Raw genomic sequence first — 72,089 nt, forward strand, 5'->3', positions numbered from 1 at the left:
TCACAAAAACACAATATTTTGGCAATGGTTGAGATGTGTCTCTGTTTCTAAAAGACAGGATCGCATTGAAAACAGTCCTTGCTTTTAGCCCTGAGAAGAGCTGGGTCTTTTCTGGCCGCACCCATCTTAAATTCTAGACCTCCTGGGCCATGCTCCACAAGCAACACATCGTCTTTTTATATTCATTTCCATACAAATGAATGAAGGAAATGGAAAACGTTTAACTGTGCACATATGCATCCGCTTCCATCTCCTCAAACTAAGGGCATATGGAGCAGTTCTAGCCTATATCGCCACTGTTCCTGTCATTCTTTTTCCTTTTCTTCTACCCTTTGTCGCCCAAGTACTTTTTATCTTCTCCATTTCTTTCCCCCAATACATATTTTGTGAGTCGATTTGCAGTTTTAAACGTTGGAATCGCCTTATTCAGGTGATGTTTGCAAGGGTAGTCTTCTAATCCTTCCACTCGGCGCAGCAGGTGTTCCACTGTTTTTTCTTGAAGAAAAAAAACCCCACATGGCTTCACTTAATATTCGTATTCTTAATGGCTCACTAATTTTTCATCATAGTGGACGGGTCGAAAATAAATGACAAGAATGTTACTTATCTTGAATTATATTCGTGTTCGATCAAGTTGCCACGTGTAGCTGGTTAGTGTACGCTCCGTGGCAAGACTGACAATCAATCAATGAAATAATTGTAGTCGAATATGGCCATTCGTCCTTTTGCGATTGGTTAATGTCAGCACCGTTGGCTTCTTAATTTATCGTCGGGAGGGATAAAGAGTCACGCTCCTATCCACTTTAATTCATGTCATCTCGTGTGAGGAATTATTAACCACTTGACGAAACCCAGTCCAGCGTGCAAGCATGGGTCTTGGGCTTTTTGTTTGTGTGCGTCTGTCACTACAGGCTAGCATGCCTGGGCGATTCAAAGAAAAGAAAAAGCCGGGCTAGTACGGAACTTTTTCTGAAACGCCATAAACGTACTATAAAGAAAATTTATAACCTAATTCTGTGTAATCCACACTTCTAATTAGAGCCAAATTTTTCCAATTTTAAAATTTTCATAATTGACACAAATTTTGAATAAATTATTTTTGTGTACGTGGCGTACTTTAAGATCCACAAAAAGATCAGTTTAAACTCAAACTGTTTTCGCGGCGGCATACTATATTTCCCATTGCTGATGACGTTTTCAAAGGCATTCCGCTTCACATTGTGACTCCTAGATCTTCAGCTCTGCCACCTGTCCTTAGCCTCAGTCTGGCGAATAAAGCTCTAAAGGAGTCGCGGTACTAATTCAACTCCCATAGTAAACATATGGAAACACCATCATATTCAAAATTCAATAACTTAACATTTCTAGGTGCTGATGATCAGACTTATATTTCTCCATGCATAAATATCTTTGGTGCAAGCTTCTGTGTGCAGAACACCATATGACCCGCGGCATTTGTTCAATCTACATGTGCATGAAACACATGTTTTTGATTCTGCACCAAATGAATCAGGTGCTACTTTCATTATTGAGTACTCCTAAGTCAAGCCTGTAAAAATACTAAAATAGCATCAATAGAATTTTGTCTATATTTTTTAAAATAAAAATTACAGATAAGATACTTAAGCTCTCAAAAGATATTTTTACTAAAATTTTAATTTCATTATTAACCAATTATGGACCACCAAACCCGTATATACTCTATTATTTGTTCACCCTTGTTCTAGACTGGTTCACAGTTCTTCCGTATAATTAGTACTGTGTGTCCTAAATAGGGTCTTGAGGGCCTGTTGTGTAGGTGCCGGTATTACAGCGGTAGCTTGTAACCTAAATGGTACCGCACCTCCTATTGATGCTTCTCTCTCCATTTCTAGCTTGCTCTGTTCGCTCGATTCACTATGGCAAGACTGTCAGTCAGTCAGTCACTCACTCATGGATTTTAGTCGTGTATAACCAGTTTGTCATGTGCGACGCTTCAATGCCTGCACGGCAGGCTTTTCAGTTTCTCGTCGAGTAGTAAGCAAGTGCTGCCTCTGAACACTTTAATGTACTCAAAGCCTGCTACTTAACTGATCGTCAGGCGGGAATGGAGCCACATACCTGACGACACCCCGGTTACGTGCAAGCACGTACCTCAGGGATTAGACTTTTACGTCAAGTGAGAAGAAAGTCACGCACTCGACACTGTCTGTGTTGCATGCGGCTCGATATGCATGCCTGGACGCGAAAAAGGACGAAGAGGGTGGCTGGAGTCCCCTAGTGCCAAAGGAACTTCTGAAACGTCAAAGATTACCGATAGTCAGATTCTGCACCGTTATCTCAAGTGGGCTGTTCCCTACTACCAATCGTGTGTAAAACACATATTGTAATTAATATCGAACTATTCAGTTAAATATTCCAACACTGCTATTTTAGAATTGAGTACAGAGAGTACATACATTTTCCGAAAATACGATGACAAATATCACGTGGTCCCACGAGGTTCCTGAGAAATTAAACGGCAATGGTTTCCTGGTCGATGACTCGTCTGTATTGGTCATCTAAGCTTGAATATCTTTTGTTTTTCGATGTAGAAGTTTATCTTAGCAGACAGCACTGGATTCCAAGAACTCATGTAGTAGCTATGGGACAGAAGTAGTAAATTTTTTATTTATTCATCTTGTTTTTGACAGGGGATGACCTTTAATAATTTTTTACACTTTAATTTCTCCTTAAAACGATTGTCGAGTATTTTGGATGAATGGAAAGTCTAGGTATTCTGTTACAAACGAGTTTCAAGTCTCTAAGACATTTAGTGGAAGCATGGGATGGTCACTCCGATCTTAATACCACTCTTTTAATATCTTCTTTTCTGAGATGAGTGCCGAAGCTTTTATCAGATAATCTTCAAACTTTTATTTTGATTAATCATCAGATATTGACAGTGTTGAACTTAACTAGGATGACAGAATTTACGACCATAAAACAAGAGACCATAAATCTTGGTCCTGTTCTGTCCATCGCGATATCTTGTATGTGTTTTTGTATTCTTCTTCTGCACTTGGTATCTGACTGCCTTAATTTCTGTTATGGACGGTAAACGTCACCCTCTTCGACTATGTCCATTTCTTCGTGTTCCATGTTTTGTTTTAATAGTCTATGATTACTTCTCTTAAACTATTGAATTCTAGAGTATTGTCAAAGTCAGCATACAAGATCATGTTCACAATTTTTTCCAGAGCAAGTTCAAACTGAGTTAATCATGGAGTTGGTCTGATTTTATAGGGTGGAAATGTTTCTCGTCGCTGCCATGGTCTGGAGAGAAATCAAATCCCCCAAAGCATTGTCATGCATTATCTTCTTACTAAATTCAGTAGTTACCATTGCTTCCTAAATGTCCCATGGCTTCAGATATAGTCAAGTAAGATTTCAAGTAATTTTATGGGAAATTCAGTGAATTATGAAACTGTGAATATTAACAACATTGAAAGAACCGACCAATTGAATTTTTAAAATGGTATGAAGAGCAACAAGAAAATAAGGACGTAAACCAGAATCTTGAAATAAATTTCATTTTTTTTTTAAACTGAAGAGACAAATACCCGATTCCAGCAATAGAAGATGTTTTGACCTGAACATAGAAAGAATAGTTACTATAATTGATGCACAAAAAGAAAAGTAAATAAAGAAAAAATGGGTTTGGGCATGTTATAATCAGATGAGGAATCTTGCAAACTCACCACATGGAATGCCATGGGGACGGTGAGGACAGACAAAATTTCCATTTAGTATATCACCAGTGCTGGTAGAATCCCAGAGTACGCATGCATTTTTGGAAGGGTTCCAAGGCGGAAAGTATTCATGATGGTGTTCTATTTTGGGGAATTGATGAAGATGCTGTTATTGCTAGCAAAGAGAGAAAGCTTAGATAATTTTTTGAATGGTGTTGCAAAAAGAACATGAAATCGAACAAAAAAGATATGATGAAATGAGGCAGAGATAAGCCACGCCCACTGGACACGTGACATCTGCAGAAAGTTGGAAGCTGATTGTGCTTAGGTCGAGACACTCCGAGAAACGTCTACTCCAGCGGATACGCACCAGCTGTTAGGTACTATGTATATGAACTGTATGCAGAACTAGGGCTAAGGATGTCAGAAGTATAACACCCTCTGGAGCAGTTGAATAGGGTGGACACTGGTTTGTATTGGGATCAAATTCATGACAAATGCTTGCAAGAAATTGAAGAAAAATTGAATCAGCACAGTGCTGAATTAACTTGACCATGACAAAGACACTATTCTTCAGTGCGATGTTTACAACAAGAGAGCACCCAGTTCCTGTAATACCTCATGTGTACTCACAGGAGCTGAGGTAAATTATGCAGAAATCAACAGAGAAGCTACTAGTGATATAATTTGGAATGTAAAGGTTTGAGAACTACATCTACGAGAGACTAGTAGGCTTCGAAAGTGATGGCAAAGCACTTGAATTACCTGCAAGAAAACTGTAGCTAACGCGCTGCAAAGAATGCTCTTAAAGCTGAAGAAATGTGACTTCATTGTGGTCTACAAACAATATACACGTAGTTGATAATTTGAGTAGTGCATATTTGCCCCGCAGCTAGAAAGTTTTGGGATAGTGACATTTGTTTAAGATTGATGCTTGCTCATTCACGGAGAAAGCATTGGAGCATACGAACATGGTTTTGTACTTACCAGTTTCAAGGAATAACCGAGATTCACAGAGAAAAAAAAAACAGGTTTAAAGTTTTAAGACAGTTGACAAAGACCATTTAGAGAGGATGCTCGGTAGAGAAAAGACACCTAAACAAGAAATACAGTACTAATTTCCGTTCCGAGAGGAACTGACATTAATTACAAAATGGGTTAAGTTTCAAAAGTGACCATGTAGTAGTTCCAGATACATGGAAAGGTTGGATAATGGAAAAACTGCACTCCAGTCACATAATAATTATACAAGACTGTGTGATAAGCTATGTATTGCCCAACGTGATCCAAGAAATAGAAAACTGTATTGCCAACGTTGAAACATGCAATACATATTTTTCTCAGCAGCATTAGGAGCAACTCAAAAGTCACGATGTAAATGCTGCTTCGAGGCAAAGTCAGGCGTAGATCAGTGTGAACTTGACAACCAAGAATATTTAGTCCAAGTGGACTACTATTCCCATGTTTTTTGAAGTTAAATTAAAACAAACGTTATAATAAGACAGTAAAAGAAGTGTTGCCAAAAGTGAAAGCTGACATTGCCAGGTATGGAAAACATGAGGTATTACTATCTGACAAAATACCTCAGTTCTGAAGAAATGATTCGTGCAGAATTTGCTCTCTGAGTTCAAACACAAATCAGGTCGCTGTGATTCCTTGCACTCTTCATATGGATTTAATACGATTTTCTTATTTTAAAGAAAGAGAATAGGTTAAACTTGTGTTTGGAGTGGAGAGTTTAAACTTAATGTGTACATGTTCTGTCTTCTATGTTGAATTTGCCCCATTAAGACAATACAGTATGATTGATTGTAAGCTTTGACAAGACCTTGTAACAAGTCGATTTATTTAAAAGTATGTTGATATAAAAAAGATTTATACATATGTTGTTCAAATTTCTTTGAAAATATTCGACAACACTGGTTTTTGTTTTAGGATTTTCAGTGGTGAAAGAAAAGGAATATGTTGTTTCTTAACTTCTTTTTTGAAAGTATGGTTGAAGAAATTGGTGACTTGGTGTGTTTGCCTTCGCAGTTTGTTTCAAGACGATTTTTTAAAGCTAGCACTAACTCTGAACTTGTTTGAGAGGTCATAGGAACTTCCCAAGTTTTGAAAACACATCATCGACACAAACAATATTCGTAATCTAGATTGTACGAAGCTAAATGAGAGACATCTGCTCGGTTTCCAATTGACGACATATTCTGGCTGTTTTGGTTCGACTTCTTGATAAGTTACGTCAGTTGGATATGCGTAACATTTACGTCGATTGTTATTGTGACCACTGTCTTACATATTGCAGACGTAATCTTTTAATTTTGTTAGTTTTGGCTACAGGATGTAATTTTCGAAATCCTCTGTTGAGTCTGTAACCAGCTGCATGGGCATGATAATAGTATGTGTGTGATTTGGATTTTTTAATGTAACTTTAAAACATTTTCAGTCATATCGCTACGATGTCTGCATTGTGGCACTGCCTGCTTATAGTGGTGTCTAGCACTTAGGACATCATGCCGCAGACATGTAGCATGATGTCCCACCCAGTCACATTATCCTGACACCGGGCCGACCAGTCCTAACACTAACCTCTTAATGCTGAGCGCCAAAAGTACAAAGGTCTTTGGTATGACTCGGCCAGGGATCGAACCACGACCTCCCGCATTCGAGGCGGTCGCTCTAACCACTAAGCCACCGGTGCGGTGATGATAATAGCAAATGCTGATCAAAAGTGTATCGATGTTAACCAACTTGGATGGAAGTTGATACGGACCATGGCTTATTGGAGTAAGGCTTATTCGGACCGAAAGACAGGCTGATTTGGACAACATTACTGGCTGATTCTGATCATGTGAAATATTGGTAAGTTTTGTCTTAGATTTAAATGTAACATTTACGGATGTTACAAGTATGATCTTTTGCATTTATTCCCAGGTAAGTTGAGCAGTTTATTTTGCATTGCCAATTTAATAGTGAACTATTTCAAAGCAGCTCATTCGGCTTTGTAGGAAATTTGCATAGTTCGCAGTATTTCATTGAGACATAATACAATTACTAACACTAAAAAATAAATCACGAGAACTGATCTAAACAGATCATTATATATTAGTCTGAGTATGGTATGTTTTTTTTAGATTTATGTTGATTATACATTTATCCTATATATTGCACTATTTACTAACAGTGCTAAATAAACTTCTGTGCTAAAAATGAAACTGGGTTACTGTCAGATTCCTGATTTAATTGAATATAATATCAGACGTCCATATTCTGCTATCTTGCAGACCTCATATTAATTATAATAAAGAAAATGGTGGTGTTATCTCTTTAGAAAGATGAAATGTATTGTAATAATCATTGGTTAAATCATCGTAGGTATAAATTATTTGTTTTCTCGGAATTCATTTACTTTTATGCAACTGAATAACAATAACAAAAAATCGTGAAAAGCCTATGCAGTAAATGTTTGTTCGTCTGTGTGTGATAGTCTGGAGTGCTTTTGTTACATTTATACAGAATTAATCTTTATATTGAATATTCTGCTTTGTATATGTAGGAAATGAAACGTGCATGCTAAAAATTGAACGTGGGACTCTGTGGCGGTGCGATGGGGTTATTGCCCCCAAGACGCCAGTCGAAGGTTGCGCCTTCGAGAGATTTAATTTGATTTTGCGACTAAAAGTTTCATAATGCTTCACCTTCTCCTTAGTGTACGTACCGCGTTCAATTTTTCATAAAATGTTTTGGGTGTGATGTGGAGTAGGAATGAATATTTGCAACTGACATAAGAACAATACCTTCGGACGCCTCTAACCCTCATGATTATGTATTCCGCTAATCTTGTGGGTTTCGCAATCATTCTGATAAAGATACCGTAATGAAATTGGTGGTGTTATCAATATTGAAAGATGAAATGTTCTACTAATGTTGTGTACTGAACCTTGGGTTATTTGTTTCTCTCCAAAATTCATAATGTAGACTTTAATTTTATTCAAAAATTACTAACATTGAATTGATTAGTACCACTGATGAATAAACAGTTTCAAAAACGTTTTCAAAGAATAACTTTATGAGGTTTTTCTAAATTAAGCATTGAAAGGGTTGGGGTTTTTTTTGGAGGGGTGGTTGGGTCAGTGGGTTAACAAATCTAAATGCGATAGATCATACCAATTTTGTTCTGATTTGCGTGAAAGTAAGAACTAAAGTGAAAGATGAAAATAAACATCTTACATTCTCTTACTATATTAACGAAAAGAGTAATCCAAGCTGGGTCAATGTCGAGAACATGACCTTCAGTTTCTGTTCTGCTATAGAGTCTTACATTTTCAAAGCAAAATTTGTGATAAACGTTAGGACTTTCACCTAAAATTCTTACCGAAACCTGATAAACTAAGGCAACCTACTTTATATACTCACTTATAAGTCGAGTCCAACTGCCAGCTGCACAGACCCAGATCTTCAGTAGAATAATGTGCTGGCAGATCTGGATCTGTGCAGATTGTTAGGACTAATCAGTAGAACAAACAACAAGGACCCTGATGTGCCAGCATATTATAATTCAGCAGAACAGAGTATTTGTTTGAATTAGAATCAGCTTAGAAATTACTATGTATGGTATTTCTCGTATTATAAATAGCATACATGGGGTAAAATTTTAATACACAAGGGTTTGAATAGCAATCTAACACACGAACGTTCAAATCAAAAGTAAATATTTAACACATTATGGTTCAAATAAAAATTGAACACACTAGAATTTAAATCAAAATGTAACACACTAGGGTTTAAGTAAATATTTAGCACACTAGGGTTCAAATGAAAATTGAATACAAGGTTCAAATCAAAATTTAACACACAAGAGTTAGAATCAAAATAATCACACTAGGTTCCAATTGTAATTTGACACTAGTGTTAAATTCAGTGAGAATTCTAGGTTCAGATTAAAATGAACACACTAGGGTTCAAAATAAAAACAACACACTAGTGTTCAACTCAAAACTGAACACACGAGGGCCCAGATCAGAACTTCATTCACACGGGTTCAAATTACAATTTGATCAACATGGGTTCAAGTCAAAATTTAACACACTGGGGTTCAAATCTAAATTGAACACACTAAGGTTCAAATAAAAACTGAACACACTAGTATTCCAATAAAATTGTACACTAGGTTTCAGTTCAAATTTAACACACATTAATACACTAGGTTCAAATTACAATATAACACTAGGTTCAGACCGAATTTAGCACACTAGGGTTCAGATATAAAGTTAACACACAATACAAATTGAATACACAGGGTTCAAATCAAATTTTAAGACAAAAGGGTTCAAATCAAAGTTGAACACACTAGAGTTCAAATCAAAATTGAACACACTAGAGTTCAAATCAAAATTGAACACTTGCATTGAAATCAAAATTGAACACACTAGGATTCAAACCATATTTAATAAAATAGGGATCAAATCAAAATTGTACACTATGGTTCAAGCCAAATGTAACACACTGATTGAACTCACATGAATACTCTAGGGTTCAAATCAAACTTTATCACACTGGAGTTAAAATCAAAAGTTAATGCTATGGATCAAATCAAAACTAAACACTGGGGTTCAAATCAAAATTGAACACACAAGGGTTAAAATCAAAATTAAAATCACTAGGGTTCAAGTCAAAATTGAACACACTAATATAATACACTATTTGATTTAACACCCTTTGACACAATAGGATCACAATTTAACACTAAGTTCAAATCAAAATTGAACACAGAGTGGTTCAAATCAAAATTGAACACAGAGTGGTTCAAATCAAAATTAAACAAATGGGTTCAAATCTAAACCTAACACTAGGGTTCAAATCAAAATTGAACACACTAGGGATCAAATCACAATCTGACGCTAGGGTTCAAATCAAAATTGAACACACAAGGGTTCAAATCAAAATTGAACACACAAGGGTTCAAATCAAAATTAAACACACAAGGGTTCAAATCAAAATTGAACACAAGGATTTAAATCAAAATTGAACACACAAGGGCTCAAATCACAATCTAACACTAGGGTTCAAATCAAAATTGAACACACAAGGGTTTAAATCAAAATTGAACACTAGGGCTCAAATCACAATCTAACACTAGGGTTCAAATCAAAATTGAACACAAGGGTTTAAATCAAAATTGAACATACAATGGCTCAAATCAAAATTGAACACACAAGGGTTCAAATCAAAATTAAACACACAAGGGTTCAAATCAAAATTGAACACAAGGGTTTAAATAAAAATTGAACACACAAGGGCTCAAATCAAAATTGAACACACAAGGGTTCAAATCAAAATTAAACACACAAGGGTTCAAATCAAAATTGAACACACAAGGGTTCAAGTAAAAATTGAACATAAGGGTTCAAATCATGCTTAGTATCTGCACTTTTGAAATTCACATTGTTCTTCTCTTTAATTATTTCAGATTTTTGCAGAACTCCTACATCTGAAAGATGTCTGACAAACAGTTGCCACAATCCACACAAGGACCCATTGATGACCTTGGTAGTTCACTACACAGTGGTTCATATCATGTGTCATCTCCCAACTATGCTGACCATACATCTCCGGCACCTGTTGGTTACCTTAGTAATGCACCACAGCATGGCTCATTCCAGGTGCCACATCATTATTATGGTTACCATCCACCTCCAGCACCTGTTGGCTATCTTAGTAATATGCAACATGGTGGATTATTCCAGACACAACCTCACAACTATGGTTACCATATACCTCCAGCACAAATGTACCCCATCCCTGGTAATAGTTATTATCCTGATTTAAGACCACCATTAAGTGTGAACTATGCAGTTCCACCATGGGCAAATCAACCACCTTCTCATCAATACCTGCATCCAGGAGGTGCTTGGGCAGTGTCAAATTTTGTAACTCGCAATGATGAATTAACATCCCAGAATTCAGGTCGTCAGACAGATTCACCCAGGACTCAATCTACAACCTTATCTGATCCAGAGGAAACCAACATGGAGCAAGTACCAGCCAAGCAGGATGTCACTGAAGGTGTGTATGACTCATTCCAAGGTATTTGTCTTGCCAATGAATGACAAGACAAATATATCACTTTATATTAGTGACAATGGTGTCATCATTGAAGTTAATTTATATGATCCAAACTTATTTGTATGATCCAAGCTTATTTATATTTATATGATCAAAAAAAATTATATTTATATGATCCAAATATATTTATATGATCCAAGCTTATTTTTATGATCCAAGCATATTTATATGATCCAAACATATTTATATGATCCAAGCTTATTTATATTTATATGATCGAAAAAAATTATATTTATATGATCCAAATTTATTTATATGATCTAAACTTATTTATATTTGTATTATCCAAGCATACTTATATGATCCAAACTTATTTATATTTATATGATCCAAACTTATTTATATGATCCAAGCTTATTTTTATGATCCAAGCATATTTATATGATCCAAACATATTTATATGATCCAAGCTTATTTATATTTATATGATCGAAAAAAATTATATTTATATGATCCAAATTTATTTATATGATCTAAACTTATTTATATTTGTATTATCCAAGCATACTTATATGATCCAAACTTATTTATATTTATATGATCCAAACTTATTTATATGATCCAAGCTTATTTTTATGATCCAAGCATATTTATATGATCCAAGCTTATTTATATGATCCAAACTTATTTTTATGATCCAAGCATATTTATATGATCCAAGCTTATTTATATGATCCAAACTTATTGATATGATCCAAACTTATACATTTCCTATGGTACTGACAGAGATATATTCCCTGATTCGGGAAACATTTAATAGAATTTCAATGTTTTTAAATATGATATACAGTAATTGCCATTGAATTGCAAAAGTCATAGGACATTGTATATAATGATCATTGAAATTAGTTACATGTATCCAAGTGTATCCAACTTAAATACTCTAAAGTGATCCTTTACATGCCATTTATATTAACTGTCAATCAGGAATATTCATTTATTATTTTCAACATTTTGTTTTTTTGTCTTTTTATTGCTTATTGATCATGAACCAATTTTCATACACAAATGTAAACTTTTTTGTAGTGCTGTATAGCTCCACATTGCCCTTAAAAATCAATCAATCAATCAATCAATCAATTCTTTTCTTCATCTTAATAGTTTAAATTATTACTTTGAAGTATAAAATGGTACATACTTTAATGCCCCAATTCTTTTGACTTCTCATATATGGTACATACAACAGAACCTAGATCATCAAAACTTGTCAAGGAGAAAGAACATTTTGCATCTCTGTCAAAGGGCATTATGTTAGTAGAGATTAAATTTGTATAAATTAAAACCATCTTAGTGACATAGACTAGATTAAAAGTTTACAATAGTTTGGATGATCAAGGGTCAGATACTATTAAAGATGCACTGTATGTTCAGACCTGATCTCAAAGTGAGAAGAAAACTACATAGGTTCGTAAAAATGTAATAATTGTTGTCCGTGTCTTCTTCAAGTACATACTATCTTTACAGTCTCAACAATTTATCAGTGATGTCCCTGTTCATGAACTTGACCTTACCATATACTTTTAACACATCCTTGAATGTAAATTATGGAAAATAAAAAAGACTTGTCCATAAAACTAAACCATCATGCTCCTTAAATTGTAAGAATACAATGCTGAGATTTGTGTTTATTTTCCACATATCATTGCCACAATGATTTCTCTGCTAACAACAAAGGAATTTTGTTGTACTCAGACACTTGTTGATATGATAATTAACTGAATAGAACTGGATTTAATTTACAAGTTGTTTTCCCTTCACTGTCATGTGTAGATTGTACTTGATTAGATCCACTAATTATTCAATGCATAATAAATAAATTTATCATACTTAATCCTCTGGCACGGACTCATAAAAGGTATATTCACTCAAGAAATATTTTCTAAAGGCCAGTGTGAAATTTCTTCCAAATGCAGATATGCATACATTGGCATTTATATATGTATATATTGGTATTAGGTGGAAAGTTTGAACTGAATTCTAGATATTAAAATGCATTTTATGAGTAAGTGGAATGGGATTAAGGATGAAAAATTTACTTAAAATGCATTAGATATTCAGATTTACTTAACTAAGTACACTGTACAATGAGTAGTTAGGGAAGGAACACCTACAATTTAATTCAATTCAAATGACTATCCTGTATCAACATGCCCTGATTTATGATATGTAGAGAGTGAGACATGAATCTAGTCTTATTATGCCATAACAAGTCATTTTTGAGGCAATACATTTGGAAATAAATTTAAATATGCATGGCAATGAAGCATAGTGGCACAACCAAAGTAAATAAACACTGTATCAGAAATAGTATGTTAAAACTTGCACATAAAAATTAATATAGGTGTACAATTGTTATATTGCAGAAATTATTACTTGATACATATCTGTATTTTCAGATGTTATCCTGTCAAGAGAGATTGAAGTGAGGGGGATACCTGATAATGCCACAGAAGAAATGATGTTGAACTTTTTTGAAAATGAGAGAAAAGGAGGAGGTCCTGTGGCTGATATTAAGTACAGTAAACCAAACCACACTGCTATTGTGATATTTGAATCACCAGAAAGTAAGTTTTTGTCGGTTTGTCAGAAAACCAGTCAAATTGTTTGGTTTTAGTCCACCTTTTCATAATAAAACCCTATGTCTGGCATTCATCTTTCTTAGTCTATCTTAGAGCACCTGTTCATAATGTGACCCTATGTCTGGAATGCATCTTTCTTTGTCCATCTTAGAGTACTTGTTCATAATATGACCCTATGTCTGGCATGCATCTTTGTCTATCTTAGAGCATCTGTTCATAATATGAACATGTGTCTGGCATGCATCTTTCTCTGTCCATCTTAGAGCACCTGTTCATAATATGACCCTATGTCTGGCATTCATCTTTCTTTGTCTATCTTAGAGCACCTGTTCATAATATGACCCTGTGTTTGGCATGCATCTTTCTTTGTTCATCTTAATTAGAGCACCTCTTTGTAACTTTGTAATATGACCCTATGTCTGGCATGGATCTTTCTTTGTCTATCTTAGAGCACCTATTCATACTATGACCCTATGTCTGGAATGCATCTTTCTTTGTCCATCTTAGAGTACTTGTTCATAATATGACACTATGTCTGGCATGCATCTTTGTCTATCTTAGAGCATCTGTTCATAATATGAACATGTGTCTGGCATGCATCTTTCTCTGTCCATCTTAGAGCACCTGTTCATAATATGACCCTATGTCTGGCATTCATCTTTGTCTATCTCAGAGCACATGTTCATAATATGACCCTGTGTTTGGCATGCATCTTTCTTTGTCCATCTTAGAGTACTTGTTCACAATATAACCCTATGTCTGGCATGCATCTTTGTCTATCTTAGAGCATCTGTTCATAATATGAACATGTGTCTGGCATGCATCTTTCTCTGTCCATCTTAGAGCACCTGTTCATAATATGACCCTATGTCTGGCATTCATCTTTGTCTATCTTAGAGCATATGTTCATAATATGACCCTGTGTTTGGCATGCATCTTTCCTTGTTCATCTTAATTAGAGCACCTGTTCATAATATGACCCTATGTCTGGCATGCATCTTTGTCCATCTTAGAGCACCTGTTCATAATATGACCCTATGTCTGGCATTCATCTTTCTTTGTCTATCTTAGAGCACCTATTCATAATATGACCCTATGTCTGGAATGCATCTTTCTTTGTCCATCTTAGAGTACTTGTTCATAATATGACCCTATGTCTGGCATGCATCTTTGTCCATCTTAGAGCACCTGTTCATAATATGACCCTATGTCTGGCATGCATCTTTTGTCCATCTTAGAGCACCTGTTCATAATATGACCCTATGTCTGAAATTCATCTTTTGTCCATCTTAGAGCACCTGTTCATAATATGACCCTATGTCTGGCATGCATCTTTTGTCCATCTTAGAGCACCTGTTCATAATATGACCCTATGTCTGGCATGCATCTTTTGTCCATCTTAGAGCACCTGTTCATAATATGACCCTATGTCTGGCATGCATCTTTGTCCATCTTAGAGCACCTGTTCATAATATGACCCTATGTCTGGCATGCATCTTTTGTCCATCTTAGAGCACCTGTTCATAATATGACCCTATGTCTGGCATGCATCTTTGTCCATCTTAGAGCACCTGTTCATAATATGACCCTATGTCTGGCATGCATCTTTTGTCCATCTTAGAGCACCTGTTCATAATATGACCCTATGTCTGGCATGCATCTTTTGTCCATCTTAGAGCACCTGTTCATAATATGACCCTATGTCTGGCATGCATCTTTTGTCCATCTTAGAGCACCTGTTCATAATATGACCCTATGTCTGGCATGCATCTTTGTCCATCTTAGAGCACCTGTTCATACTATGACCCTATGTCTGAAATTCATCTTTCTTTGTCCATCTTAGAGCACCTGTTTATAATATGACCCTATGTCTGGCATGCATCTTTTGTCCATCTTAGAGCACCTGTTCATAATATGACCCTATGTCTGGCATGCATCTTTTGTCCATCTTAGAGCACCTGTTCATAATATGACCCTATGTCTGGCATGCATCTTTGTCCATCTTAGAGCACCTGTTCATACTATGACCCTATGTCTGAAATTCATCTTTCTTTGTCCATCTTAGAGCACCTGTTTATAATATGACCCTATGTCTGGCATGCATCTTTTGTCCATCTTAGAGCACCTGTTCATAATATGACCCTATGTCTGGCATGCATCTTTGTCCATCTTAGAGCACCTGTTCATACTATGACCCTATGTCTGAAATTCATCTTTCTTTGTCCATCTTAGAGCACCTGTTTATAATATGACCCTATGTCTGGCATGCATCTTTTGTCCATCTTAGAGCACCTGTTCATAATATGACCCTATGTCTGGCATGCATCTTTGTCCATCTTAGAGCACCTGTTCATACTATGACCCTATGTCTGAAATTCATCTTTCTTTGTCCATCTTAGAGCACCTGTTTATAATATGACCCTTCTAAAAATTGAAACACATTTGATTGTCAAAATTTGTCATTTGAACATATACAAGTGATGCAAATCTGCAATCACAAATGTTCACTGAAAATGGTATTAAAGAAAAAGAAACTGCACATTGTTTTATAATACTGATTCTTGAAATATGGCAGGGTTCTAGAAAATTGCTCTTCAAAATTTGTACAACTATTGCTTACCCTCCATTTTAATAATGATATCAATAACATATCAATCATTGCAGCCATTACCTATGCATAAAAGAACTTTAGCATGATATATTAAAACTTCATCACCATTTAAATATTTGAAAGTTAGGTATACTAATCAGCCATTAAGTTGGGAAATAATACTAAGAATAAACAACATTTAAATGGTATCCTCAACATAACTTTTCCAATTTGTCAGTAAACATCCTGGCCTCAAGACCTTTCAAGTTTGTACCAATGATTTGGTCCCTCATCAACTGGATGCTATAGCTATCAATAGGAAAATACTTTAAAAAGAGGTCACAAAAATTTCCAAATTAATTTTTAAGAAATTGGATGATTATCATCTTCATCATGGTCATTTGTCAATTTTCTGATCTAGATTACCTGTCCAATACATATAATATTTCATGATCTAGATTACCTGTCCAATATGTATCATATTTAGTGATTTAGATTACCTGACCAAGACATATCATATTTGATGATTTAGATTACCTGTCCAATACATATTATATTTGACAATCTAGATTACCTGTCCAATATGTGTCATATTTGGTGATCTAGATTACCTGTCCAATACATGTCATATTTAACAATCTAGATTACCTGTCCAATATGTGTCATATTTGACAGTCTAGATTATCTGTCTAATATGTATCATATTTGGTGATCTAGAATACCTGTCCAATACATATCATATTTGACAATCTAGATTACCTGTCCAATATGTGTCATATTTGACAATCTAGATTATCTGTCCAATATGTATCATATTTGGTGATCTAGATTACCTGTCCAATACATATCATATTTGACAATCTAGATTACCTGTCCAATATGTGTCATATTTGACAATCTAGATTATCTGTCCAATATGTATCATATTTGGTGATCTAGATTACTGTCCAAGACATATCATATTTGGCTTTTAAAACAACATCATCAATAGACAAGCAAAATGTCATATCATAAATGTGTCAAGTTCAAAACACATGTATCAAAATTAGGTTTTTAATCCTACATGTAAAAATATTATTGGTACATCATTGCCAATTTATATTTCAGTGATATCAGAATTTTAATATAATTTATACATTGTACACATTAAATCTACATTGTACTGGTCATCAAATCTTTCTATATTTGTTTATTCCATTCATCTTTCAGGTTTTATTACATTGGCCTGAAACCAGATTCTTTACATAGAAGATAAAATTGACATTTTATATTATGAAGTAGTTATGATTGCACTGCCTTTATTCAGGAGGAATTAAAGTTAGCATAACCCATGAACTCTCTAGTACTCAAGAAACAAGACTTCATACTTTGTTCACATACTGTTGCATCTGATAGTTCATAAAGTTTCTTATTGCCCCTATTAGTCAGCTGCGGAAGTTTGCTAGTTTGGTTTTTAAGGCTCCAGGTGCTCCCAGATTCTTTGTAGTCCCCTAGAAGGGTTCCTCATGTACAATGTTCTTTTGAAGCTTCAGGGTCTAACCACATTACTGATAAGTCTATGACATGTGTAGTCTGACCTGCCAATCATAATGCTGAGAAAATGGGCCTCCCAAACTGCATAAAAGTCTTATCAATCGTTATAGTTAGAAAAACATGAAAGGGAAAAGTCTTTCTTCAAATGAAAATTAGTCAGCTCCATAGTGATCGACTCAGGGCCGGATTAAGGCCTCTGGGGGCCCAGGGCACAGCCAACATAGGGCCTATAGCTATCCTGTCTTGTCCATAGATATGGTGTAACAGTACTGTTAACAACACTGCCTGTGAAATCAGATGATAATATACAGGGCCCCTTCAGCCTCAGGGACCCTGGGAACATTGCCTACTTTGCTCTATGGATAATTCAGCCCTCTGGATAGCCTTTCCATTATCAGGGTGGTGGGCAGGTACGTCAGCAAATTTTAACACAGGTTGATGTGTCTGTAGAAAATTGTTCTTATGTTTATTAAGTATCTGAATCTCCCATTATGAAACAGTTACATCAAATAAAAACCTGTTATGACCTTCATTTTAAATAACAATGAAGCAATATATATATATATATATATATATATATATATATATATATATATATATATATATATAAATCAAGAGTAAAACAAATGTCATTCTTTGTACAGGTGCAAATACAATTCTGAAGAGACAATCTTGTATTCTTCTTGGGAAAACTTTAAATATATATGCTAAAACAACATCTGGTGTTATGGACTGCATGACCCCTGTAAAAGCAACTAGTGAGGGAGGCAACTCAGAAAGGAAAGCTGGCCTATCCTCAGTCTGTGTCAGAGGCTTCAAGAAGACAACTGCTGAGGAGACATTTACTTATTACTTTGAAAACAAGAGGCGCTCAGGGGGTGGGATAATTTCCTCATTTGAAATAAACAGAGAAGAAGGTTACATTTGCATAACTTTTGATGACAGTTCAGGTAAATATGTGATTTTATGAATGACTTTTACAGAACTTAAGTTACAGCATGCAGTGTTTCTCCTGTTTTCATCTGAACCAAATGTAAATGAAGGATAATTGTAGAGATTACTGTAAAACCCTTAACACATTTACACAGCCATATTGACAAGTGAGCTATTGGCTCGATCATTCATCATGTGTCATGTAATATTATTCTGTCCTGTTGTCAACTTCTCAAAACTAGCTGAACAAATTTGAATGAAAATTTCTAGCACCAAAATCCTAATTCACTTTTGTACATTAAGTAATGCCATAATTCTCCTCTCAATACTGTCTTGAAGACTACAAAAAGAAATAAACTTAAAACATTTTATCATTAACAAACCACTTGCCTAATGGAAGACAAACTTGTGCTGGAGCATACCGTTAATCAGATCATTCAATTTTTGCATAAAAAATAATTTGTACTGTAAAATGTAATAATTATGCACTGTAAAATGTAATAATTATGCACTGTAAAATATAATAATTGTGTACTGTAAAATATAATAATTATGTACTGTAAAATGTAATAATTATGCACTGTAAAATATAACAATTATGTACTGTAAAATGTAATAATTATGTACTGTAAAATATAATAATTATGCACTGTAAAATATAATAATTATGTACTGTAAAATGTAATAATTATGCACTGTAAAATATAATAATTATGTACTGTAAAATATAATAATTATGTACTGTAAAATATAATATATATGTACTGCAAAATGTAATAATTATGCACTGTAAAATATAATAATCATGCACTGTAAAATATAATAATTATGCACTGTAAAATATAATAATTATGTACTGTAAAATATAATAATCATGCACTGTAAAATATAGTAATTATGTACTGTAAAATGTAATAATTATGTACTGCAAAATTTGAAAATTATGTACTGTAAAATGTGATAATTATGTACTGTAAAATATAATAATTATGTACTGTAAAATGTAACAATTATGCACTGTAAAATATAATAATTATGCACTGTAAAATATAATAATTATGTACTGTAAAATATAATAATTATGTGCTGTAAAATATAATAATTATGCACTGTAAAATATAATAATTATCTGCTGTAAAATATAATAATTATGTGCTGTAAAATATAACAATTATGTACTGTAAAATATAATAATTATGTCCTGTAAAATATAATAATCATGTGCTGTAAAATATAATTACTATGCACTGTAAAATATAATAATTATGTACTGTAAAATATAATAATTATGTGCTGTAAAATATAATAATTATGCACTGTAAAATATAATAATTATGTGCTGTAAAGTATAATAATTATGCACTGTAAAATGTAATAAATATGTGCTGTAAAATATAATAACTATGCACTGTAAAATGTAATAATTATGTGCTGTTAAATATAATAACAATACACTGTAAAATATAATAATTATGTACTGTAAAATATAATAATTATGTACTGTAAAATATAATATATATGTACTGCAAAATGTAATAATTATGCACTGTAAAATATAATAATCATGCACTGTAAAATATAATAATTATGCACTGTAAAATATAATAATTATGTACTGTAAAATATAATAATCATGCACTGTAAAATATAATAATTATGTACTGTAAAATGTAATAATTATGTACTGCAAAATTTAACAAATTATGTACTGTAAAATGTGATAATTATGTACTGTAAAATATCATAATTATGTGCTGTAAAATGTAATAATTATGCACTGTAAAATATAATAATTATGTACTGTAAAATGTAATAATTATGCACTGTAAAATATAATAATTATGCACTGTAAAATATAATAATTATGTACTGTAAAATATAATAATTATGTACTGTAAAATATAATAATTATGTGCTGTAAAATATAATAATTATGCACTGTAAAATATAATAATTATCTGCTGTAAAATATAATAATTATGTGCTGTAAAATATAACAATTATGTACTGTAAAATATAATAATTATGTCCTGTAAAATATAATAATCATGTGCTGTAAAATATAATAACTATGCACTGTAAAATATAATAATTATGTACTGTAAAATATAATAATTATGTGCTGTAAAATATAATAATTATGCACTGTAAAATATAATAATTATGTGCTGTAAAGTATAATAATTATGCACTGTAAAATGTAATAATTATGTGCTGTTAAATATAATAACAATACACTGTAAAATATAATAATTATGTACTGTAAAATATAATAATTATGTGCTGCAAAATATAATAATTATACACTGTAAAATATAATAATTATGTGCTGTAAAATATAATAATTATGCACTGTAAAAAGTAATAATTATGTGCTGTAAAATACAATAATTATGCACTGTAAAATATAATAATTATGCACTGTAAAATATAATAATGTACTGTAAAATATAAAAATTATGCACTGTAAAATATAATATTTATGCACTGTGAAATATAATAATTATGTGCTGTAAAATATAATAACTATGAACTGTAAAATATAATAATTATGCACTGTAAAATATAATAATTATGTACTGTAAAATCTAATAATTATGACTGTAAAATATAATTATGCAATGTAAAATTTAATAATTATCCACCTTAAAATGTAATAATTATGCAGCATAAAATATAATAATTATGTACTGTAAAATATAATAATTATGCACTATAAAATATAATAATTATGCACTGTAAAATATAATAATTATGTACGGTAAAATATAATAATTATGTACTGTAAAATATATGTAAAATATAATAATTATGCACTGTAAAAAATAATAATTATGCAATGTAAAATATAATAATTATGCACTGTAAAATAAAATAATTATGCACTGAAAAATATAATAATTATGTACTGTAAAATATAATAATTATGTACTGTAAAATATAATAATTATGCACTGTAAAATATAATAATTATGCACTGAAAAATATAATAATTATGCACTATAAAATATAATAATTATGTACTGTAAAATATAATAATTATGCACTGTAAAATATAATAATTATGTACTGTAAAATAAATGTAAAATATAATTATTATGCACTGTAAAATATGATAATTATGTACTGTAAAATATAATAATTATGCACTGTAAAATGCAATGTAAAATATATGTAAAATATAATAATTATGCACTGTAAAATATAATAATTATGTACTGTAAAATATAATAATTATGCACTGTAAAATATAATAATTATGCACTGTGAAATATAATAATTATGTGCTGTAAAATATAATAACTATGAACTGTAAAATATAATAATTATGCACTGTAAAATATAATAATTATGTACTGTAAAATGAAATAATTATACACTGTAAAGTATAATAATTATGCACTGTGAAATATAATAATTATGTGCTGTAAAATATAATAACTATGAACTGTAAAATATAATAAATATGCACTGTAAAATATCATAATTATGTACTATAAAATATAATAATTATGTACTGTAAAATATAATAATTATGACTGTAAAATATAATTATGCACTGTAAAATTTAATAATTATGCACCTTAAAATATAATAATTATGCAGCCTAAAATATAATAATTATGTACTGTAAAATATAATAATTATGCACTATAAAATATAATAATGATGCGCTGTAAAATATAATAATTATGTACTATAAAATATAATAATTATGTGCTGTAAAATATATGTAAAATATAATAATTATGCACTGTAAAAATAATAATTGCAATGTAAAATATAATAATTATGCACTGTAAAATATAATAATTATGTAGTGTAAAATATAATAATTATGCACTGTAAAATATAATAATTATGCACTGAAAAATATAATAATTATGTACTGTAAAATATAATAATTATGTACTGTAAAATATAATAATTATGCACTATAAAATATAATAATTATGCACTGAAAAATATAATAATTATGTACTGTAAAATATAATAATTATGCACTGAAAAATATAATAATTATGTACTGTAAAATATAATAATTATGCACTATAAAATATAATAATTATGTACTGTAAAATATAATAATTATGCACTGTAAAATATGATAATTATGTACTGTAAAATATATGTAAAATATAATAATTATGCACTGTAAAATATAATAATTATGTACTGTAAAATATAATAATTATGCACTGTAAAATATAATAATTATGTACTGTAAAATATAATAATTATGCACTGTAAAATATAATAATTATGTACTGTAAAATATAATAATTATGTACTGTAAAATATAATAATTATGCACTGTAAGATATAATAATTATGCACTGAAAAATATATGTAAAATATAATAATTATGCACTGTAAAATATAATAATTATGCACTGTAAAATATAATAATTATGCACTGTAAAATATAATAATTATGTACTGTAAAATATAATAATTATGTACTGTAAAATATAATAATTATGTACTGTAAAATATAATAATTATGTACTGTAAAATAAAATAATTATGCACTGTAAAATATAATAATTATGTACTGTAAAATATAATAATTATGTGCTGTAAAATATAACAATTATGTACTGTAAAATATAATAATTATGTCCTGTAAAATATAATAATCATGTGCTGTAAAATATAATTACTATGCACTGTAAAATATAATAATTATGTACTGTAAAATATAATAATTATGTGCTGTAAAATATAATAATTATGCACTGTAAAATATAATAATTATGTGCTGTAAAGTATAATAATTATGCACTGTAAAATGTAATAAATATGTGCTGTAAAATATAATAACTATGCACTGTAAAATGTAATAATTATGTGCTGTTAAATATAATAACAATACACTGTAAAATATAATAATTATGTACTGTAAAATATAATAATTATGTACTGTAAAATATAATATATATGTACTGCAAAATGTAATAATTATGCACTGTAAAATATAATAATCATGCACTGTAAAATATAATAATTATGCACTGTAAAATATAATAATTATGTACTGTAAAATATAATAATCATGCACTGTAAAATATAATAATTATGTACTGTAAAATGTAATAAATATGTACTGCAAAATTTAACAAATTATGTACTGTAAAATGTGATAATTATGTACTGTAAAATATAATAATTATGTGCTGTAAAATGTAATAATTATGCACTGTAAAATATAATAATTATGTACTGTAAAATGTAATAATTATGCACTGTAAAATATAATAATTATGCACTGTAAAATATAATAATTATGTACTGTAAAATATAATAATTATGTACTGTAAAATATAATAATTATGTGCTGTAAAATATAATAATTATGCACTGTAAAATATAATAATTATCTGCTGTAAAATATAATAATTATGTGCTGTAAAATATAACAATTATGTACTGTAAAATATAATAATTATGTCCTGTAAAATATAATAATCATGTGCTGTAAAATATAATAACTATGCACTGTAAAATATAATAATTATGTACTGTAAAATATAATAATTATATGCTGTAAAATATAATAATTATGCACTGTAAAATATAATAATTATGTGCTGTAAAGTATAATAATTATGCACTGTAAAATGTAATACTTATGTGCTGTTAAATATAATAACAATACACTGTAAAATATAATAATTATGTACTGTAAAATATAATAATTATGTGCTGCAAAATATAATAATTATACACTGTAAAATATAATAATTATGTGCTGTAAAATATAATAATTATGCACTGTAAAAAGTAATAATTATGTGCTGTAAAATACAATAATTATGCACTGTAAAATATAATAATTATGCACTGTAAAATATAATAATGTACTGTAAAATATAAAAATTATGCACTGTAAAATATAATATTTATGCACTGTGAAATATAATAATTATGTGCTGTAAAATGTAATAACTATGAACTGTAAAATATAATAATTATGCACTGTAAAATATAATAATTATGTACTGTAAAATCTAATAATTATGACTGTAAAATATAATTATGCAATGTAAAATTTAATAATTATCCACCTTAAAATGTAATAATTATGCAGCATAAAATATAATAATTATGTACTGTAAAATATAATAATTATGCACTATAAAATATAATAATTATGCACTGTAAAATATAATAATTATGTACGGTAAAATATAATAATTATGTACTGTAAAATATATGTAAAATATAATAATTATGCACTGTAAAAAATAATAATTATGCAATGTAAAATATAATAATTATGCACTGTAAAATAAAATAATTATGCACTGAAAAATATAATAATTATGTACTGTAAAATATAATAATTATGTACTGTAAAATATAATAATTATGCACTGTAAAATATAATAATTATGCACTGAAAAATATAATAATTATGCACTATAAAATATAATAATTATGTACTGTAAAATATAATAATTATGCACTGTAAAATATAATAATTATGTACTGTAAAATAAATGTAAAATATAATTATTATGCACTGTAAAATATGATAATTATGTACTGTAAAATATAATAATTATGCACTGTAAAATATAATAATTATGCAGTGTAAAATATATGTAAAATATAATAATTATGCACTGTAAAATATAATAATTATGTACTGTAAAATATAATAATTATGCACTGTAAAATATAATAATTATGCACTGTGAAATATAATAATTATGTGCTGTAAAATATAATAACTATGAACTGTAAAATATAATAATTATGCACTGTAAAATATAATAATTATGTACTGTAAAATGAAATAATTATACACTGTAAAGTATAATAATTATGCACTGTGAAATATAATAATTATGTGCTGTAAAATATAATAACTATGAACTGTAAAATATAATAAATATGCACTGTAAAATATCATAATTATGTACTATAAAATATAATAATTATGTACTGTAAAATATAATAATTATGACTGTAAAATATAATTATGCACTGTAAAATTTAATAATTATGCACCTTAAAATATAATAATTATGCAGCCTAAAATATAATAATTATGTACTGTAAAATATAATAATTATGCACTATAAAATATAATAATGATGCGCTGTAAAATATAATAATTATGTACTGTAAAATATAATAATTATGTGCTGTAAAATATATGTAAAATATAATAATTATGCACTGTAAAAATAATAATTGCAATGTAAAATATAATAATTATGCACTGTAAAATATAATAATTATGTAGTGTAAAATATAATAATTATGCACTGTAAAATATAATAATTATGCACTGAAAAATATAATAATTATGTACTGTAAAATATAATAATTATGTACTGTAAAATATAATAATTATGCACTATAAAATATAATAATTATGCACTGAAAAATATAATAATTATGTACTGTAAAATATAATAATTATGCACTGAAAAATATAATAATTATGTACTGTAAAATATAATAATTATGCACTATAAAATATAATAATTATGTACTGTAAAATATAATAATTATGCACTGTAAAATATGATAATTATGTACTGTAAAATATATGTAAAATATAATAATTATGCACTGTAAAATATAATAATTATGTACTGTAAAATATAATAATTATGCACTGTAAAATATAATAATTATGCACTGTAAAATATAATAATTATGTACTGTAAAATATAATAATTATGTACTGTAAAATATAATAATTATGCACTGTAAGATATAATAATTATGCACTGAAAAATATATGTAAAATATAATAATTATGCACTGTAAAATATAATAATTATGCACTGTAAAATATAATAATTATGCACTGTAAAATATAATAATTATGTACTGTAAAATATAATAATTATGTACTGTAAAATATAATAATTATGTACTGTAAAATATAATAATTATGTACTGTAAAATAAAATAATTATGCACTGTAAAATATAATAATTATGTACTGTAAAATATAATAATTATGCACTGTAAAATGTAATAATTATGCACTGTAAAATATAATAATTATGTACTGTAAAATATAATAATTATGCGCTGTAAAATATAATAATTACGTACTGTAAAATATAATAATTATGCACTGTAAAATATCAATGCAGTTATTAAAAGTGGTAACAAATGTTCTCAAGAACTGTTCCTTACATATATTTTAATTTAATGATTAAATTATGAGATATTGTTTATGAAATTAGTTGGCACAAAAATATTGAAGCAGTTATTAAAAATAGTCACATCTTTTCAAGAACTGATTGTTTTCTTATGACCTAACTTAACAGAAGGAATCCAGATATTGAGACTTTTCAATTGGTAGAAATTATACCATATACCAATACTCCATTTAGAACTTATCATTGCCGATATTTTAATTTAGTGATCAGTTTTGAGATAATGGTGATGAAATTATTTGGTACAAATATTTTACAATAATTTACCGAATGAATAATTTTCCAAAAATTGTCTAATATGTGCACACTAACCATTAGTTCCATTTTCAAAAACCACAAAGTTTTTGCCACATAGATATGAAGGAAAATATACACTTTGGCTGCCATTGCTTCAACAATAAAAATCTTGACAAGGTTTGACCAATGCAGAATACAATCAGCAAAATACACCCCAGTATAGATACCCTTTCAAATGTATAAAACTGAGTTTACATCTGCAGTTAAATGAAACTGTTTTCATCCAAAATATGAAAGCCTTAAACTTATTCAAATTTTAGTCATATAGGAAAAAAATTGACAGTAAGCATTTTAAGCATGAAGACTCTGGAAGCCAATTGCAATGGTGACTAACCATGAATGAACCTGACCACCATTTGAAAAAAAGATATTTAATCCAATCAATTTCTAAATTAATAGAGTGCATTTTAAAATTGACCCGTTTACATTAAGAGTATTTATGTATCATAAGCATAAAAGCTACTTAAGAACATCATCCAACTTTGACTGGTATCATCCTTTGTATCCATGGAAACTGATCAGATGACTGAGTTTGAGATATTTTGATTTCAATGCTAATGTAAGCTGTACTAGGTCACTGCAACCTAAGGCTGACCTAGGCATTGTTATGACAACTTTCTTTCTGTTGTATAGTTGCAGCTGAAGTCATTAAACGTTCACACACTCTGGATGGAGTGACTTTGACAGTGAGACCACATGTTCTTGATGAAAAGATGGTGCTTCTGACAGGATTGACTGGTATATTATCAGAAGAAGCACTTTCAAATTTTATGGAAGCCAAATTAAATGAAGATGTACAGTCCATAACATTTAGTGATGATCAAGCCAAGGCTATTGTACAATTTGTGAATCCCTGTGGTATGTATTATTAAAGAAGACATAAAAAATATGTTGCTTTATTTTTGTTTTGTTTTCATTCAAAAGCAGTATTTTTCAATAATAACTTTTTAGCTTATTTGATAAAGCTTTGTACTAATTAGAGTTGGTGAATTCTAGTTTAAAGTCTAAATGAATAGTTGCAAAATCAATCTATTAATTCCTATTTTCACTTGAAATGTTTTACTGAACATGTATCACTTGTCATTATGGGTTTGCTAATAAGATGGGTTGAATGTAAACAACTGGAATGACACTGGCACCACATAAACAATCAAAGGTCAAAACATAATATGATGTGATAATGTCCAGCCAGGAAAAATGTGCAGAAATCCAATCAATTATGTGGGACAAACTGGAAAGAATGCAAAATCCAAGACTGTACATACAGATTGTCAATTAATAGGACTTAAATGTATTTACTGCTTTTTGTTAAACATTTATAAAAAGTTTTATGTGGGTCAGTCAAGGTGTACCATAGGACACAGTAAAGCCTTTCCAAAATTAGAACTAGAAATGATGATGATCCTGTTGAAAGCCTTTTAATACAAATAACCACTCTTTTTGTGATTATGTAGTGACAGGTATTCAGAATGTGTCTGGTAAAAAGTTGCATAGGTTGGTATTTAAACAATCATTCTGGATCAAAACGCTAAACACTCTATCTCCAACAGGACCAAATTCTTATCATGAAGTGTTTTGAAATTTGAGCAGTGTGATATAAATTTATGCTTTGCCATTTATTTTTAACATGACATTTAAACTCAATATAGATTATATACTTAATTTGCAAGCTTGTTACCTATCAACAGTATTAACACTTAAAGCTTACATAAATCCAGAAAGAGGTTATATATCCCATAATATCAAATTTTCACATATTCAGCCTAAAACAGAAAGAATTCTTTAGGAATCAGTATGAAATTATTCAAGTTACTTTGATACTTTAGTACTCTTCATTGATGCAGTTTAAAAAAAAAATGTTTATATTAAGAAAGGGATGGGAAAACATTTTGTTATTTACTAATTTCAGTAAAGCTTGAAGCTACACGTATAATATTCTTAATACACGATCTGCATTAGATTCCAAAAAAGAAACCAACAATTGTCAATAAATTTCAGAATCTGTAAACATCTTTAAACATCATAAACTTATAACTCTGCCTATACAATAGTGAAATGCTTATTTACATGAATATGTAATCCTCTCTTTGTGTTAAATCAAGACTTCAATAATGTCAAGGAGACATGCGCAAAACACAAACTTGGAGGAGTTCATGTAATGGTTTCCCGTGTACCTATATGCAGCTCTATCAGGGTCACTGGTCTTCCAAGTAAGATCTCTGAAGAAACACTTTTAAACTACTTTGAGAACAAGCGTCGCAGTGGTGGTGGCACAGTGGAGAGGGTGGAAATAGATCCCAATGATTCTGTCTGTCTGGTTTATTTCCAGGATCACCAAGGTATGCCAAATCTTTTAGCTAAGTCAGTTTTAGAAAATTAAAATTTGTGTGGGATGAGATTTATTCCAATATGTGCATGAACATATGATGTTCTCTAATATGGCTAATACAAAATTTCTGCTGTAAAATCCATGATGTGATGTCAGATGTTTTAATTTTATTTTATACAAGTCTAGAACAAAATTGTTCAAGATGCTTATGTTGGAATGATTCTTAATCATAATGACTTAATGACTTTTGTAAAGAGCATGTATCACCACGTAATGACTTTTGTAAAGAGCATGTATCACCACATACAGACTTTTGTAAAGAGCATGTATCACCACATAATGACTTTTGTAAAGAGCATGTATCACCACATAATGACTTTTGTAAAGAGCATGCATCACCACGTAATGACTTTTGTAAAGAGCATGTATCACCACATAATGACTTTTGTAAAGAGCATGTATCACCATGTAATGACTTTTGTAAAGAGCATGTATCACCACGTAATGACTTTTGTAAAGAGCATACATCACCACGTAATGACTTTTGTAAAGAGCATGTATCACCACATAATGACTTTTGTAAAGAGCATGTATCACCACGTAATGACTTTTGTAAAGAGCATGCATCACCATGTAATGACTTTTGTAAAGAGCATGCATCACCACGTAAAGACTTTTGTAAAGAGCATGCATCACCACGTAATGATTTTGTAAAGAGCATGCATCACCACGTAATGACTTTTGTAAAGAGCATGCATCACCACGTAATGACTTATGTAAAGAGCATGCATCACCACATAATGACTTTTTGTGAAGAGCATGCATCACCACGTAATGACTTTTGTAAAGAGCATACATCACCACGTAATGACTTTTGTAAAGAGCATGTATCACCACATAATGACTTTTGTAAAGAGCATGTATCACCACGTAATGACTTTTGTAAAGAGCATGCATCACCATGTAATGACTTTTGTAAAGAGCATGCATCACCACGTAAAGACTTTTGTAAAGAGCATGCATCACCACGTAATGATTTTGTAAAGAGCATGCATCATCACATAATGACTTTTGTAAAGAGCATGTATCACCATATAATGACTTTTGTAAAGAGCACTGATTTCAATGACTACTGTAGTAGTGTGTTAATGTGTGATTTGGATTTTGAATGTAGCTTTAACAATTTTTCAGTCATCGCTATGATGTCTGCACTGTCTCAGTTTATAGTGATGTCTAGTACTTGGGCATCAAAACAAACCACTTGCATAATGTAATTTATATTGTAGTGACTACCCTCACTGCTAAAGCAGCCAGGGTCATTATTATTCCATTCTTGTCAGGAGACATTTGCACTTTCACACCTGGCTCTTGTCAGAGACACCTTGTGCAAAAAGAGTTCTGTGCTTCAATTATGGAGAAGAGATCAGACTGGTGTCACGTTACCAATCATCACACCACTGTTAGTCTCCATCCCCCAGTAGACTTCCTTCCATTGTTTTATCTTTGAGGGCAAAAAGCAAGCTCCCATCATGATCAAAGGATACTGTTCCATAATTTCATTTACAAAAAGACAATATTGGCTGCAGCAAGCTTGGTCTTTCTCACTTGCTGTTCCACTTATTCAAGCACCAGTCACTCACTTTCTTCCCAAAAAGCAACCTCTCCTGGATCTTGATATGGCTTAACTTGAATAAAGTTGGCCCCCCTCTTTGACCTCATTAAAGCTGTTATCATACAAGATTTACTTCCTGATAGCACTGCCTTCAACTTGCAGAGCAAGTGAGCTGCATGTGCTGTCCATGGATCCAATCTACTTACCGAACTTCCTTTCAAACAGCTCTGAATGTACATATGACACAGGCTGGTTTCTTGTCTAAAAACAAGTCATTGTCTGTAGGGAATCAAAAATAACTACTTGCCTTCTTTCTTTGGTTGACCAGTTTAGAGAGATACAAATCTTCATGACCCAGTACATGCTATCTGAAGTAAACTCTCAACATCATCAGTGGCCCCATTTATGACAGCACAACCTCAATCCAGGGCAAGACTTTGCAACTTTCTTGGATTCACAGAAAAATGTTGTACCTATAAGGCAATAACCATGTGTGAGATCCCACCGGGATTGCCACTACTTGAGTATGAATGCATTAGCTTCAGTTGTGATGCCTTGAGTGAATTTCTGGACAGTATTATTCATCAGCCATCAAAATCCTAAAAATGCAACATGTGACTTTAGTTTAAATTGGTTGTTAAAACAGCACATGAAACCACTTGGTTTGCTGTTAAAAGATGAATACACTTAAACCTTGTAAATATGTCTGTCCAGAAGGATGTGGAGGCAAGTAAGCAAGACTGGGCTACAACATCAGTCATTCAATGAGTTGCCATGTGGACTAGCTGTAGATGCCTTTGTCTATAAAAAAAATAAATTTGTACTGCAGTAAGACTTTGATCCATATTTTGCAAAGTTGATGGTTTGTGAAAAAAATAAAAATGTGGAGCACTGAGTAGGGAAACTCAAGCACCCACCACTGCAGCACATTACAGTATCAATTAATATAGATCTTAACGAAGGAATTGCTGACTCAATAATCCCACATGGCACCTGGGCTGTGCATGCAATGCTGTGCATGGATATGTTGCAGTTTGCCCCTACTAGGAAGCTTTACAAGCATCATAATTGTGACTAATACACTCAGCATCAGCCATGTGACAACATCAGCCGTGTGACAGCATCAGCCATGTGACCAAATAGTATCACTTTAGCTACATGTCATGATTTGTCATCTCAAGCTGGAAAACATACGCAGTCGGACTGCTCTGGTGGCCTAGTGGTCATAGCGAGCATCTGCCGCAGATGCGGGAGGTCATGGGTTCGATTCCCGGTCGAGTCATACCAGAGACTTACAAAAATGGTACTAACAGCTGCCTCGCTTGGCGCTCGGCATTAAAAGGTTAGTGTTAGGACTGGTCGGCCTGGTGTCAGGATAATGTGACTGGGTGGGACATCATACTACATGTCCGCAGGATGATGCCCAAGTGCTAGACATCACTATAAACTGTCACACTGCAAGACATCGTAGCGATATGACTGAAAAATTTTTAAGCTACGTTAAAAATCCAAATCACATGCACATACACACACACTCATATGCAGTAGACAGATAATGTTGACTACATCCCCTTATATGTGCAGGCTCTGGTGGCATCCACACCTATCAGCTAACATGTTATTTAAGTTCATAAACCATTTCTAAAAGATTTCCTGTAACTTGGTAGCAGTAAGATCTTTTGTACAGAATTAAAACTTAAGTAATTTTTCTGCATAGTGTCTTTTATGTGATGTTTGTTTACTGGCAACAGGTCATGAATCAGCTGGAAGCATAAACATGACTGGACCATGCCTGCAGAAGCTTATCTTCTACACATCATACTGAGTTATTGATCCTGTACATTCATTGAACAAACTGTTTGCCTTTACATGTATTATGATATGTATTCCACAGGATGCAGAATGATAATTTTGCCATTGTTGCATAAATTCCAATTATCATGAATTTGATAATTGATGTTAAAATTAGTTTCTTTCAAACCATTTTGAAAAAATATACTTATTTTTCTTGTTATGACTAGTTTTTAATGTTAGGTTCATTCTCGCAATTCATTGTTTTGTCTGTATTCCACATGTTAATGATGGCTTGAAAATCTCTTTACAGTTGTTGGGGAAGTATGCAAGAGAACTCATGTGATTGAAAAGACTCAGGTTGAAGTCTACGCTTACCAAAGTTGTCTGGGGAAGTCTAGAGGGGGAAAAAGAAAGGAGTTTCCACCTGCTCCAGTGACATTGACTGATTTTGATCCAGACAAGATGAAATTCCTGATGAAAAACTCTTTCTTTCACAAGAAGCTGGAAAATGACCTGGCCAAGTTCTATTCCAAAGTTACATGGCAAACCAAACAATCAGACAATGTTCTTCTAGAATGCACTTTAACTTCTGACATTGAGGATTACTTGTTGTTAGCAGAGTCGTGGCAAGATAAGTGTCTTGACTGTTTCAACAGTTTTTTGAAGGCCTTGCAATCCAGGGTGTTTCAATCAAATGCCCAGGAATGGGGTGTAATGTTAGAAAGACTTAAGAGGCTGAATTTGTCAGATCAAGACAAAGTAGACATTGGTTGGAGACAACAATGTCATGCCAGCATTCATCAAACAAGCGGAGGATGCTTTTGCTGTCAGGTTAGTTACAAAGAAATTTTCTTTGAAGAAATGGCAATTGCAGTATCTACTTGCAATTTCATTTATGGGTGAGATCAAAAACAGTGACTGGAATGTGGTTGTCGAGATCCATGAAAACGAGGTCGAACTTACAGGTGGTGAGAGTAGTGTGAGTGAAGCAGCCATACAGATGCATGCCAAATTAAGTAATGTCATTACAACAAAACACGTTCTTTTACCTGATACTCTAAACCTTCTACAGAAAGAAAATATCAGAGCTGAAGTTGCTGAAAAGTTAAAGGCATCAAAACTGCAAAATTATCCATGGGAAGTGAGGGATGGTCATCTGCATTTGTATGCAAACACAGAAGAGGAAACTAGTGTTATGAAAGAGGTGATGGAATCAATGATTTCAAAATTCTCTATTGAACTTGACAAAGATATCCACAACATTTTTCATGACCCTGGCTGAAGAAAACTGAAAGAAAGAATGTACTTGCAGTATCCTGATAGAATTCTCATCTCTGATGAGAATTTTCCAGGGAAGGTTACAGTGTTTTCAGTGTCCAACATCATTGCAAATATAAAAGAAGAACTAGAAAGATTTTTTGCTGAACATGCCCTACACAGTAAAGTCCTCAAACTTGAGAAAGGAGTTGTCCGTTTTATCCAAAGTCATGCCAAAGCTGAAATCGATCAATTTGTTCAAGAATCATCCAAAGGAAAAACATTAAAAATCAACTTTGAATCTTTATCCACAGTCACAATCACTGGAACAGAAGCAAATGTAAAAGCTGGGAAACAGATGATTATGAATCTGGAGAAGCAGATTAAAAAGCAACAGCATACCTTCAGAAAGCAAGGTATAGTGCTTTACACTGGGACACCCAAAGGGGAAGAGTGTATAAAAAAGGCAGAGGAGGAAGCAAAATCTGTGATAGAATTAAAAGGCATTCAGAAACAAAGAGTAGAAGAGATTGTTACAGGTAAAGCAGGTAGAAGATGGTCTCAAAAACGACAACATTTCCGTCAGTTGACAAAGTGTGCCACAGGAAAGCTATCCTGTGGAGTGAAGATCAAAATCTTTGGTGGAGACATTACAGAGCTAAATGTTGATGTGATGGTCAATGCAGCCAATTCCAGACTTGAGCATGGGGCTGGTGTGGCTGCAGCCTTTGTTCGAAGAGGTAACTCTTATTGATCATTTAATACTATTATGTCCACAAGTGACATTTATATTATCAAGCTGAAATAACTTATTTAAGATCTGTGACGTGAAACCCTCTTATAATGAATACAGATTACCCAAGATTTTTCATATTTCACTTAGCAGAGAATGTAAATGAGATTAAGAATAAATGTGTGGGGTATTTTATGAAAATTCTGTACACAAATTCAATATGTATGAAGAAACTTCATTAGTCCCAATAGTTGTTTTAAATAAATGGTTTGGTTTGGGTTGGTGTTTTACAATATAGATACACATGTAGGTCACATTAGGGCTGAGTAAAATTTAAGTAAAGTGCCTTGCCCATTACCATACCATTGTGATTGGTCCTTGGTAAAATTCGAACCTGCATACCCTTCTGTCATGAACCTGACATGCTAGCCACTGCACCACCACCATTTCTGCCATCTTTTCTTGCGAATCTTATGCCAGAAGCCGCATCCATCAGGCCAATTGTACATGAGCTAAAAGTTATCTGGCTTCATTGTAGCAGTCAGAGATTTTTGTCAAATAATATATGCACCTCAGTTACTACTATAAGATATGCCGAGTGGCACACTCTGTTCTTGAGAGACCTCGAAAACTATCTTCAAAAATTTCGGAGGTTATTCAGTGTTAAAACATGTTGGAGGAATTTCTTGTCTTGAGGAAGTAGACATCTATATTTCAAACATTTCTTCCTTTTGTTCACAGACAAGGTCTTCCATCAGTTCTACAGAACTGAGGGTCACTCAAGAAAATTCAGGGTCGCAGTGGTTATTTAAGCTGATACTTCATGCATATTGCTGTATAATTTCTGCTTGGGTCGGATACATGCAGGAAAGTTTTATTTATAGATAGTTGATAGTCATTGTGTCCTTAAAAGTGCCATTTCAGTGACTTTACCACTAGAGGCATCTATTGGACCTTCGTTGTGTGTAAATGTATAACACATATTTATATTGTAGTGCCCACTTCATATTGAAAATAATGTTTCTCTATCATTATGTGTGCAGGCTGCAGATTTTAGTTTAGTAGCCCGATAACATCCAGGCCTTCAGTTCATGAAGGAGGAAGTATGACTGATTACACTGTAAAATATTTTCTGCTCTCGTCACCTATATTAATAATTTCCTGTTGGATGAGTATCACAATTCAGAGGGCCCATTGGCCAAAAAACAATCAGGTATCCCTTTGGTGACAGCTACAGTTCCAGCTCCACCTTTTCCACTTTAAGCTGACAAACCATTATTGGATAGACTAATTAATATGATAATTCTTGGGTTCGATGGTCAGTCATATGTACTATCTACATGTGAGAAATCCCAAGATCAAGTCATCTCAGATACTTGCTTGCATGATGCATGTAGGGACTGATTCTGCGTATCAAATATCCCATAAACCATCTCAGGATAAATAACTGGACATCATGAAAGATCTAAACCACACTCAATCTAACCCTTAAAATATGAGGAGGGAATTTCTTTGTCCAGTATATGCCTCCCTGACAGCAGAATACAGGCACTCTCATGGATCAGCATACTCACTATAGTGCCAAAAGACATTCAGGGCACTCTATGTCCAGTTTAATGTCCATGTACCCATGTCATAAGGAACATGTCACACTTAGGGAGGATGCAGTGGTGAGCAACTTCCTGAGCAGCCCATGTAATTGGGGGGGGTGCAGGAAGACCCATGGTGGGGGGTGGGGGTGGGCAAAATTCCAATCAACTGTTTCAATTGGGAGGAGGCCCCAGAATTACATGTTGTGCAGGGTAGAATTTCTTGCCATGCCAGGCTTAGTGATTTGCTGATTGTCTGAAAGTCACCATTCAGAATGAATTGTTTGTGTGGTTGGCCTCCACTTAAGACAAACTTCACCAGCACCATCTCAGATTGTTCAAAAGGCATCAGCATCATCTAATGTATTATGCTCACAAGTTCCATCATTTTTGCCTGATATAAATATGTCAAGACAAGTTCCATCATTTTTGCCTGACCTAAATATGTCAAGACAAGTTCCATCATTTTTGCCTGATATAACTATGTCAAGACAAGTTTCTGCATTTTGGGAATTGATCAAAGAAGTCTTTCATTTGTTACCATCAGAGTTGGTCCTCCTTCTCCATCAACAGCTTGGTCCAGATTTCCATATCTGTTGACTTGTTAATGAACTGCTGCTACAGTATGGTCAAGTTGTTCACCTATTGGATCACTTACATGGACAATTGCAAGACCCTAGTGTCAATAGACAATTCTTTTTAGTGAATGTTTAGTCAGAGTTTCTAGAAAAGTCCAACACCGGTATTTGTTTCCATCAGAGTTTGGTCCTTCTTCTCCATCAATAGCTTGGTCCAGATTTCCAGTATCTGTTGACTAATGCTAATGAACTGCTGGTACAGTATGGTCAAGTTGTTGACCTATTGGATCACTTACATGGACAATTGCAGGACCCTAGTGTCAATAGACAATTCTTTTTAGTGATGCCTTTCATCAAAGTTTAGTAGGAGTTTTCATAAAAGATCAACACCGGTATTTCACACAAACACCCCAGCAGTAGATAGATACACTGCAGTCCTGGAAATGTCAAATCCCCCATCAGTACAGATGAACTGGAAGTCCTTAAACAACATACATCATTTGGTTCAGAATGTAATTGCAGTAGGCTCCATGTTGGAATTTTAGTCTTGAGTGCATGCAAAATCAGAAACAGTTTATCCTCTCCCATCAGACACACGAGAGTCAGTCTCTCAAAGGGCATGGATACTAAAGAGCACTGCACAGCACATGCTGGCCGGTGTCTTAATAGCAGCAACAAATTTTCAACGTACAGAAAGAGCTGCAGTGTTCTCCACTTCCACTCTTTAAAGGACCACTACAAACGCCAAGCATAGATCGCAGCCATTCTCTTCAAACTCCTTTTCAACAGCCAGGTAGATGATAAAGAAAAGAAACAACTTTCCTACAGACACAGCCTCAGAGACAAAGGCGATATTTTTAGAGAAATAATCAAAAGGATAGAAAAATATCCCTAGGCCACAGCAAACAGGGAAGCAGTCCTACCAATCATATAAATGAAGAAGACCACAGTTCTTAAGAACAAATGTGGACAAAAGGCATAGAGAGATGGAATCACTCTAACCCCATTTTCTCTCAGTGACACCCTCCTTACAAACAAAAAAATGGTGACATTCATCACTTATGAGATTTATTACAAATAATACTGTGACTCTCAATGGAGGATGAAACTTTACCCCTTTGGAACAAACATTACCAGTCTCCATGCACATGCAGTTCCATCTCAGAAAATGGGAGAACCTCAAATGGCTTAAATTGGGTGTTCCCTTGTAGTTACTGATGGTCTGCATGGATGTGAGCATAGCTAGTTGGGGTGCACATCTCCTTCCATCATTCATGGAGGCCAATGGTGAGTGGACCACGCAGGATCGTCTATTGCATATCCGTATCCTAGTGATGAAAGACATACTGAAAATATTTCATTCATGACTTGACAAGCTTCACGGTAAGGTGTTCTCATTTTATCTGACAAATCTGGTGTAATGAATTATATAAGATGGCATACGAATGCCTAATTCCCAGTTCTCTGCATTCTTGTCTGGGATTTCCTAAGGTGGTGTCATCAACAGGAACAAAAATATATAAGGGGACTCACTTTCCAGAAAGTATCAACTAATACAAATAGAAAGAAAGGATGCTTCAACCCTTGGTTTTCACTTGCATCTGTAAGTGGGCAGATTAACCACTGGTGGACCTAAATATGATGTGCAGATCAACCACTGGTTGACCTAAATATGACAAGGTGAATGCAAACTACATACTACCTTTGTTTCACCAGTCCCAGATCCAAGCACTCTAGGACAACCACTTAGCACAACAAGTGGTGGAGAAAACCGCTCAGGTGAGAAGACCCTCCAATTTGAAAGCATGTGAAGGGAAGTTTAAAATTTTCTCTAAATGGTTTGAGTGTGAACACATTTCTCCACTGAAGGTATTAATACTCCAAATAACTAACTTCCTACTTTTATCTTTGAAAAGAAACAATTAGCTCCAGTCATGATAAAATCTACCATTCCACAATTGCTCACACATTGTATCATCACAAAAGGCAGCAAATAAAACGCTTACCTCTCTAATCTTTCACCAGATTTTAGCTTCACAAGCCCCAAAATGTTGGCGCTACATGTCCAAAGTGATATCTATCATGGGAACTAATTTGGCTGAATAAGGCACCATTTAAACCACACTTGAGAGCTTGATTGATTCACCTCTTGCATAAAACCTGCTTCCTACTTTCATTAGCTACAGAAGGCAGCATCTGCAAAATATATGCTTTGTCAGTTGACTCAATCTACTTACAGTTCCAACAGGATGGATCAGTGTCACTGGTGACAGCCGCTGGTCAGAACAGGCTGTCGCTCATGGGCAATCACTCTTTTGTGATGAAACCTCCTTCTAACCTGGACCCTTCAACTCAAGGTCACCTACATGACCCAGTGAGAGCTTTTAAGTGGTAAATTAAAAGAAATGGGCCAATGCAAAGGGGGAGATATCATTTATTCTCACATTTAAATGAGGGAAAGGGCAATATCTCAGTGCAGCAGGCTTTATTGGCCTAGATAAGATGGGTCATCTGTTCTGCGAACCTAAAATCAGATGTACTTCTTGTACATTTTGGCTCATGAAGTTGTTGCTATCAAACAAAATATTGCATCCTGTGAAACTGTTCATCATACCAGCAGTGGGATGGAGGCCATAGTCCCTCTTTCTCCAGCTTATACCACAGTGATCTTTCATTCCAGAAGGCCCATTTAAACCTGGGGTGACCTATCTCTGCAGCTCAACAAGGTTACCTTACCAGTTCATTTGGCAGTTTCATAAGGATGCAACTTGGAAAGGAAATTTTCCCTTTTCCAAAAGCCAGATCTCAGTATACACAGTCTATGTGCCAATCAGGTTCCTAATCTAGAAGCTGCCTCACATACCTTAGGGGATTAGAAATCTCTTCAGGGTAACGGATGTACCTCATTCCATCTCTTACCTATTGTCCTAAGGTAATATGACTGGTTAATGTAATTGAGGAAATAATTTTTCTAGTAATATGTTTTCTCAGTAATGCTTACCCAATTCTAATACAGATACAACTTCCAACCTTCACTTCAGCTACATCTTATTTGAAGAGCATTATTCCACTTCAACAATAACTAAGGCACAGTGGATTTGGCACCAAGCCCTATATCAATGGGAGAACACTCTGTCTGATTACCATATGTGATCAGACAACATTTTGCTCCCGTAGCTAACAATTGTAATTGGGAGGGCTGAATGTGTAAGGTGGTGGTAGTACTCCAAAGGTATTATGATCATGTAGGTGTTATTTAAGAAATATATTTTACAAGGAAAGGACAGTGTCATAAGAAAGCTATTCGAATTAGTCTGTCTTTTGAATTCAGCTTTTAGTTTTGCTCAAGTTCCTTATTATCTATAAAAATTATATTCATATAAATTTTTTCAAATTAATTATATTAATGGAATCAGGTTTATAAAACAGAATAAAGAAGGGAACATGGGCATTAAATTACTTCTGTATCATGAAGAGAACATATGCAGTAAAGTACTTTATGTGACAATGCCTGTTTCTAATTGTGTTTCATTCATGTTATTGATTGATAGAAGCATACACAAGTGAAGCAAATGTTTACATACTTGTTTTACTGGCTAAATATGTATTAATCACCGCAGTAACACACAACCCCTTGGAGCAATCATAAATTGCTCGACATTATCATAAGAATAATTGTTCCTTTAAAATTAAAATTGTGCTTTTAAACACTAACTTAATAAAATGCATTCTGCATTTTCAAGGGATACATTGGTAAACATTTAATGTAAATTGGATATAACACTTGGACCTTGTAAGGATATAAAATTGTTTCATCTTGTATGATGCAAATTACATAGGTGATTTACTTAATTGCTCTTGTTCAAATACTGGCATCCTTCCCTCATAATGATTGACATTAAGCTGGCATTCTGATTGGTTTGTATTTGGTTCGAGTATGATATGCCATAGTTGATTGACAGGCATGCGGACTGAGGGGTCACCTTGTGCTATAAGTTTAAATATCTTATAATTAGTTCATGATGTTTGGATCAACCTTTCATCTTCCTTTTTCTGCTTTCATATTGTTTGTTTTTCAGGAGGAAGTGAAATCCAGGAAGAGTGTACAGAATATGTGAAGAATAATGGAGTTCTGTCAATTGGTGATGTTTATACTGGCTCCTCGGGTACTTTGAAGTGTAAAGCCCTTGTCCATGCTGTTGGCCCCGAATGGAAGGATGGTGATAGTGGTGAAACAAAATTACTCATCAAAGCCATTACCAACTGCATGCAGGAGGTACGAAAGTTAAAAGCTGAATCAATTGTTTTCCCTGCAGTGTGTACTGGAATTTTTGGCTTTTCTCCAGAGAAAGCCTGTACTGCCATAGTGGACACCATATGCAACTTCTTTGAAGAGCAGAAAGGGAATGTTGGAATGAGGGAAGTGTACCTTTGTGACATCAACAGGGACTGTGTTTTCTGCTTCATTCAGGCCTTGGAGAAGAAACTGGGGAAGGACAAAATAAAAGGTATTCCTTTTCAGCTTTGTACCGAAAGACAAGTTTTACTAAAGGCTTAACTGACACAGGTTATGGAATGGACAAAGTACAAGGTTATAGAAAAAATATGTGCCATCAAGAGACGTTATATGTGTGTGTGTCAGCCTTATTGTGCTTTGATGTATGGTGCAATATCATGTCACAAGCTAATGCATTTGTCCAGCATCAAAGATTACTGATGGTATGTTATTTTTTTAAAATTGTACTCTATGTCTCGATAAGTTAGATTCGTTTGAGAACTTATTTGTTTTAGGATGCAGTCATCTTAATGGTTGGTTACAATAGAAACAGTGCATATATGACCCTTATGTATCTATTCCCTACTTCATATAGCCAAAGTTAGATGACTGAGTTTTAAAAAAAATTATATCTGTATAATTTATCTGGTCAGTAACACTGTATTTAGTCACAAATAAGTACTGCTGACCTGGAATAGCAACATAGTAATATATTTCAGGTATTAAACATAGAAAGACACACAATTCTGAGTAACTATTGTTTTAATTGAGAAATTTGTATAACAGTGATACAACACTACTATTGCATGTCTTTCCTTTTCAGGGACTCGATTAGTCCATGATCCAAGCTATATTATACATGATTCCTGCATAGATTTAGTATTGAATGGTTTTAGACAATATACGTGTTGGATGTGTGCAATATCACTTGTAAAAAATTTCATTTGTCGGTTTTAAGCACCATTATATCATTCCATATATTTTCCTTTTTAATGAGCTGTAGTCTCCTCCCTCTTTGCTTTAACTGAGTTTTATTCTTTAAAATGTTTTGTAATTTCTAGAGGTTTTTCCTTCTTACATGGTAAGCAGTGCTTTAATTAATTGTATTCCCCACCATTGTTCTGGTGCTAGGGTAAATATATTCTACCCTCTTTGTGTTATTTTAAATGGGGGGCATAAGAAGGCCCGATGGGACACTGACCCCACCTACTTCACAGGCAGTTATCCAACCTGTTATCTTTGGTCTGTTGAAGTGTGGGACTTGGTTGAAAGTCACTGCATATATGAAGAGGGAAAGGAAAAATGCATTTCTTCCTCTTCACATTTTCTCGGATGATCCCGTCATAATCTTGATCTTTTCCTCTTGGGGAAGAATAATGCACCTGTGGGACAGGAATGTTCTGAAAGTTCTGGTCATTGGTCAGTGGGGTCACATTATCAGTCTGTGGACATGGATTGGGTTTATATCCCCCCATGTTTCTATGCTACCCGTTGATTCTGATGGAGAGAGGGAATTAACAAGTATTCACCAGGCTAGGGAGTTGGATCACATCAGCATCGCTCCTTATCTCATGTGTATGCACATCCTTTTCTGGGAAGTGAGTCTTCCTTCTCCTTCAGGGGAATGTATATGTCAGACATTCAAGGTTATGGACCTGTTTTGTCCCCTTCAGCCATGGCCATTGAACAGGAGTACTGCAGATAGTCTCCTCTGGACAATCTAGAAGGAATGAAAAACGTTCTTGCTCACCTTGAAAGTCCACTAGTAAGGTCACCCCATCACCCCTACCTCATTGAGGGGTTTCCAGATGAGGACAACCCTGCTCCCAACATTGCCCTGTCTGCACAGACACAACTAAGAGAAACAGTCCTGTCTGAGGAATAAGCTCAGGGTGATGATGTTATTTCCATAATATCAGAATCAAACAAGTTCACTGAGGAATTGGTGTCAATGGTTCCAACCTCCATTATGGTTCACAGCTTTAACTCCCATATGTTGGGCCAGGTGCTGGAGGAGGAAGAAGTCTTGACATTTGATAAGGTGGTAAATGAAGTTTATTGCCTCCTACTTCCAGGCTCGTGTCTGAAGACTTATGGTTCTGAGGATATAAAGATTCTCTTCATTCTTGAGAGATTTTTTGGGAAAGCATCACGTACAAAGTCTCTGTTGCTCCCACATTCCGAAATGGCCTGAGAGTTTTTACATAAGTTTTCCCAGGCACAAGAGTTCACCAGGCTATTAAAGGAATGGTCCCCCCCTCCCCACTTTGACTGCTGATTTCTGCAACCAGCTATGTAGTACACTTGCCAGCTTGGCCCATCAGAAGTGGGTACTTCAACTCTGATATCTGCTTGCCTCCTGGTTATGACCTTGGAGGCATTGGAGCTTAAGGCCTGTATGCTTATGTTATTTTCAGCAGCCTCTTTATGTCTTCTGAAGGAGAAATCATTGTCTCCAGCATCACTTCAGCATTTGTTAGAGGCTGTAGTAAAGACATTAAGGCATGCACTTACAATATACAATCCACTCTCTGAGGAGCTGTCCATTTCAACAGAGAATCTGCTCTGGAACCGTTCACATTTTTAAATCAGGCTCAACCCCAGCAGTCTCAAAAGCAGTATCAATTCGAAGCTCCCTCTCATTGTTAACTGGACAACGCATCTGGAAGAGCCAAGGAAGAAAATCTTTGTGCTCAGCTCCCTTCGCCAAGGATGGAAGGGGATGGTTCTAGGGACTTGCACCCTCACTTGGTATGTCTTAATCTTCGCAGTGTCTCTGTAGAAGCTCAGCTAGCCCTATTTTCAAGGGTTTCTTTGGATCCTCTCCACTCTAAAGTTCGGATGCCATTTTCATTTCCAAGAACAATATCTACTATCATGAAACTCATCTTTCATCAGTCCAAACTGGTGGCATAGTCAATAAGGTAAACAAAACCTACTAGAATTCTATGCTCATGCTTTTCTGGTAACTTTGAAAGGTGGAAGGTTTCAGTTCATAATTGTCCACCTGAGGTCTCTAATGATTCCCTTATTCCAGTATTTTAATGACCTTGGAACAGTCTGTGCTGCTTCTGATAGGATCGGCAGGATAGCTTGTCCCTCGTAATGACTGTCCTGGCCAAGACCATGTCAGCTTGATTTTACCTCTCACTCCTGGTCCCTGAACTCCACAGTTTATTTGATTCCCCAAGGGAAACTTACTTGTGCCTTCTACAGTTCCTTCAGATGGTAAACTGGAGACTGCACACAGATCCTCCATCTGCTTTCATCTCTCTGGAGTCTGATTTTCACTACCATCTGAGTTGTTGGCTTAATTTGGACTGGTTTCTGACCCGATTCCCAATGCCTCTGCACATATTCTACTCCTTTCTGTATACCGATGAATCAGGTTCAATTTGGGGCACTCACCTGGAATCAGAGTGGATAATTTAGGGATCTTGGTCCTAAAAAGAAGTAAAGCTTCATATAAACAACATGGAAATGTTGGCAGTGTTTCTAGACTTTCATGGTGTGTCAGCCTCGTAATTTTCCATTAGCGTGATGGTTGTCTCAGACAGAATGTAAGTATTAGCATGCCTCAGGCAGCACAGATGCATACATGTTTATTTGATTTTTGTAGAAGTTTGGGACCTCCACTGTTGGGTAGCTTCAGATGTATTCATTCTTCAAGTCCGCTATATTCTGGGCAAGAGGAATATCCTGTCTAAAAGGGGCCACGTATTCCTCAGAGAATAGTTCCTGCTCTAGTTGGTAATAAAGTCATTTTTTCAACTATGGGAAAGACCCTTGGTGGACTTTTTTGCACAGAGACTTAACAACAAGTGGCATATTTTAGAGGACCTGAGCATTGGATGCCTTCAGTTTAAATTGGGTCATTTATTTACACCCATCTTCCCACCTTTAATAATCCACAAGTCAGAATTTCCACTGATTTGCTAATCCTGTTAGCTCTCAATGTGACCCCAATATTTATGGATCAGTGACCTATTTGACCTGCTGATAGATGAGCCAGGAGATTACCCTAGATAAGGGACCTGTTGCTGCAGCATAGGGGTCTCTACTCTACAACAGCCCACATATTCTCTACTTTCACACTTAGCTCATCCCAAGCAATCAATCCACCAGTTTGAGTATGGTTGCTATTGCATTGTCCAGGCTAGAAGCAAACTGCTTCCAAGATATACAATGACATTAAGATAAGATAAGAATTCTTTATGTCAGACTACAAAGTCCATACCTCTAAAATAAAATATAGATATAAATTAAAAGATTGTAAACATAAAATAACATATATATCATACCTACAAGTATACAGATACATCTACAACTATTAACTGCAACATGCATTGTTAAGAATGAAATTAAACGACACAAATAGTAATTTGTTCCATCTACTAATAATATGAGAATTTAAATGAATGTCATAGTTCCAAAGAGATTTCAATATACAGTTCTTACTATTAGATATTCTTGTCATCATTGAGAATACATATTTTCTCATTATTTCATTGAAACTGAATACATTATACTTTACAAACATGTTGGAGGCACTGTTCCACCTAGGAAGACCTAATAGAAAACGAAGACTGTTATTATAACCAATAACTACTTTTCTTTGCATACATTCACTAAATTTTGTCTACAGAGGAGCACAATATATGGTGCAGCAATAAGATTTGAATAATCTAATTTTGATATTCTATGAACAATTCTTGAATTTACGCAGAAACATGTTTGTTCGAGTACACAAAAATCGGTAATGTCTCATCATATCTTCATTATCCGACCGATTATATTTCAAAATATAACCCAAATATATATAACTGTTGACATATGTAAGAGCATTGCCGTTAAGATGTACAGGGGGAGGAGATGGTAATTCGAAAGAAGTTGGCTGAAAGACCATGCATACTGATTTTTTTGTATTATAGATTATATCATTCTCAAATGCATTTTGTTCACGTATCTTTAATAATTTCCTATAACCTGTTACAGAAGGACTTATCAATGACATATCATCAGCAAAACTGAAATTGTTACGAAACAACACATTTGGTGGCAGACGTAACCCCACGTAACACTGACCGAGCTTACGATTTAATTCTTCTATATATATATCAAATAACAAAGAGGACAGAATAACCCCCTGCCTCATCCCATTGGTTACATAGAACGCGCTGGATATTACACTTTACATCGCACACAATACAACTATTTCCCATGCCAGTTAACTAAAGTATAAACTATGTAGACAGGTATTTTAATGTCAATCAACTTTTTAAAGAGTGTCCAGTGATTGACCCTATCAAATGCCTTGCTAGCATCTAAGAAACATGCAAACAATGGGCTGCCATATTCTGCATACTAGCTGACAGTTTCCTTAAAAGCATATATGCATAAACCTGTTGAATGCTGCTTTTTAAAACCAAACTGATTATCGGAGATTGTGACTTCACATCTTTGCAGTATGATGCATTCAAATAGTTTTGAAATAATAGTCGTAAGAGCTATAGGTCTGTAGTTATTTTTGTCTGCCAGGTTACCCATTTTGCTTTTTAGTAGCGGTATAAAGGTAATTTTTGTGAAATCTTCTGGTACAAAGTTATGCACAAACATACAATGAAATAAAATCATCAAAAGCACATGAAGTCTAGTATCTGAAAATTTAAAATGTTCCACATATAAAAAATCTGATCCTGGACATTTACCACCTTTTTGCCTTGTTATTGCACTTTGGATCTCAGATAATGTGATTACCTCAATACGAGCAGAAGGTGTATTCAATGCTGAAAGCACATGCTTCTTATTCGATTATTTTTAACACTACTGAGTAAGTCTTCAAAATGATTTTTCCACATGTTGCATATATTATTCTGACCATGGTTCCCATCAATGCAAACTGGTAGTTTATTGGAAGTTGTCATAGTGTTTTGTTTAACTTGCTTCAAGAATTCATGTTGGTCGACATTTTCAATTTTTTGTGCTAGTGAGTCTGCTCTATGTTTTACTTCCTCCTTCTTACATAATCTAAGAGCATATTTAAATTGTGCTCTTGTTTGGCGCATTTGGTTACTGAGATGGCCGTGACTAGGTTTACCGTTATCACGCCACATAAGGTAAGCATTTCGTGCGAAGTCGTGTAATTCTTTGACACAGTCATTCCAGCCTGGTATAACTCGGTGACCACATTTGGATTTACTAGTCAAGCTGTTACCGGAGTTCGACAAAGCTTTTACTATATCAGTGTATAATCCATTTATCTGTTTCATATGCACCTGGTTAATGCAGCCGTGGTCATTACAGATTGCAACACAATGTGGAATCTCAGTCTTGTTTAATAAGAACGCAGAAGTCTGAGTATAATTCAGTTTTTCGTCAGAAGTAAGGTCTGACCAACTGATGTTGTATTTCAAGTTTAAGAGTTCACTGGGGCAAGAATCAAATTTGGGAAGCAAATCAGTCTTAATAGTCATTAAGTAGGACGATGGTCGGACCCTACTAGGGTGTGTAGTATTCTCATACCGCTTATAGAGGAATGAACAGACTGTGTAGAGACACAATGATCCACCCAAAACACTGTATTGTGTGAACCACTGACGTAAGTAAAATTTGTTGTGTGGTCTACTATTAGTTTTAAGTCCAATATGATATAACCATATTCGTCACAAAATAGGCAAAATACTGTATATGTCCAAATCAGACACATTCCTGGCAGGCTCAATATCCTTGCCACTTCTCTGTCATTATAGGGCCAGATTCTTTATTCCAAATGGTTCAGATATCAATTGATCTTGCTTCTTATTTATGAACTTTATGAGCATCCAGTAATAGCCCTTTCTGCAACAAAGCGGAGTCACAAACTGCGCACTTTTCTCTCTCTGGTCCTGGACTCAGATGCCTGGACCATGGATGCACTATCATTTGGAAGGGTTTTGGACTTTACCTTCCCTATTCTTAGTACAGAAATATATGAGGTCACAATTGAAACTGATTCTAATATATCTCAGATGGGACAAGCCCTGAGTCTGTGATTTACTAGACCTTGCAATGGTTGTGTCCAAGAAATCCTGACCAAGCCTAACCTACTCACATAGCCATAGTCAGAGATATTTCATCTCTGTCCAGACCAGCTCTTCCTTCACACCTGGCTCTTGTCAGGAAAGCTTGGTGAAGAAATGAATTCCAGCCTTTGATTGTGGAGAAAATCTCATGAGCTATAAAGCCCTCCATTTTGAAGGCATAAGAGGGAAAGTGGCACATGTTCAGGGACTGGTGCAAAGTCAAGAAAATTGTCCCTTTAAGTGTCATGATCTTGAAGTTGGCTGATTTCTTTCTTTGGTTTTTCGAGGAAGAAAAGTTAGTCCATTTACCATCAAAGTCTACTATTTTATAATTTCTGACACCTTCAAGCATCATGACAGGATAATGGTCATGAAATTAATCAGACCTGCTAGCTAATTCTGACTTAACTAGGCAAAAATCCATTTCCAAAATGGAACTTCTCAGGGTTCTTGAAAAGGTTCAGTTGAGATGAATTTGAATGCTTTGCCAGAACTTCATTGAAGCTGCTGTCAAACAAGACATGCTTTCTCATGACAATAGCTTCAGATGCAAAGTGAACAAATTACACGATCCTTCAGTGGAAACATCTGCAATTCAGATCATATGCTACTGTGGTCATAGTGATGTAGCCAGGATTTGTGGCTCAGAATAGGCTGCCATCAGCAGGCATTCTGAAAATCATCATAAGCCTCCTGTCTTTGATACTCGCTGAGAGAAATGAGCATGAAAGACCCTTTCTCATTCCTCAAGCATCATTTGAAGCACACAGAGAAAAGTCATGGAATAAGAGTGCATCTTGTCCTCCAAGTGAAAGGCAGGAATGTGGATACTACCAACCAAGCCCATTCATTGTGGCTGATGTAGGTGATACATTTAGCATACTCTGTAGTTTCAAAAGATGTGAATCACCTCATGAAGATTTTAGCTCATGAAATTAGAGCGATCTCTGCAAGCCTCACTTTCAAAAGCAAACTTTTGATCTAAGGCATAATAGAAACCATTAGATGACATTTACAATCAACCTTCTCAAGTTTTTCAGTGATACTGTCAGTATTTTATCAAAAGTGGTGATCTCTTGGCATTGTCATCAAAATAGGGAGGGGAGAAAAAAACAAAAGTTCAATATTTACCTACCACTTAAATATTAATCTTTCTTTCTTCCTGCTCCACTCTGTTAGGGCTCTAATGAAATCAAAATCTACAAAAAAATTCCCTCTAGTCTATTCCTTATGAATATTGTTCATTTCACAGTCTGCTGTCTAAAAGGGCATATGTATAGATCGCTTAGGCAGTTTCAGTAAATTGGAAACCTGTTCTTAATTGCTCTTAGGGATTGTCTTGAATATCTCTGCTCCAAAATAAGTTTTTTTTTACAAACATGAACTCTGACAAAGTTTCAATTTCTTGAGTCAGTGCTTTGTTGACTGCTATGTAAAATTTCTTATCTGTTCCATAATGGTGTACTTCATCAATATACATTCTTACTTTTTAATTTCTTTTTGGATTCTTATTTATTCATTTTATCATGAAGTACTATGTAGTTATGTGACACAAGATGATCTCTCAGTGCTGAATTGTCTGAAGTGAAAATAATGCATTCTTTTTTTAAATTGCCTGTATTGAGTCATATTATTCTCCATTTCTACATTTCAAAATACTGCTGAATAGTCGGAATACTTGCATGCATGTCTGATTTTGTTCATCCATCATGTACATCAGACTCATATTGACCATCTTATATGGGTTCAAAATTACTCACTGGCATCTCCAGAAACACTCTCACAACTCTGATAATCTGATGTAGTTCAAAACTTTCATTGTCATTATCACTATCATTAGCCAGTATTTGCTGAATGAAATTTCATCTGAAAATGAACCATGCTAGGAATCAGTTATTTTGTTTCTGCTATTTAGCCTGTATTTCAAAGAAGCAAACTTTCTAATACCTCCTTGATGAACGCATGGTCAAAACTTTGACAGAATGCTTGTTCCAGGGCCTGACATACCCATTAAATTTAGCTCAACAACCACCCGTCAATAATTAGGGTTGGCAAGAGCTTCTCTCTAAGGACAGTGTATTGTCTATGTGGTATATAACAAAAGCTGAGGGCTTCATTTGGGAGGTAAGCATAGTTTTGATCAGGTAAGTATTTTTGGTGAAGTGTAATTTACTAAAAGTTGCTTTCTCTGGAATTCTGCTTTTTTCATTTCATTCAAAACTCTTTTGATGACAAAAAACTATATCAAATTTTTGTTCAATTTCAGAAAAGGTTTTTCTATTATCTATGTATTTTCATCATTAATCTCCAGGTTCTGCAGAGGGACATTTACCAAAAATTTGAGGAATATTGTCCAAGTATAATTCCTCAGCATTAAAAGCAATGTCTTTCTAGTTGCCACTCTCCTGCCTGAGTATTGAGTGTTATGTTAAATTTTTTGCAAACTAACAAAATGCAAGAGTTGGTGAGTGGATACACCAACTTGAAGAAAAAAATACTTGTCAAAAGCTGATGCAAGTCCTTCATGACTGCCAACCAACATGAATGTTTTCAAATAGCATATGCATTGGGTTTAGTCGGTTTATGGAAAATAAAAGTAGTCTTGCTATCATTCAACTATTTTTATTTTCCATCAACCACCTCAACATGTTGTATTATGTATACATGTAACTAATTTCAGGGATTAGATAATCCATGAATTTCACAAAAATAAGCAAGAATGTGTGTGAGTGTGATTTGGGTTTTTAACGTAGCTTTAACAATTTTTCAGTCATATAGCTACGATGTCTGAAGTGTGGCAGTTTATAGTGATGTCTAGCACTGGGGCATCATGCCTCAGACATGTAGCATGATGTCCCACCCAGTCACATTATCCTGACACCAGGCCGACGAGTCCTAACACTAACCTCTTAATGCTAAGTGCCAAATGAGGCAGATGTTAGTACCATTTTTGTAATTCTTTGGTATGATTCGACCGGGGATCGAACCCACAACCTCCAGTATCCGAGGTGGATGCTCTAACCACTAGGCCACAGGAGCAGTTTAAACAAGAATGTTTTACATTTAAGTGACTGAGGCAAGTGACAAGCAGCCTAAAGCCTGATTTCTTTCTCTACAATTTAGTAAATTGCAATACAGTTCTCTTTGTAATGTTTTGTAGCTGGAGAAACAAAGAGTGAGTCAAAGAGAGACAAGAATAGATCAGAACCTGTTCAGGGGGACTCAAGCCTGGAAGTGGTCATCTATGCCAGGTCAGAACAGGATACTGACAAAGCCATCAAGACCATAGAGAAGACCATGGATAGCGAGTGGACCAGCAAGTCAATAGTAGATCCTGGAATTAAGTACCTAAATCCAACACAGGTAATTCACCAGCCTTTCCAGGGCTTTCAGTGTAGTTTGTCTCTTAAATGTCACAGGTAATTCACCAGCCTATCCAGGGCTTTCAGTGTGGTTTATCTCTTAAATGTCACAGGTAATTCATCTGCCATTCTAATGCTTTCAGTGTAGTTTGTCTCTTAAATATCACAGGTAATTCACCAGTCTATCCAGGGCTTTCAGTGTAGTTTGTCTCTTAATTGTCACAGGTAATTCACCAGCCTATACAGGGCTTTCAGTGTAGTTTGTCTCTTAAATGTCACAGGTAATTCACCAGCCTATCCAGGGCTTCCAGCATAGTTTGTCTCTTAAATGTCAGTAGAATTGCTTCAATTTAAGAAAAAATGAAAGTTCTGTAAAGTGATATTTGATTTCGTGAAACAAATGCAACAAACAGGAAAAAGATAAAGTTAGACACTTTCTGATGGGGAAAAGTTCTTAATGAAAATAAATGCTATTTCTTTTGTATATTATGTATATATTGCATGTCTATTTATGGTTTATTGTATTCAATCAAGTGTCCATTTGATCAAAACATTTGATCTAAACAGGATACCATTTCATCCAAACAGGTGTCCATTTGATCCAAACAGGTGACCATTTTGATACTCTATCATAATTTTATTTTTATCAATTACCTGACTGATGGAACTTGCCATTTTTAGACATAAATATTGTCGAACATTGATATGAGTTAAATTTTGATTTTCTTCACTTTACAGAGTACAAAAGAAAAAAAGATTATCAAAGGATTCTAAACAATTAGGAAGTGTGACTGACAGCTGTACTGATTTACATTGCTAGCTAGTACACTTAGGATTCATTTTAAATTTTTTCTTTTCAATATGTTAGATTGAGCTTGACATGAAATCATGGCAACTCAGTTGGCCTAGTGGTTAGAACCTCTGCCTCAGATGCAGTAGGTCATGAGTTCAAACTATGGCCAAGTCATACCAGAGACTTATAAAAATGGTACTAACAACTGCCTTGGTTGGTGGTGAGCATTAAGAGGTTAGTGTTAGGATTGGTCAGCCTGGTGTCAGTATCATATGACTAGGTTGGTCATCATGCTACATGTCTGCAGTATAATGCCCCAGTGCTTGACATCACTATAAACTGCCACACTGCAGACGTCATAGCAATATGACTGAAAATTTGTAAAAGCTATGTTAAAACTCCAAATCACACACACACACAGACATGAAACAATACACTATTAATTTAGGTTTTTGCAGAATTCAGTTGAGAAATCCATAACTTACTAATATTTCCTAATTTTCGAGAAATATATTTTCCATTGTAAAGTCAAAAACAAATTAACATTTTAATGAAGGAAGGACCTCAGCTGCAGCAATATTTAAAAGAAACATTTAGTTTACCTTCACTTGTAGGAGTTTATATATATAGATACAGAGAGAGAGAGATCAACACATTATAATGTTTAGAAATGTTATATGAATGTGGAGGAATTTTAAAATGAAACCTGCACATAACATTAACAAAATTATACTGTTTTAAAATTTTGATGTCAAATGAAACCAGAAATAGGCATCTAAAACTGGGTTAATGGACACATCGTTTTCTTCTCAAACTTATTAAAATCTTGTGATCATTTTGAAGACAGGCTCAAATTATAGATTATTTTAGATCATTGAAACTTAAAGCCTTGGAAATTGTCGTCATAATGTGATGCTTGTTTTGGGGGTTTGTCTGTGCCACAGAATATGTTATGTCATCAAAAAAGTTCTTGGTGGCAAAGCAAGATATAACCAAGATGGCAATCTTAAAATCAATCTAGTATTTCATTATCTTGTACAAATTTTACCACAGATATTCAATTATTTCAACTAAAATTTCGCATAAATCATGTAAATTAGTATACAGTTGGCCTTGTGTAATATTATCTTCAACATTTCACGGTCAAATCATGTATATTTTATACAGAAAGGTTTGCAGATGTCTTGTTAACCTCGCCATGTCTACCATTTTTACTGTTAGAGATTGAGAGAAAATTAGTTTGCTAAAACTATGAAAATTTATGATTTGGATGACTGGATTAGGTTTTTATTAATATTAATGTTAGTAAATGAAAGATAAATAAAGTGACATTGCTTATTACTCATAATTTCTTTAGATTTATTAAGGATTAGAGATGTGTTGTTTCAATATAGCTATATAACTGGTGTCTTTTGGTGTTTTCAGAAAGATGATATTTACAGAACTGGTAAGGACAACAATGTCAGCATACAAATTGATGCAAAGAAAGGTGAAATACAGATGATGGGGTTCTTCTTTGATGTTATGCCCATATCAGACAGAATACATAAGATGCTACGTAAACAAGTGGAAAAATATCAGGTACAGAAAGAAGTACAACTGCTTGCTAATGTAGTCCAGTGATTCTACATTGAGAATGGAAAAGAAGTCGAGTTCTCAGCCGATAAAAATATCACCATTGAAAAAGCTTTCCAGGCAAAATGCAATAGTGTCAAAATCCAGGATGGATCTGGAAAAGAATATGAGATAGACTTCAGCAAAATGGTAGAAAAACCAGTAAAAGAGCCAGCATCAGAAATTCCAGTGATAAGAAGAGATCTCATTGACAAAGGTGAGTTGTCATTTTAGCTGATGAAATGTGTGATACCTTATGGCTTTTCATTCCTATGAATTATGCATTTTTCTAAATATAAGTGCAGCTCCTAAACTGGACAATTCTGGAACAACGCAGTCAAAGGAAACTGGGTTACAAAGGGGTCCATGTGTGGAAGTTCCTTTATGATAAAATAATCCAATTGCTATTTGACTGGTTAATTGTTGATTTTATGTAGCAAAAACGCCAACTAGAGAACATTATATATATATATATATATATATATATATATATATATATATATATATATATATATATATATATATATATATATATATATATATATATATATATATATATATATATATATTGTATTTAGCTGGTGGTATTTCTTACAGGATAAGACAAGGGGCAAGCTTATATTATTTATGGAATAAATGATTGGCTAAGTTATAATTATGCTATTTTATTTAACTAAATTGTTTCATGCAGTGTGCAAATAATTTGTTAGCATACCATCTGTTTTATTATGAATATCTTCTCAAACTCAAATCCTGTATTAAATTCAAAGTCAGTAGTTTTAGATAAAAAGGTAAAACTGACAGAATTATAATTTATTGGCATTCATCAAAACAAAAATCACTATAGTTACTACAAATTATTTTGAACACCATTCATGATTGTTGCATGAACATGGAACATTTTGTGGATGAACTAAAAACCATCCTCAAACAAAGCCAACAGTATTTCTTCCAACATTAGACTAGGGGCTAGCAAACAGCAATTCTTTTATGAAAAGACTAAGGATACAGCCTACAGTATTTCTCATGATCAAACCAGGGATAACATACTGTATTTCTCCCATTTTAAAATTATGGAGCCAGCCTATTGTATTTCTCTTATGATAAGACCTGTGGGCCAGACTGCGGTATTTTTCTTTTGATTAGACCAGAGACCATGTAGACTCAGCCTACAGCATTTATATCATCATGAGGCCAGTGGCCAGTCAACAGAATTTCTCCCATAATAAGACTGGGGTGGTGGAATATGTGGGTAGCCTCAGTATATTTCCATGAGAAGACAGGTGGACAGTCCATCATAAGACCAGGATGTAAGCCTAATAAATGTGTCCAAAATATTACTAGAGTTACTGGTAATGCCATAAAAAATACATCTCCAAAGATTTTTTTAAATGTGGTGGTTGTGTGGTGGGATAATTACGGGTTCCCATGCTACTAGGAACTCATAAAATTTTTGATGAAATTATACATTTTTTCCCCAAATGTGAAAAGACTTCCTTGAAGTTTGCAAATATGGGAAAAGCTATGGAATTTGCTGCTACCAAGTCACAGCAGGAACATAAACTGAGATGGAACTGAACTGATTGTGAGTCAGATTTATTGAGTTCTGAACGGAATATTTCAAGGTTGCCATTCACATCATTTGGGTGCTTACAATAAACATACATAGACAATCCAAATTTCCAGTGGATTAGATTCATTTAGTAGGCTGGTTATTTCACACACAGCTCAATATCGGTATCCTTTTTTACATGACAAACATGAAACCCAGTTGAGCTTTGTAATAGAACCCAACATGGTGGCACTCAACGTATATGACCAAAAGGTCAAACATGTCATAAATCAAAGATTGATTTATTGGCACAGCATAACTGCTTCCAGAGGACCTAGCAAACTTAAATTCTGCTGTATTTAGTCATACATGTAGTCATGCATGGATGAAATCAGTAGGAAAATTATACTCTCAAAAATTGCAAGTCTTCCAATTGTTACGTCTTTAATCTGCTTATAGACAAGACAAAACATTGATGAAATTTGACCTGGTACTCACCATTTGCATTGCTAGTCACACAAGTGCACAAATCTTGTAAACCACACGTTCATGATATTACGAGACCAGAATTCACCAGATATCCATAATAACCAATTTCAAATGTTGTAGAAAAAATACAAAATCTTAAATTAGTGCTTCTGGTACCCTTCGCAGAAAGTTTACTATTTGTACTGCATCAGGTTAAAAATGCAGCTTGCACTCACCAGGAAATAGGCCTATTCCATGAAATAGTTCACTGTACAAACTTGTAACAGCTGATTTATCTAAGCGAGTCTCATTATCAATAGCCTAAGTCATCTGGGCTTATTATAAGTCAAGTGAAGTTTGAAGGCTAATGAGAGCTGTGACCTGACTTATCTTCAGCATTAAAAATGTGTTTTAACAGTTTTGCCATTGTGAGAGCAGGAAATTATTATTTTGCCCACTACTGAAGTCAAATCCCCTGTGAATGATATATGCTTACTGTCTAGGGGTATTAAAGGGTCTTTGATATTGAGTGTTTTATAGGATCCTAGTTAAGAACGTTTACTTGTGACCTGGTATCTATCTCAGATTCTGTGATGTACATATACAGTATATACAACATGATATGAAGTATCTGACACTAAATAATGAAGTGGTTTTAAAAATCAAAGTATCAAGTCTGGAACATATGCAAAGGCATCTGTGAACACATAAACATATATAAAATATTAAATTTTAATCTGCATTGATAAATTCCGCCGTGAAAATAATGCAAAATTACAGAAAAGCATCCATTTGAGACAATTTGATTATGAGAAGAAGAAAAGCTAGGAGCCTGCCTTATGTCATTTGTACTGTATACTGGATTTTTGATTGCACAAACTATGATGCTCTTGTGGTCTCTCGAATTAGTCCTTGTTCCAAAACGTTATCATGATATAATAACTCTTATTTTACACTGAATTCCAACACACCAAGAATATTTTGATAATATACACAATAATGCCTCACGAGATTGAAAGTAGATTCTACTTTTCGGCCAAGAAAACTCCGCAAAGATATGACTATCTTTGATAGACATGGATATCTGGCAACAATTCCCACCAGTGATCTACACGTTGTCCCTCCTTAAATTCTGAAGTTAATCAGTTTGGAGTTGTATATTGCTTCGAAATCGTCCCGATTCAATTTCTTGTCCTATTTAGCACGTTAACCACTACTGTAAAGCTCTTTATGTCACAAAAAGCAAAATGCTTGTCCTGGCGTTTAGTTTTCATACAGATTGACCAGTTATGTTCCCATCAAATTTGCGTTTAGGGTATTCTCATTGCCGCACATTTTTCAAATGGTTATTCAATCTCTCGTCCCGCTCGAAAATTCGAATCGCCATGCTTAGTAAACATGCTCTTTCCAATCAGTTTCTGTTACGCGACGATTCATTGGGCAATTACAAAATGTTGACCAATCAGAAAGCTTTATACAACGATCCTCTGTTAAACAATAAACGGAACAAATACTTATTTGAAAGCTCGTTGTGGAATGGGACCGGATAGAGCATTATTTAAAAAAGAGTTTCGGAGACGATATTAAAAAATGGGTCCATATCGAGGAAATTCAGGTCAGGAGAAAAGCGAAATTATGTTTTAAAACGGAAAACATGATGAAAACTTGTTCGGGGGCAGTTAAATCCAAGTGAAGTTAAATAAAAATACAACAACAACAACAACAAATTTGAAAAAGAAATTTAACAAGGAAAGCTGTGGAAAGAAGTTATTAAAAAATTGTGTCCAAAATAAACAATAAAAATTTACAGCTATCAGAACAGGAAATAATTTTAAATGCTGCTGAAAATCATTCAAATTGTACCAGAAACAATAAATTTTATTATATCTTATTGATATTTTTTTATTGAACTGTCAGTGATATTACAATCACAAAATATCACTATATTTTCAGTCATTTAACTTTACAGACACACAGAAGCCAAGTCCTAATTATGCCTTCTTTAACTGATGTAAATGACTAAGTTCTTCATTCCGCCTAGATGTTGGTTAGAAAATAAACTAAGTCCTGATTCCTCCTTTCATATAATAGATGCCAGTGACTAAGTTCCTAATTCCACCTAGATGGTGGGTGGAAAATCAACTAAGTCCAAAATTACGCCTAAAGATGTATTTATAGCAGGAATTTGACACAAGTCCATCATAGAGTTAGACGGACTCTTAGATGGATTCATCTTTGACTTTTCTCATTTTCTATGTCCGCCTTTGTAGTAACCAGAATTTTAACATTTTAGGCAGATTCCGCCTGGAGTCTGCTTAAGTTCCAGGTGGAATCTGACTAATTATTTCATACGGGCCAATTCTCTCCTTTGATTTAGGTGAAGGTAGGGAAATATATAGAGGTCATGCAGTCACTGATGCAATTTTTTTTTTGTATGAATTATTTGGCTTAAGATGACAAATATGCAAGATTTTAGAAACCCTGAATATGAATGCTACAAGAAACTTTATTTTAAAACATCTATTACAGTATCTAATGTAATACACCAACAGAGAGATGATGGACATCTATTTGAGCTGTCATGGAATGGTTTCCCAAGGGTCAATGCTTTTCTTCAGCATTTGAGAAACTTGTACAACAGATATAAAAGATCCGTGGCTACTTATTCGGTTCTGATGAAAGGTAATCTAAACCATTGACAGAATATACTCATAATCTTATGCTAGTAACAGTTAATACAATTTAGTTTCAAGAAAATTTTTACTGGTATTATTTGGGATAGTTTATTAATTTTAAACATTAGGCATTTTTATGGTTTGGATTTTATTTTCATTAATGCTAGAATAAGTGGAATTTGTTGTAGTCTGTTGAAACATTTTATATTCCATTGATAAAAGGTCAAGTAAAGGATTTGGTTTTGAAATCCACTTAGTAGGAAAACATTCTTTTTCATAAGAAAAGATACTGTACAATGTATCAATCATTTGAAAAGGTATATCAGAAAGGTTGAAATGTTCAGTTAAAGGAATGTTATGTTAAAGGTAAAAGCAAGACTTGCAAAAAAGAATATTTGTCCTATGTTATATATGAATATATATCAAAATTATACTTCTAATTAAATTAATTAATACAATTTCCCAATAAAGAGTAATATTTTTTGTTCACGTTTTATAAAATGAGGCCTATACTTTCTATCGATATGATCAAATCAGAATTGATAAGCACTATTTGCAATATAGTATTTTGCAGATTAAAAATTAAAATTTGTTTAAATCCGTTCTTTTTTCTGGAAGGTTATTAAAGTTGTAGTATATTTACCATGATGACCACTTTATTTATTGCAGTGTTTAAGAAATGAGAAACTTTTCAGCATTTAGGTTTTTTGTACATATATTTTATTTTAATATGTCAGTTCCTTCAACTTTCATACAGATCCATCCATTAATCATTTGGAATTGGAAGAACAAATTAACAGTTTAAATGCAGGTCCGAAAATTTTGCTGTTGGGGGAGATGTTTGAAAGAACAGTCAAGGCTCTCGTCAGAAATGAAAAACAGCTTGCAAACAACTACCATGATAAACGTGTTAGCATCTCCAATTGTATGGAACTCAATGAAGCTTGTACAGGCTTTCCAACCATAGTTGTCCTCTCAGCAAGATTAGAGAACAAAGACGATTTCTTGGTAAGACTAAGGAAAAACATTTATTTTTAGAATTATGACTCTATCTCAGCTAAGAGAAAGTATTTACGAAGGAAAGGAAGGTGCATTGTTTTATTTGTTGATTAGGATAAATGGACAGGGCAGTGTCTATGTCCATTGTATACTTTTTGTATGCCCAAACCATGGAAATATTTTAATTGCACAGTTGATTAAAATATGTAACATTGGATTTACCACAATAATTGTTTTAAGATTTCAAATGATTTATGCCTGACATAAACTTTCATCTACATGATTTTCACATGGTTGTGGAAACTTTTTTCCTGCTTTTCTTTTTCTTCTACATTAAATCTAGTTCCATTGTGCTTTCCACGAAAGTTAAACTCTATCTAAATATGTTTTGAATACACTTTTTCATTTTTTTTATTAGTGATCTTATTGAATACTTTGAACTAGATGACTTAACCCAAATTATCAAAATGTAGACATATCTTATATATCAAAAAGAAAGTTATACATTTTTAAAGTTACGTTGATATACAATGTTTGGGCTAAGTTCTTGTACCAAATAAACATAATTTTCCTAGGCTAAACATTGCTCACCATTGTATACACTGTCATAAAGTATAATTACTACTTGAAAATTGTAAAGTTCCGTTACAATAGGTCGATATTTTTTTTTCCTCGTTCATAAAATGAATTTTTTTCAAAAGTAATGCATACTATTTAACTGCAATTTTCCGTTTAGTTAACAAAACCATGATAATATTTGCATAGTAATACTGTACTTAATGATTGAAAGTCCTTCATGTGGCATGCAACCTGCTTGTAGATAGAGTTGAACAGCTGTTGATTTTTGGGTGTGTACAGGGAAGGGCACAACAAAATACCAGTTATTTGGTATAATAATACTAAAAGTCTAAGACCACTATTTTAAAAATGGTGAACCTCTTTTATTAGCAGATAATCGGTAACTTTATTGGAGAACCATTTGCTTGTGTTGCAGTTAACTGATATTTTGTAGGTTAAAAACAAAAAAGATGATAAACTGCATTTGAAAACTTGTATAACCGGTATATGTTTCGTACACATTGGAAATTCAGTCTCAGAATAGGGATTATAACTGTACAGACATATTCTTCTGTTTATGTTGATGCTGCAAATATTACATTTTAGCTGCAGATCAAGAACTAATAAAGGAATAAAAATCTCACATCAGATAAAGTAGCAGTAGTTTTACATCTTAAATAATATTGTGCCTGGCCATGAAAATATTGTTTGCAATATCATCATTTTTATCACCTCACTTTTATTATTATTTGTATTCTTTTATCATTTTTGTTATTATCATTTAATTTAGTGCACTATAAAGAAATTGATCTTCTGCTTATATTCCATGTTAAAAATGGTGTGAAATAAAGGAAAACTTAAATTCTTTTTAAAACTATTGACTTTGAGATAATATAGATTCATACATCTTTTCAAGAATTATCGATGGATGTTTTCATAAAGTTAACTACAGTGATTTATATCAGCAATGCTGTAGAAAAGAAATATAAGGGTGAGATATTGGTATCATCCTTGTATTAGTGGCAGTTGAAACATGGAAGAACACTTGTTACAACATATTTGGTTTTATATGAAATTTCTTGCTTTTCAGAACTGTGCACAAACGCTTGACCAAGAGATTGATAAATTGGTCGAGCTTTTTACTCATTTTGAGTCAAAAACGATTCTGGCTATTTTGTATGCAATCAAAGTTAGTCAAAGTATCCAAGAAAATAGTGAACAATTACAACACTTTCGCTGGAATTTCAATGAATGGTCGAAATTGAAGTCATTACAAGACGTTACCATGACAAAGCCTCATCATGTGGAATGCATCGTATTCTGGAGCAATGATGAGTTATCGAAAACAATATCTGAACATTTAGAGCTGCATGTTGTGTCCTGCCTGCGATCACTGGAAGACAAGTTGAAAAAGAATTTACACCACAGAATTCAGTCTTCTGGTCCGTATAACAAGTCAAAATTCATGGACATGATTGAAGAAGACCTTACCAGTCTCATAAGCAAAGACGGTGGGATCATTAGCAAATTAGAGAATGAATTCAAAAGGAAAGTGGAGACTCTATCAACTGACACTATGAAAGATTTCCTCTTTGACGCTCAGATCCATGTTGCTCAAATGAGAATAGAAAAACTATCTTCTTCATTAGGAATACAGACAAAATTGATTGTAGAAATGCTAAGCAAGATTAATTTTCAGCAACAGTGCAAAGTGCGTATACAAGACTCTACTGTCCAAAATCTTATGTCAATACTTAGAAGTCTGAGAGACCCAGAACAACGAGAGGTTTTCCCGAAACTCTTTGAAATCAAAGACAGCAAGAAGGATTACATTTCTCTGTTTATAAAGGATATTTCTTTCATCATTGAAGATGCAGTTAAACAAATTGAAAGTATAGATGAATCTCTCAGTATCCAAGAAAGACTGCACTTTGAAACTGTCTCCATTTTAAGAAGAACCATTGCCAAGGAAGAAGTTGATCATCTGATGCCTGATATCAAAGTGCCAGCTGGCATACAGTTGTAAATTATTGTTATTTATATTACTCATTTTGTTTTTCAATTATTACATTATATATATATTACTCTGTTCTATATAATCCAATATATATTGGGCATGTTGTAGGAAGGACAATAAAATGGTTTGCTGCAGAAAGGTTGAAAAAAATTTTGACTGATCAACTTTTATCAAAATCATAAACAGTCTTGAAAAGTAGCAAAAGTGGTTGTACTAGAGTTTTGTAACTAAATATTTAAAACAAAACTACCTTTTGATGTACCATAAATGTAAGTAGTAAATAAACTATATTTGTGGTAATTTTGATAAAAGTTGTTGGTTAATCAAATGAAGTCAGTAACTTGGTTTTAAAATGTATATATATTTGGAATTATATTGCAATATAAGAATTTCCGATTTCTTAGGCAACAAAGTTTTAATCTTCATTTCATTTACTGTAGCTATTCCTTGCTTAAGATGGAAATCAAATCACTGATGAGTCATATTTGGTCTTTACATAAAAATATCCTGTAATCAGTTACATATATAGCCTTCAGCACTTATGAATTGCTGTGATATAAGGAATAGAAATAATTATAGATTGGACAAGGCAACATACCTCTCAAATATGGAGAAGAAAACAATTCGTCAACATGTTAGTTTCATTCAAGGATATTTTATTGATATATTATGTAAGCAGTTGTGTTTGGGCAGCAAGTTCTCTACCTTTAGGCACAGCATTAATTCTACATCAAGCTTTTGTATAAATTTAATCCAGAATATAACCAATTTTAAGAGCATGATAGGATCCAGTCCATCAATGATTTCAGCAATTGATATTAATCTGATGTTTATTTAAATACAGTTTCATATTTATTACATACCTGAGACGAGTATTGAACTACAACATCCTTGAAATTATTAATAAATACTTTAGTGTTACTCACCTCCTCACAAAACCTGAAGTGAGTGAAAAATATGTTCTTACCGGAATTTGGTAATTTATATTCCTTTGTTCTGCAATCTGCGCCCAGGATGTATCCATACTGTAATAATTTAAGACAACTTTATAAAAAACAGCACTTGTTTGCGTGAGTATATGTTGATGTCTTTTGAGCAGCTAACCAGAGGCAACATGATGATCTTAATCCAGAGACAAAGGTAGTTATTAGGTTCTTATAGCATCTTAATTTTGTTATTAATATATCATTTGATATTGTGTTATCATATCATCTTTTCTAACGTTAACTTTGAATGTCTTTACTTCTGATGAGACTTCAGTGTTTTGATTATAGTGCTCATAGTTTGCATCAGAATAGAATTAGTTCCACATCACCCACAAATCATTTGACATTTGAATAAAAACAGTATTAACATTTTGAACGCACCACTGATTGGGATTCAGTATCCATCTGTCATTTCATACACAAACAAGATTATCATGGTACACATAAGATAAATATTAGTATGAAAAGCAGTCCTTTTGATGAAAAAAAACAGTACATTATTCAAATTAAAGTGATTTGAATAATTGCATTGTATATTTCAACCATAAATAGTAAACACTGATGCAGCATTATAGTGTTTTGCAGTGTTAAACTGTCTCAATTACTACCTGAAGTGCAAAGATTATTGCAACAAGCTTAATTCTTGAAATATCCAACTATTCAGTAGTAATGCATCGACACAACCGAGCAAAAGTTGTCTAGACATTGTCCAAAAGGATAAAATGACACAATCTATGAGTATAGGTGAGAGTGGTGCAATACAAAATTCCAGTTGCATATTAGATAGTGGAATTGAATATTTATCTAGCCTAGAGACAATACAGATTATCTATGTTTACAATTTCTATTTTTTTAATTATTTCAGAATAAATGGTGTAAAGGGATTTGGCATCATTTACAACAAGCTTCATATTCACATTCAGCAGCTTGACGAAGATGCTGACAAAAAGGTTCGCAATGAAATACATGAATTACTACAAGACTACAAATATCCATATCAGATTGGTGTGATGGTTAATGATCCAAAACTCCTCTGCAGTCACTATGTTGGACAAAAGATTGTTGCTCTGTGTTCGATAAATGGGATCAAGCGCATTTTTGGAAGTGTAGGAGCCTTCATGAAAGACCATTATGGTGACATGTACATACTGACAGCACTTCATGTTGTTGGTATTGCAGCCAATGCTTCAGATGTATGCTTAGTTAAAATGTGTGATAGAAATGATGATGACTACACAAGAATTGGAAGTACAATTTACAAACCTGAAAGAAAAACAACTTTAGACATAGCTGCTGTCAAGGTAATAAATGACCATACAGAAACCTGCGATGTGAAGTTCAAGAAGCTGGATGGAACAACAGGACCATATGATATTTTCCATGGTTCACTTGAAGATATTAATGGAAGAAATGTATACAAGAGAGGGGCTTCCACTGGTTTGACATCTGGACTAATCGCCTCATCCAACTATACCCTTATGGATATGACTCCAGAATCACACATTTGGATCGTGCCAGAGGATGAACCACTGGGATCAAACGAATTTGCCAAAAAAGGTGACAGTGGGGCATCAGTGTTTGCTGTTGAGGAAGACGATGATGGTACAGTCAGTGTCATAGCAATGGTGAGAGCTGGAAAAATTAAAATAAAGGAGGATAATGGACGATACAATAATGCTGTTCTTGCCTTTTCTATGCATGAAGGAATCGAGGCTCTGAATCTTGAATTGAGACCATGTGAATACTAGACTGATGAGACAAAGGCTTCTCAATAAGAAGAAGACTGCATATTTCTTCCTAATTATTTTGGGTGTAAGGATTTTTTGTGTATCATGAAAGCACATGCTCAGTATGACATAATGGATAAGAGGAAAGGGAACAGAGTACATATTCCATTATTATGATGGAGTAGAGAAGAAAGTTTAGTGGTGCAGTTTTGAGACATTCCCTACCTGATTTGATTGACTCATTTACTTATTTCAGTGTAGTTACCTGTCAGTCAGTTGCCTTCAATTGCAAGAATTGTTTGGCACATGGTGAGTAATACATGTCAGGTCAAAATTCAGTAGTGAGAACAAATTAGTCCAAACAAGAATATCTACAAGCATGAGTGGAAAGAAAGAGCAAGACAAGTAACAAATAAAGACCAGATTACAGAGTGGTGCCCTAATGGATACATCTGACACAAGTATGAGTGAATCAGGCTTGAGTACAATTCAGCTGGACTTAGATGTTATAAAGCAGTCTCAGAGGGAGCATTTCAAAAGCAGATTTCACATCTGCTATTGCTGATTTGGTGAAAAAAGATGACCTAACATAAATTGTCTCCACTATGGTGAAGAATTTGTTGGAGAATGTGAAGGAAGATCCGAGAAAAGAGATAGTTGTAGAAAGGGATAGGGTAGTAAAGGAGATGACAGGAGAGTTGATGGATAGGATGGATTCGCTGGAATTCAAAAATCACCAAATTGCAAGAAAAATTACAAGAGGCAAAGAAGGAAAATGATAAAATGAGGAGTGGCATGAAAGATTCTGACAGGAGATCGAAGCAAGCAAGTGCGACTTCAAACCAAAGCGGACAATATTGAAGGAGCTGAACCTTAAAGTTTTAGGGCTGGAGGAGGAGGAAAATGAAAGTCTGACAGAGAGAGAATTCCGAAATTGGAGAAGGAAGTCACAAAGATTAATTTGGACAACAGGGACATAGTGGCTGTGCATATTAGGATCCCAGGCCGACAGGGACAACCAAGGCCAGTGATTGTCAAATTTTGGAGTCTGGATTGTAAACTTCCAATTATCAAGAAGTGGAAGGATTTTAAATAGTACAAAGGAATTAGACTGGTAGAGGATGTGACCAGGATGAATACTGAACTTATCAATAAATTATCCAGGCATCAGGAAATTGACAGTGCATGGTACTTTAATGGACCTGTGTATGGTAAAACCAAATCAGGAAAAAGGATAAAGTTTGACATCTATAATGAAATTGATGAGAAAATTAGAATATAAGTATAATATGCAACTCTATGAACTTATGAAATTGACCAAATAGGTATGTGAACTTTCGTTTTGTTACTCCTTTTTCTACTCTAATTTGTTTTAATACTTTTTTATAAGACATTTCTTTCCCTCACAAGTTTTGTCCTTAATTAATAGATTTGTTTATTTGCTCTTCCACTGTGTCATACCTCTCCCTAATCAATTTACTCACTAGTTCACAAATCATCTTTCACTCATGTACACTCATATACACCTTCATTTACTCAGTCGTTTACTCACCTTTTTCAACACTACTCTTCCATGTTCAATTTTTCAGTCTCCCATTCTTGCTCATCCATTCAATCACGAACCACTTCCATGTATGCGCTCATTCATACTTTCTTTTTCTTCCCTTTTACATCTTTCATTCATTAATTTGTAATTTATGCTCTTATTAATCTGTGCCTATTGGTTTACAAAACTGTCTTAGCTCCAAAAGGTCTGTCAGAGGTGCATAAGAGTTATCGCAAATGGAGTTGCTTCACTTGTTGTCCATCATATACTGTATCAATGTTAACTGCAGCCAAATCTACAGCATGTACTGTAACACATGGATGATTTTATTATGGATGTTTGTATTCTGTGTGAGTGTGAGTGTGAGTGTGAAAGCCATGCATATGATAAACTCAAGGTGATAAATATTTCATACATTCCTGTACAAGAACATGTATATGTAAAATTTCTGCTGTTTTCATGGATAATAACATAAAACTATATCTATAAATGTTAGAGGCCTGCAAGGTTCAATCTTTAAACGAAGGGACATTTTCCACTGGGTGAAACAAAAGAATGTATCTATAGTATGCTTACAAGAAACTCATTGTACAAAGAATGATAAAATATATTGGGCAGCTGAATGGGGATACAAAATGTATATTTAGCCACTGCTCTAGTAATAGGGCTGGGTTTGCAATATTTTTTAGAAATAATTTTGAATTTATAATTCATAGAGAAAGATTTGACAGTCAAGGGAGATTTGTTATTTTAGATATTACAATTAATGGCAACAGAACAACCCTTGTGAATTTGTATGGTTATAATGATGATAATACCAGCTTTTTTGGAAAGTTAAAGGAGGAGATCGTATTTTTTGAGAACTCATCAATTATAATGAGTGGAGACTGGAAGACTGTTCAAGACTTAGATTTGGATACTTATAATATTTTACATGACAAACACCAATAGTCTAGGGCAGCGATTCAAAACCTGAAAAATGAATTGGAATTAATTGATCCCTGGCAAAATTCCAATCAAGACATTAAAGGTGTACACTTGGAGGCAAAAATCTCCCTTGAAACAAATTAGATTAGATTACTTTCTTGTATCGGATGACATTCATATGAATACAGTGTGTATATTACCAGAGTATAAGACTGATCATTCAGCTGTTGTTTTGAATGTGGCATTTTCAACGTGTCCAAGGGGAAAAGGATATTGGAAATTTAATGCCCAACTGTTGAGGAACATTGAGTATACTGATTTGGTCAAAATGTGTATAACCGACACCGTAAATGAATATTATGTAGGGGAAAATAAAGATGACTCTCTCCATGTTTCTCTTTCCTGTAATGATCAAATGTTCTTCGAAATTTTGAAAATGAAAATAAGATCTGAAACTATATGTTATTCTATTAGGAAAACAAAAGAGAAATGGCAAATATTAAAGACAGTTGAGCAGGAAATAATAGAAATTCAGATTGGACTGTCAAATAACATAGATGGGGAAACCCTGGAAAATTTTGAGGAAAAAAAAGCAGAATTAGAGGAATCTAGGAAAAATTACATATTAGGTGTTATATTAAGATCTTATTCAAGATGGTATGAATTTGGGGAAAAAAGTACAAAGTACGTTTTAAATCTTGAAAAAAGAAACTATGTCAATAAGACAATAAAGGAAATTAGATGATGGGACAAATATATCTGACCAAATAGATATTTTAAAAGCTCAAAAACAGTTTTATCTGGAATTGTACAAAAGTAGAATTGCTCAGCTTGATGACGAGGCTACTCAAGAAACTCGAAATAGATTTTTTAATTGCAATATTAAACTTAGTCAAGAGGAAAGAGAATCATGCAAGGGTCTGCTTACAATCAATCAATTTGGTATGTCTCTAAAACGGATGGAAAATAGAAAACGCCCTGGCTCGGATGGATTCACTGTAGAGTTCTATAAATTCTTTTGGAAGTCTCTTGGGGGATTTATATGTAGATCAATAAATTACGGATATACTGTAGGAAAACTTTCAGATTTTCAAGGAGTCATTACGTGTCTATGAAAGGAAGAAAATGACAGAAGATATTTTAAAAACTGGAGACCTATATCACTTTTAAATATTGACTATAAGATTGCTTCAGGAGCTGTTGCAGCTAGGATTAAAAAGGTTATTCCATCAATAATCAGTGATACTCAAAAAGGATATATGTTGGGTAGATTCATTGGAGGAAACACCAGACTATTATATGATATCATGGACCAACTTGAGAATGAAAACAGATATGGTTTATTATTGTTAATAGACTTTGAAAAAGCCTCTGACTCAATCAACTGGATCTTTGAGGAAGAAGCTTTACAATCTTTTAACATTGGTGATTCCATTTGTAAGATGTTTAAACTGTTTTGTAATGACTCTAAAAGATGTGTTACAAATAATGGGCATATGTCATCTTTCTTTAGACTTGAAAGAGCATGTCGTCAAGGAGATCCCCTTGCACCATATTTGTTTATCATTGGGGTTGAGATTTTAGCTATAACTTTAAAGTAAAATGTGGATGTACGGGGACTAATCCTTGATGCCAGTGAATATAAATTGGGTCAGTATGCCAATGATGCTTTTATTCTTCTTGATGGATCTCAACTTTCTCTTGAATCAACTATGAATATCTTGCAAGGTTTTTTCTATTAACTGGACTGAAATGTAACATAACAAATACAAAAGCTATTTGGATTGGAAACAGGAAATTTTCTAATGAAAGAATATGTCCTGAAATGGGCCTAATTTGGTCCTCTTCTAACTTTACACTCCTTGGCATAGAATTTTCTCCAGATTTACAACAAATGGTGGAAATTAATTATATGAAGAAACTAACAGAGGCAAAACGAATACTAGCAAGCTGGAGTCAAAGACTTCTGTCAATAGTTGGTAAAGTAATTTTGTAAAAACTCTTGTTCTGCCCATATTCATACATCTTTTTTCAGCACTTCCAAATCCATCAGCCAAAGTTGAAGTAGAACTAAATCACACGTTATTTAAGTTTGTATGGGGTGGAAAAGTAGAGAGAATAAAACGTGATATACTAGTTTCCCCAGAAAACGAGGGAGGACTGAATATGATACACATATTTTCATTCATTAGGTATATTAAGATAAGATAGGTTAAAATATTGCTGGGAAAGGAAAATGGAACGTGGCAGAACTTAGTCAATACAACTATACTCAGAAATAAAAAAGATATTTGGAATTTAGGGAGAAGGAAATTAGAAGAATTTAGCAAGTTCATTAAAAACAGTTTTTGGAGAGATGTAATTTTGGCAGGATCCAATTGGAAAGAGGAACCGCAAAGACATAATGAGTATCTATCCATGAGTATTTTAAATTTTGCACCCCATAAAATGTTCTATCAATACAAATCCTGAACAGAAGTCAGTTTTGAAATTGTGAATGATCTAGTAGATGATCACGGTAATTTAATACCTTTTGAAATAATAAAACAAAAAACTAAAAGCGATGATTTCTTGAAATGCTTCTCCTTAATATCCAAAATTCTAAGAGCATGGAAAGATGGTATAAAAAAAACTTTTAGTACATATTAATTTTGATAAGCAGGAGGATAAAATAATGAACTTGCAAAAACAAAATTCACTCAAGTTTGTTTACAAAGATCTTTTAAAAAAAAAAAGCTAAAAGGCAACACACTGCAAAGCAAGAAACTTGGATGCAAGTATTTAATAGAAATATAAGTAGTCTGAGATTTATAGCCAGGCAAAATGCTGTACCAAGGATATCAAGTTGATCTCTTTTAACTTTAAATTAATCCATAGAATAATCCCTACTAATGATTTTCTGAAAAGAATTAACATATTAGATGACAACAAGCTTACTTTCTGTAAGAGTGAAAATGAAAGTATTGAGTATCTCTTTTATGATTGCAGTATTACTTCACAGTTTTGGTACCGTTTTATTGAAGTTTCTGCACCTTTTTGCGCAAATATTGTACATTTGTCCAAGAAAAGAAATATTCTTAGGAAGTGAACAACTGGACAGTTTGTGTAATTTCCTGCTTATTTTGGCAAAATATTATATTTATGCATAAGAACATTGAAAAATACACTGCTATGGCAAATAAAAAAGAAGACCAATTTGTTCAAAAATGGACCTCAGTAATGAACATGTAACTTGTATCTGACTTGATGGTAAACAGGAAGAAAATACTGTAGTATCACAAAGTCCATGTCACCTAGATTGTGTGCCATATGCGCATGTGTGTGTGCATGTGTGTGTTTTCTTTTACTGTAGATTTTATTTATTATCCCTAGATTATCTGATAACCAGAAATGTTTGATTGTAAGGTGACCTTGGGATGGCTCCCCAACCCAGTGGTCATTTCTCTGAACACTCATTATGCATTACTTACAACCTATGATATAAACGGTTGTGTTAATGTATTACTAATTTAATATTCATTGCATTCATTTCTTCTTCTTTCAGACAAAATATCAGTCTGCTTTTATGCCGCTCAAACATGGTTTTGTTTATATTTATACATGTTCATCTTAACTATAATATATTCTGTTTATAATGCAGGACTATTTAGCAAAAATATTGTCTGTAAACATATTATGTACTGATAATTTTAACATGGAAAACAGTGAATAGTTTTGACCTGATAATTAGATATGTCTTTCTAATATTCTTTTTGTTTTTGTTAAAAAAAGTTGTTTCTCAACTGTATGTTGTGTGTGCGAAATGGGTTTCTTAAGTAATTCACTTTATTGATATTTACTTACATTCAGCTGTTTGCTTTTTCTAAATCCAAAACTTTTTGACCTTATTATTCATCGATAAAAAATCTGTGTCTGGAACTATCTCTATGAGGGCACCTCAACATTACGAAATGTAGAACACTGTGACCTAAATTCGTACGCTTAAGCAAATTGTTATACATCTAATTTTAGCTATTTATCCATTACATCCTCAATATCTTGGATCTAGTTACATTCACACTCAGGAAAACATGTACGTGGATGTATCTCACGTCAGTCTTATCACCATATGACTGTTAAATAAGCTACATCTGGTCCATCTTGCCTAATTAAACCTTTAACTATCCTACACAAATGAAACTGCTTATGTTGATGCATCATAATCATTATACTTCTTCAATGTTGACTTTTTTCCATATTGTTGCACAGATATTCAACTCCCAACCAGTTGATTACGGATTAAAATTCTGTACATAATAGACTGGGTTGGATGTAATAATTTATCTCAGTGCATTGCAGTTTACTCTCATTGACTTGGCATCGGTCCAGTATTTTAATCTCTATGTTGTCAGCTGCAATAAATGCGCTTCTTTTTGCATGGGGAGTCTTGGGTTGTGACTAAATTTCTCTTAAAGGATAAGCAAGTTGCATGTCATTAGATTCTGTTGAGCTCTATCATGCGTTTAATCTTGTAATTAACTCTGAGTCAGTTGAGTTTATGTTTGTATTAAAATTATTTTGCAAAATTTGGTTATAACAATTTTTCAAATATCTTATATTTTCAGACTTTACAACTATAATTCACTTTATTGATACAGTATAACTATATTCACTACAACTTACTACAAATATTAGTGGAATTAA

At 33.3% G+C, this 72,089-nt stretch overlaps 1 pseudogene; it reads left to right on the forward strand.

The window, feature by feature from the left end:
• Positions 1–10,191: 10,191 nt before the first annotated feature.
• On the forward strand, positions 10,192–54,185 carry LOC149795459 (uncharacterized; annotated as a pseudogene).
• The last annotated feature ends 17,904 nt before the right edge of the window (positions 54,186–72,089 follow it).

This window comes from Sinohyriopsis cumingii, chromosome 7 (genome assembly GCF_028554795.1).
Source record: "Sinohyriopsis cumingii isolate HCF-2022 chromosome 7, ASM2855479v2, whole genome shotgun sequence".
Lineage (NCBI taxonomy): Eukaryota > Metazoa > Mollusca > Bivalvia > Unionida > Unionidae > Sinohyriopsis > Sinohyriopsis cumingii.